The sequence below is a fragment of the Emys orbicularis genome, chromosome 5, assembly GCF_028017835.1.
Source record: "Emys orbicularis isolate rEmyOrb1 chromosome 5, rEmyOrb1.hap1, whole genome shotgun sequence".
Classification (NCBI taxonomy): domain Eukaryota; kingdom Metazoa; phylum Chordata; order Testudines; family Emydidae; genus Emys; species Emys orbicularis.
In genome coordinates, this window is record NC_088687.1 from 31,715,056 (window position 1) to 31,787,144 (window position 72,089).

Genomic DNA, 72,089 nt, shown 5'->3' on the forward strand with positions numbered 1-72,089 from the left:
TTCAGTGCTAGCAGAACTTCGTTCGAAAAGATGAAATGCCAAAACTTTTGAAAAAATCTCCAAGGGCATGATGGAGAGAGGCCACAATAGGGACTCAGATCAGTGCCGCGTGAAAGTCAAGGAGCTCAGACAAGCCTATCAAAAAACAAAGGAGGCAAACGGTCGCTCCGGGTCAGAGCCGTGGACATGCCGCTTCTACGCCGAGCTGCATGCAATTCTAGGGGGGGCCGCCACCACTACCCCACCTGTGACTGTGGATTCCGGGTTGGGGATAATCTCATCAGCTACACCTGAGGATTCTGCGGATGGGGAAGAGGAGGAGGAGGAGGAGGAGGACGAGCTTGCGGAGAGCACCCAGCACTCCGTTCTCCCCAACAGCCAGGATCTTTTTCTCAGCCTGACTGAAGAACCCTCCCAACCCTCCCAAGCCAGTATCCAAGACCATGACCCCATGGAAGGGACCTCAGGTGAGTTTACCTTTTAAAATATAAAACTTGTTTTAAAAGCAAGCGTTTTTTAATGATTACTTTGCCCTGAGGACTTGGGATGCATTCGCGGCCAGTACAGCTACTGGAAAAGTTTGTTAACGTGTCTGGGGATGGAGCGGAAATCCTCCAGGGACATCTCCATGAAGCTCTCCTGGAGGTACTCCAAAAGCCTTGCCACAAGGTTTCTGGGCAGTGCAGCCTTATTCCGTCCTCCATGGTAGGACACTTGACCACGCCATGCTTGCAGCAAGTAATCTGGTATCATTGCCTGACAAAGCCTGGCAGCGTATGGTCCCGGTGTTTGCTGGCATTCAAGCAACATCCGTTCTTTATCTCGCTGTGTAATCCTCAGGAGAGTGATATCGCTCATGGTAACCTGGTTGAAATACTGGAACTTAATTAAGGGGACAGAGGTGGCCGTTCCTACTGGGCTGTTTGCCTGTGGCTGAAAAGAAATCCTTCCCTGCAGTTAGCCAAGCGCAGGGTGGGGGGAATTGGCCCTGAGCTTTTCGCGTTTGGCTAGCAGGGATCTTCCCTGTTACCAGCCACGCGGTGGGGGGAGGGGTACAGCGATCATCCCAGATAATTCATGGCGGGGAGGGGCGGGGGGGTTAGTTTGGTTTCTGCAGGGATCTTCCCTGATACCTGCCACGCGGTGGGGGGAGGGATAAAGCGATCATCCCAGAGAATTGGATGGGGGGGGGGGTTAGTTTGTTTTCTGCTGCTGAAGGTTAACAGGAAAACCACAGCAGTCAACGGGCTTTGCTTGGTATGTCGGAAAGGAGGGCGCAGAAGCCGAAAGACACTGGCTTACCATGGCTGCATGCAAGCTGAATTCTGTTGCCCGGACCTGCGTCTGTGATCTCTAACACCAAAGCCACAGGCACTCAATATTAAGATGGAAAATGCGACCTTGTACTGAAATCACATGTGCTATGTAATGTGAATAGTGTTTTTCACCGTGAAAGAGTATAAGCATTGTTCTGTAAAATGTATCATTTTAAAAACTTCTCTCCTTTTTTTCAACCCTCCCTCCAGCAGCTGCAAATTTTTCAAGCCTCCCTCCTCCGTCCCGAAGGCTATCTCAGATAAGGCGGCGTAGAAAGAGGACGCGAGACGACATGTTCACGGAAATAATGGAATGCACCCGCAATGAAAGAGCTCATTTGAATGAGTGGAAGGACACGGTATCTAAATTTAGGAAAGATGCCAGTGAACGTGAGGTCATGAGGGACGCTCGAGATGAGAGGTGGCAGGCTGCAACGCTGGGGCTGCTGCGTGAGCAAACGGACATGCAGCAAAGCCATCCACTATGGCCTGCACATTTCCCAGAGTCACTACCCTTGATATCACCAGGTCTTTCATTGCCCTGGCAACTTGGATCACAGCAGCCCCCACAGTAGATTTGCCCACTCCAAATTGATTCCCGACTGACTGGTAGCTGTCTGGGGTTGCAAGCTTCCACAGGGCTATTGCCACTCGCTTCTCAACTGTGAGGGCTGCTCTCATCTTGGTATTCTGGCGCTTCAGGGCAGGGGAAAGCAAGTCACAAAGTTCCAAGAAAGTGCCCTTACGCATGCGAAAGTTTCGCAGCCACTGGCTCCATGCTTGCCGTGGTATGGCGTCTGCACTGTTCACCCAGGAAAAAGGCGCGAAACGGTTGTCTGCTACCCACAGTGCAACGCTCCAGAAATCGACGCTAGCCCCGGTACATGGACGCACACCGCCGAATTAATGTGCTTAGTGTGGCTGCATACATTCGACTTTATACAATCTGTTTCCCAAATTCCAATTATATAAATTCGGATTAATCCCGTAGTGTAGACATACCCCAAGTAATAACAGACAAAACAAAGTAAGTTACCAAGCAAAATGAAACAAAACACGTAAGTCTAAGCCTAATACATTAAGAAACTGCATACAGGTAAATCTCACCCTTAGAGGTGTTCCAATAAGCTTCTTTCACAGACTGGACTCCTTCTTAGTCTGGGTCCAGCAATCACTCACACCCCCATAGTTACTGTCCTTTGTTTCAGTTTCTTTCGGGCATCTCTTGGGGGCATCTCTTGAGAGGCCAAATGGAGGGGTTTCCAGGGCCTTTTATATTCTCTCCCTTGTGGGTGGAAACCCCTTTATTCTTCTGTGCAAAATCACAGCAACAAGATGGAGTTTATAGCCACCTGGGCAAGTCACATGTCCATGAATGATTCAGCTTTTTGCAGGCCGACGCCATTGTTTACATGTTAGTTTGAACATTCTCAGGAAAACTCAGATGTGGATTGGCGTCTCCCAAAGTCCATTGTCAGTTAAGTGTTTCTGGATTGGGCACTTACTGAGAATAGTCCTTTCTCAAGAAGCTGACCAAATGCTTCACTGAGGCTACTTAGAATCAAACACATTGAGATACAAGTACATAGCCAATATTCATAACTTCAAATACAAAAATGATACACACATACAGACAGCATAATCATAACCAGCAAACCACAACCTTTCCATAGACACCCCACTTGACCTCCTCTGTACAAGACCTGGTGCAACCAAAGGACCCTGGTTGCAACAATGATCTATATGGTCACAGTTCATGTCAATAACATCACAGCATCCATTTGCCTTTTGTCTCTGAGGAACAGATTTGTGGCTGCTTCCCCATGTTTGGAATATGACTTAGTAACATCATACAGTAGAATCTTAATTTACATACAATGTTGCCACTCATTTTACCAGGACAATAAAGGTCAGCGAATTATGAGTTTTCAAATGATACCTCACAAGGCATACTTTGTATAAAATTTATCATTGTTTTGTAAAAGTGGTGAACATAAGAGTATAGTCTGTCACATTTATATCCTAATTGTGATAGCTAAATACACAATACTTCTACATGTTCATCAACATATACTGATATAATTTGTAGTAGGGGTTGCAACATATTGTATCACACAGCATATTCTGAAAAAAATATTATTGAAACATCTGTCACAAATTTTAAAAAGAAACCACATCAATGGATTGGCATAATCTATTCATTGATTGCTGAAGGCTGTTGCTTTAAAGGTAACACATTTTCTTGATGTCTCTGAGAACAGCTTATCTTCTGTGCCTACCTGATATCGAATGGTGAAAGACTAAGGCATCTGGAAAATGTAAACAGAACTTTAACATCTTCAGCAAAGGTAAAGTGTTTTATTATAGAAACATAGTGAAAAACTATAAATAGACTTAACATCTTGAATATAAAACTTGAAGGAAAATACCTCTCTCCCATTACCTAGATGTAACATAAAATACACTGGCACCTCTGAGAGAAGAGGAATATCATGCATCACATCCTGACACATATTTGTCCACTCCTTTTGGACTGGGCACTGTGAAGGTTTAGAATCAAGTCTCTACCAGGGCTTAAATTCAGCCGGAGCTGTACACAGCAAAGATCTGGTAAATATTTTCAATCGCCCTAGAGTTTTTATAGTATGTTGGGGGCAGGCGTGGGAAGCTCTGGGAAATATTCTATAAGAATTTAAGCCCTGCCTGGAATCTATTGTGAATCTCAGTAAGTAAAATCTGGGTGAAGGTGTTTGTAACAGGGTGGCTTGCCCTATGGGCTGGAGAGCTGGGAGCTAAGACAACTCTGATTACAGGATCAGCCCCTCCTCCCAGAGAAGAATCACGATTCCTCTACAAAAGGAGCAGGAAGTTGCAGTGAAGAGGAAAAGCTCAGGAAACTGAAGCTGTAGAAACACTGCAGGGTGAAAGAAGACTCCTGCAGGGCCCTGAGTCAGCAGGGGGAAAAGCTCAAAAAGCAGGGGAGAGTGAGAACAGCTCTCCAGGCAGGGATGTATGGGAGAGACCCTGTCCAAGCAGGGGAGAAACCGCAAAGGCCCAGCTGGAAAGGTCTGTGGAGAAAGACAAACTCCAGGCTGGAGGTGCTGGAAAGCAGAACAACAGTTACTCAGGGAGGCAGGGCTGTGCCCAGCTGAAACTGGGATGAAGCCTGTGTGAGTTTGTGTTTTATTTTTGAATAGGGTTACCAAACATCCGGATTTCCCCAGACATGTCCGGCTTTTTGGTGCTCAAATCCTCGTCCGGGGGGAATTTTCAAAAAGCCGGACATGTCCGGGGAAATAGGGAGGCATAAGCCAGGGTCCACCCGGCCCCAGCACGATCCGCCGGGTCCGCAGCACAGCCCAGTCGCCCCGGCTACATTGTAGCGAGCTCGGGTGGGAGGGCGCAGCTGCAGAAGGTGGCGGAGGGGCCGCTGCTGCCCCCGCAGGCCGGGCGGACCGCGCGCCCCAGCCGAGCCCGCAGGACCACGGGGAGGCCGGGCCCAGCCAGCGGCTCGGGCTTCCCTCGCGGGCGGGGACCCCCCGGCCACTGGGGGACCCTTCCTGCGGCCCCGGCGCCACGGGAGCTGTTCCAGTGGGGACAGGCCGGGGAACGTGCTCGGCGGTGGCAGGAAGGAGGCGGCGGGGAGTGCGGTGTGTGCCGGGGCTGCAGGGACCCGCGCCGCCCCGGTCGCCGCTGAGCCTCCGAAGTCCCCGCCAGGCAGAGGCTGCCGGGTGAGCGGGGGAGCAGGGCAGGCGGGGGGGGGGTGGGTGCAGAGGCTGCAGGGTGAGGAGGAGCAGGGCAGGTAGGGGCATAGAGGCTGCAAAGGCAGAGGGGCGCAGGGGCAGGGCAGGCGGGGGGCGCAGAGGCTGCAGGGGCGGGGGGGTGCAGAGGCTGCAGGGGCAGGGGGTGCAGAGGCAGGGCAGGGGGGGCGCAGAGGCTGGAGGGGCGGGGGAGTGCAGAGGCTGCAGGGGCAGGGGGCACAGGGGCAGGGCAGGCGGGGGGCGCAGAGGCTGCAGGGGCGGGGGTGCGAGTGGGGAGCAGGGGTCACAAAGGCTGCAGAGGCGGGAGGGTACAGGGGCTGCAGGGCGAGTGGGGAGCAGGGGTCACAGAGGCTGCAGGGGCGGGGGGGGTGCAGGGGCTGCAGGGCGAGTGGGGAGCAGGGAAGCACTTAGCAACCCCCAACCAAGATCAGAGCGGGAGGGAGGAGGGGGAATGCAGGGTGCTCAGAGGAGGGGGCAGAGTTGGGGCAGGGACTTTGGGGAAGGGGTTGGAATGGGGGCGGGGAAGGGGCGGAGTTGGGGCAGGGCCAGGGCCCCCATGGAGTGTCTTCTTTTTTCAGTGTTGAAATATGGTAACCCTATTTTTGAAAGACTCTTGGATTATCAGGAGCGAGAACTGGACTGGGGTTGGGGACTAGAGGGTCAATATGCACCTGAGGACTCAATGAATTGGACCCCAGTAGGGGACTCTTTGAACTGGATGAGTTCTTTAAGGGCCCTGCAAAGGGGGAAACAGAGGCAGGGTACTGCAGAATGACCTGTGGCCATGAGGGGTGCTCAGGAGGCGGCTGCCCATGTTACAGTTTTAATATAGATTTTTCTAGATTTACTAGAAAGCCGACCACCCTTCTGGATGGAGTGTGAACACAATAACCTACTTTAGGAACTCTTCTGGTTATGCTGAAATCAAGACAGTTAAATAAATTATCATTTTCACTCCTAAATTTTTAGGACATGAGGAATGGATCTCATAAATGAGGTGAAAAACCATGGAGCAATGTACAGGCTCAATTCCCAACCCCTCCTACTGTACAGTATTGCTTTCCAGAAAGTCCCCTGTAGCTCATATATCTTCTTAGGAATCTCCCATAGCATAGCCATGTATCCAAGCTACCAAAGGCTTTGCTCAGATCTAGTTTTTGCTGGAAACCCCCCATTGTAAATCATGGCTTTGAGCCTTTCGCTGCAAAACAGCTGGGCAGCCATAAAGAAGTTTAAGGGCTTTCGGTTTAGAACTGGACAGTGTACCCCAGTGGACTTGGGAACTGAAAACACACAGCTTGACCAGTCTTGGAGTTTTTTGTTGGTGCTCACTCTAAGGTTTTGTCTTATCTTCTTCTCTAAGACTAGCAAGGTATCTAGGTTTATTTCTGAAAGGGCATCCTTTGTAGGGGGTGGATTTGGAAATAATTTTAGCCTCTCTGATACCCACTGTAGGACTGAGAAGCCTTTCCCAGATTTGAGCACAAAGCTGAAGCCTTCCTGAAGTTGACTGGACTGGCAACGGGAAAGAGAGAACCTCTCCTAGCAACTGTAGGAGGGCTTCCCCAATGGGGCTGTGAAGGTTTGAGTCTCACAGGACTTTTTAAAGTATTGCATGGTTTATAGATAATCTTCCTCTGTTAGATATTTATTTGAAGTGTGATATGCGTCTGATCATTAAAGTATCAGATTGTTCTGTAAAATGTCTGACTTTGGAAAGTACTGCTATGTCTGTATAAACATATGGAGTCCTTAATTGATCAAAGGAACATATCTGCCCATGTTTGTCAAGCAATTTATTAAATCTAGTAAGACCAAAAATATCCCAGTCTTCATACAAAAACAGAGAGTCTCCAAGGCAGTGCTTAATTTGTTCGGGCCTGAACCCTGACAACTCTAGGTGTGGCAATTCACAGCACCAGCACCTCTGCCACGTCAGTTAGGAAAGTAAAGAAAAATCTCTATTTTTTGCTCTGAAATGTGTTTTTCTTAAAATTCTCAACATAGTTGTATCTATCAGAGCCATAACCAGGGTGGGGCAAGTGGAGCAGCTGCCCAGGACGCAAAGCTGGGCGTGCGGAAGGGGGGAATGGGGTGGATAAAAAAAACAGAAGAGGGTAGTAGAGCCCTGCACAGGACTGGAATCCCGCAGGTCCCATTACCATACCATCCGTACTTCGGCGCTGCTGCTGCTGCTGCTGGCGGCAGTGCTGCCTTCAGAGCTGGGTGCCTGGATGACACAGAGGATGCAGAGAAGGTGATGACACAAGCAGCAAGGAAAGAAAACAGTAGATTAGCCAGGCAAATATGGCTATTTTATGGACTTTTCTGGAGAAGTAAATCACAAGGCTGTATCCATTACCACCTCTCCCAAACACTGCAGGATTAGGGTAAGGAAAAACCTGAAATCTTTTTTTTTTTTTTAATTCTGGTTACATTTGTTTGGTCCATACTAAAATATAATTTGTTGATTTCTACTAACGATGTTCCTTAATAATATAGAAAACAAAGTAGACATAGTTAGCTACTTTTATTGATTTATTTTAAGGTTGTTACGTATTAGTACAATACAATACTGCAGTTATGGTTATTTCAACTGAACAAAGAATGGTTGTGGAGAGGGGGAGAGAGAGAGAGAGAGAGAGAGAGAGAGTGTGTGTGTGTGTGTGTGTGTGTGTTGGGGGGGAAGAGTGTTACAGGAGGGCAGGGAACAAGGGAGGTGTATGCAAGAATAATATTCTGTAATAACACTGGGGAGAAAGCCAGAGCAAAGAAGGATAGGTCTGTAGCTAGAGAATATATTCAGACTATTTTTTTCTGCATTTGCTTCTAATTTATTTTTCTGCACAAGCTTTGTATATGATGTAGAATACATGTTTTTAAGCATCTAACACTAGTAAATACAATAGGCTACTGTTTCAAATAAACTTATGACTGAATGTGCAGCATTATTATTTTCGTTGGTAATGACAATAGTACTGCCGTACATTCAAAGTCATAAGTTTAAAATTTAAAATTAAATCATTGCTTGAGCCCCAGCACCTCTTTTATTACAAATTAAGCACTGGTGTTTCTACCACTTATAGTTGTGCACTTTCAGGCTGGCCGCTGGCCCTGCTCTCCCTCCCCCTCCGCCATATCTACCAGGCATCCAACCACACTGGGCAATCACCTAAGTTGGATATTTCTGCTAAAGTGATCAGCAGTAAAATAGTTAACCTTTGTAGTCATTGTTAGGCTTCAGAATCATCCCCTCTTTGGGATGAATGGGAACAATTCACACCTTTCTCTGAGTTACTGTTTCAGGCTGTTTGTGGACTCTGGGGGACAGCAGAACAGGTATAAAATAGCCAGGTTTGGGGTTTTTTTAAAGTTAAATTGTGGTTGTCCCATGGAAGTGACTTTATAAAAATGGCTCTATGTAGCTCCTTGTATATTGTCTCAATGATTTCCAGATCACATTTGCCGAATTTAGATGCAAGACAGAGGTGTTTTTTTCCTAACCCCACTACCATGGGGCCAGCTTGAAATCTGATAGTTAAGCTACATTATTTTAGGGGATTGAGCACTAGACTAGGATTCTAGTGATCCGGGTTCTACTCTTGGCTCTGCTACTGGCCTCCTGGGTAATTGAAGAAAGACACTTCACTTTCCTGTGCCTCAGTTTCCCCATCTGTAAAATGGACTGAGAGCTACTGAAGAAAAAACACACTATATAAGAGCTAGGTATTACTTTTCATTTCTGCACTATCAAGGTTCTACAGGCCAAAATCTGCCTTCAGGTACACTTGTGTAATCCCATTGTCCCAAAAATCTATTGATCAAACCTTATGTACACACAAAAATTGTACTGCTTTAGTTATACTGGTATCGTTTAGGCAGTACAATCTCACTACTGTAGATAGACAACTATACAGAATAAGAGATGTCTTTACCTATATAGCTATTCATGTTTGGGAAGAGGAGTAAACTATAAGGCACCTTTTTACCAGTACAACTGCATCCGGCTTAGAGGCTGTACCAAACCAATTTAGATATTTCAGTAGAAAAAAATCACACCCCTAACTGCAACAGTTATATTACTAAAATAATTGTGTGTAAACCAAACCTCATATTCTTAGGCTGTCCATCTCCATAATATCTAGGTGCTACTGCCAATAAACCCATGGTCATTGTCTATGCAACCTTATTGCCCTCACAGAAATGACTCTGGTGTAAATGAGGGAATAATTTGAAGACAATAGGGTTGCAAAGGTGGTCTTGCAATTGGATCTTATGTCTTCTCTATGTGGGGAAATTAACTAGCATAGCTATTGCAGAATAGCTTTCCTGTATGAACACACTGCTCTGAAATAAAAGTGCCTTCAGAAGCAAAGTAATTATTCCAGAAAAAATCATTTTAATTCCAGAATAGAGTGTGCATGCAGGAGAGTTTTTTCCAGAATACTTAAATTATACCAGAATAGTTATTCTGGAATAGCTATGCTGGTCAATTTCCCCCATGTAGACAAGATTTAAGTTAATCTTGATAATGATCAAGCCAAAAGAGAATCCAATTCTCTCCCCCAAAGCTGTGTGTCTGCTTCTGTCATCCTTGCATAACTAAAACTTGCTCTTGTCTAGGAGGCAAACAGAGATGATTTTGAGCAGAACAGCAGAATATAAGGGCCTGTTTTTACATGGGTCATTGTCCAGGGTGAAATTGCACTTTCTTATAGAACAATTTAAAACCCTGAACAGAGAAAATATCCCTGTAAATACTTATTGCATGGCAAATTCATTTCTTACCTGTGTACCATCACTCCAAACGTCTCAGTATTACTGCTTCCCAACTGTCTCCTTCTCTTTGAATATCTGGGTTTCAGATATAACGGTAGGTTATTTTCTCTCTTTATGGATTAGCATGGACCTTCCACTTTATTATTCTGCCTGTGTTTTTTGTTATCTTGGTCCCCTTTATATTTTGCACGTGTTGCTGTTGTCCACATAGTATTTATTATAATCAGTAGAAGATGTCCGACTGACAGCACTAATAGCTGAAATCTTTCATCAATACTAAGTTAAGAAAAAACAGAAAGAGGCTAACATCTCAGTTACAAGCAGCAGCAGGCCACAGTTTCCCTTGGGAAACAGAGTATTCTTGTGTCACTGGCCTATTTTTTCCACATGAATGCCTGGAAAAATACTGCCACATAACCGGTAAAAGATGCCAAGCTCATAAGGGACTTGGTAATATTGTCTGTTTCAAATCATCCTCAGAATCAACATACTACTCTGTACTGCACTAACTAGTAAAGGAGGGTGTCCTTTATGACATGCAATATGTTATTTTCCTGCTATTTAACTATGTTCACTAGCTCCTGCCATCCTTCAGCTTCCAATACTATATATTTATTTTCCACCCCCTACTTATCCAGCAGCAGCATTAATGCACTCCTGAAGGCTTTGCTTCTGCAGTGGAGTTAGCTCATTAAGCCTTCTGGGGTGATTCAGCACCACCATACATGGGAAAGAAAGGGAAAATAAAGAAGTTCCAACTGTGTGTCTCAGAACATCAATGCTTAGATGGGACACAGTCCCCAGAGCTTGTAAATGAAGAGTACATAAGCAGGAACCTGTGGAATTCATTGCTGTAGAACGTCACTTATGCAAGTATGTTTACAAGGGTGTCAAAAGACATTGATGAGCAAGGATAGCATTTACAGACTGGCTTGCTATGTTACAAAGCCACAAAAACTAAGTGGCTTTTTTTATGAGGGTTAAAAATATAGAATTCTGTAACTGAGCAGGTTCACCATGAGACATGAGAGCTGCAGTTTCCCACTGGAGCATCAAATGGGAGCCACTGCACGAGTCTGAATAACCAGACAAGATTGACCAAACTTCAACTATACTGGCATAGCAGAAGCACACAAAAAAACCCTTGTAAATGTAGACTAAATAATGAACTGGTTAGATAAGCTTAAAAAAGATCCCTTCATGAAAGTTCCCAGGTAGGGTGACCAGACAGCAAGTGTGAAAAATCGGGACAGAGGGTGGGGGGTAATAGGAGCCTATATAAGAAAAAGACCCAAAAATCCAGACTGTCCCTATAAAATCGGGACATCTGGTCACCCTATTCCCAGGCAACTGTAGGCCACTCTGAAGGACATGATAATTATTTCTAGACATAGGTAGCAGGCAATCACTACTCAGTACTTCCTGACTTAACAAGATAAATAATTTAAAAAAACCGAAGAGGCTGCAAGAGCCAGAAAAGACAACGTTGTGCAACATGTTAGCATGCAGGCTGCACGCAGGGGCTGTCACATGAACTTTCATTTAGCAGATGCCATGCTTTTCCTTTATTATAAAATTGTTCTTAATTTTTCAATATTTAAACCTGTATATTTGATTCCTGTCCTCAAGCAGTGTTCTAGGACATGTGTTATTAAGTTGCCTGCTTTCTGCACTTTCCTTTCACTTGTTTTGGGAACATATATGTCTACTTCACTATGGGCCTGATTCCAGAGCCCTATTTGAACTTCAGGTCAGGCTCTATTTCTTTATACTGTTATGGAGTGGGTAAGATGTCTTTGAAACAGGTGGGTGAAATAGCCACCTTTCATTCAGTATAAATGTAAAAAGCTGGAGTAGGATTTAGCCAGGCAGCCCAAGGAGGGGTTCCACTGTGATTCGATAAACTCAAGGGAAGGGTATTGATTGGATCACAGCGGTGTGTCAGTGAGAGTGAAGCAGCAAGAACCATCATCACAGAAGAGGAGCAGAAAGCTAAGGAGACAGCTGAGCAAGTACTGAGAGCATGGCCCTGAGAAAAGGCCTTGAGAGTTATTCAGACTGAGTGCTGGCTGAAAGAGGCTTGGAACTGTAGGCAAAGAAACTCCCCTGTTGCTTGATTTCCCCCTATGTTGAGCAGGACTTTGTAATCTTTTAAAAATAAACAGGATTGCATCAAAGAACTCAGCTCCATCATCAGTTTCCCCTCCTCATTGAAACAACCCACAGGACTCACAATTTTGGCTAACCACTCAGGTCTAAACAGAATAACAATATTGTGCATCTGCCATAAATAGTTAAAAAATATTCAGATGTATTCACAGGTTAACACCCTAGTCATTTTCCTTTCCTTTGGCCAGAGAAACATCAATAGTTTAACAACGACTATAAAGGTAATTCACTACATCAGAGTTTAGATGCGATACCTTCTACTAGCAGTGCATTTCTCCTGACTCGGGTTTACTTATATTGATCCTGACTCATGTATTTTACCCTCTTTGGTATTTTAAAGGAGCCAGAGTTTTTGGTTACAGATGATATTGCAATTTCAGGCTCTTTTTTAAAAAATAAATGAGTGCCTAAAGTTAGGCACCTGACGTCACTTGTTATTTAAAATTTGAACATTTTAGCCGCTGTTTCCAAATCAACTGTTGGGCAAAGTTTTTGGAGGAGGCAGTGGCAGCAGGGTGACTAGTCTCATGAGAATTCATGGTTTGAAAGAAACCGTCCTTTCAGGCTTTTAGATCAGGCCACAGTTCTTGGCTGTTAAATGAGAGTTTAGAGGAGCGATTTTCAAGCTGGGATTCTTGAGCTACAAGCCAAGCATCAAGGCTATGGATGGCTCTTGCAGGGTCCAGACTATCTATTCATCACTCTACTCACTCAACCTGGTCCCAAGCAAATCAAGTGAAGAACTCATCAGTGGAGTGCTCCACAATCTGTGAAACACACCTGTATCAACCCGAATGGGGAACATTGAGCAAACATTGCAAAGGTCTGACTGGAAGACTCCTACCACATACTAGATGCTATCATAAACAAATAATAAACAGTGGTGCTTCAACACAGATAAGCTATGGTTTGGTCTTGCCGTGCCTCAAAAGTGAGATTTTTACCATTGCTTAAGGGGCTGACGATTTAGCTCGTGGTCTTCGGCAGCGGTGTAGCACAGTTCAGGAACATGGTCAAAATTGTTTGGCTCCACTACACTGCAAGACCAAACAACATTTTATTAATGTTGGTCAGAACATGGTAGCACACGTTCCCCGCAAATAATGATAATGTTTCATCTCTGCCTTTGCAAATTTCCATCTCTCCATTGCTGTGCAGCCCTCCCACAAGACTGTTGCGTGTTCCTTTACCTTTCTCTTCGAGGATCTTTCTCTGATTCACTAGATGTTGTCAGGCTCTGACACCATGAATTTCGTTTTCCTTGAATGTGTATCTGCACCAACACCTCCTATGTGATTTACAAACAAGAAAGGCAGCAAGTCTGCTGGGGAGAAGTTCTATTAAACAAGTCTCACCCAATGTCCTTGCCATTGGGTGAAGTGTTGCCTGAAAAGTGCACAGCCTGAAAAGGGGGCAGCACTGCTCAGAGCAGGGATATGGTCAGTACCTCCTGGGGTGAACTCATTCAGCACATTTCCTCAGAAGCCTATGCTGACAGGGATCTTAAACAACCCCTTATAGAAACTAAAGCTGCTCTCCCCGACCTCCAACATAATGCCCTAGGGAATATATAGGTTCAATCCTGCCTCTCTACAGGTTTGGGATGTGAACCCTCCACACACAACCAGCCTTGCTGGAGGGATACAATTTGACATCTCAAATGAGCCCAAATTATCTGATTGAGAATGGCCTGCAAGCTTGTAAAAGCATGGACCATACTTAAGGTCACACACCAACCCTAGGGCTTGTTTTCATGAAGAAATTGCACCCGTTTAATTTAAATCAGTTTTTAAACCACTGCAAACCTCTCTGTGGACACTTATTTCCAGTTAAGAGGGGCTGTATACAGTATAGGAGAAGTCAATTGGGAGCAGGTTTAAGATAACCCTAAATAAGCCTCTTAAACTGGAAAAAAGAGTGTCCACACAAGGGTTTGCACTGCTTTAACTACATTGATTTAAAAACTGATTTAAATTAAACCATAAACCATAAATTTCCCATACAGAAAAGGTCCTAAGTAAACCTGAACCTTTTCTAGGTGTGAAAGAGTTGATTCACTCCTGGCACACCCCTCCTAGTGAGATTTATTGTTATAACAGCACTTTCCTCCCGCACTCTCTGAAAAGAGCCACTCTGGCCCTGGCAGTGGTCTGCCTCTTTTCGTGATTCCACCCCCCCAGCCAGGTGACCTTTCGTTCCACCCTTTCCAGGGTAAAGAAGGAGTACAATACATTCAATTCAAATTAACATACCTCTTCACTCCTTCCTAGGCTAGATCCTCTGCAGACTCTTCACCCCTTCTGAGGCTCTGCAGGGTTGTCTTTCTCCCTGGATCCCCAGTTCCAAACTCAGTAGTCCTTCTTCCCATCATGTCAGGGTGTTTCCACATCACCTGTCCCAGCAGCTAGTAGGGGAGCTCAGTCCCTCCTTCTCTTCTGGGCTCCAGTATAGGGACCCTGTGATGAGCACCTAATGTCTGCTACCTCAGCCTGCTCACTGCTTCTCTGGATTTCTTCTTACCATGGCCTTTCTTCAGGTCCTTTTCCACAGCCCCTCTCTAGGCTTACTGTATATCTGCCTCACTCGCTAGGCCTTTCCAGCATTTTCTAGCAGCTAGACTACAGAGTTCTTTCTCCTAGTACTCCCTTCTCATCTGGGCTTCCTCACCACCCAGCTCCTCCTCCAGCTGGGCTTCATCTACATTTTTGCCTGGCCCCCCCCCACCCCATGCCTTAACTGAGTTCTCCATCTCCAGTTAACCCTTTTAGTGCCAGGCCTTACTTATTTATTTTGCTATAGGTTGGGTAAGGCCTGTTTGAAACTGGTGGCTTCACATGAGGCTTTAAGCCATTTAGGATATATATGGTCCATTATTTACCTAATATATTTTATAAGGACTTGTCTACACAGGAGAGCTATTCTGGAATAAAATAAAGTATGAGATTAATTATTCCAGATGAACTATTCTGGTTTAATTTTATTTCAGAATAAGAATTCAGACATGGATCGGAAGAGCTAATCTGGTCTGGAATAATTCCATGTGTAGACAAACCCTAACCAATGATTTCCTTAGGTCTGGTGAACTCTGCTTGGCTAGTTACTGTTTTCATATCTTGTGGAGCTCTGAAGCTGCTACATGGTCACAGTTATGCAATGCGTTGTGGTGAGAGCTCATCCTTACTTTGATGCTGAATCTTGCTTTCCCTTAGCTGGGCTCTGACTTTTGGTATGGAATGGACTTGTATGTTTGCATTCGCTTGCCCTCCTGATGTCAGTAGTAACAACGGTAGTATTTATTCAAATGTCTTTCTCCTCAGATCGTGATCATTTGTTTTTGCATATTCCTTGAAAAATTAATAAAGAAAAAAAAAGATATTGATGAAAAAGTTGTGCCAAAATGGAGCATATATGGTTTGTTTTTTAAAACTCTTATCAATCCACTGAATCACTAGGGGCTAGTTTATGGCATTTATACCACATCCCTGTGGAGATGGTGGAGGAATGCAGAGCCCACCATCCCAGCAAGAGCACTGGAGAGATTGTGCCTTCCTGAACCACAATCTTTCTGGGGCTGCTCTGTGCTAATGTGAGGGAGATATGCATAATTTGTTCCATCCATTAGGAGCAGATTACTCTCTCTAGTGCATTGATTCTGGAAGAAGGAATGCGAAGATTAGGAGCCAGCGGGCCTTGGGAGGCTTCTTGATTGCCTTTCTGCCCCTGCATGGCCATGTAAAGGCCTCTTTCACGCTGTTCTCTAACAATCTATTGCTAGTTTGTACCTGTCCTTTGCTGCTGGAGCTTATTGTTCCCATACAAAATGGGATTTCTAGTGATAATCTTCCCTCTGTCCCCATCGGTATTTTGTGAAACTCATTCCACAGTTCTAATGGACAGAGATTAATGTGCATTTCCTACCAACAGAGGGCAGACGCAGACAGGAAAGGAAAGTGGCTTGTCCTTAAATGCCCTTACATCGTCCTTTCAGATTCCTTCGCACACTAATTTTCATGATAAAGCAGGGAAACAATGTCTGGGTTGTCTCTAGTTTATATTAGTTTAATAAAGGGATTGTAACTAAGTCAGTATAAAATGTGGATGTCCTGAGTTTTGTCTGTCACATCATTGTTTTGCAGCTTTTAGAAAAGGAGGCAAGAGAAAAAGGCAGTACAAACTGGCTTGGATCAAGACCTAAGCCAGGTTCAGACTTAACACAGCATCCTGGCATGCAGTGAGGCCCTATGCAAATGTATGTGGGGCCCAGTCTCTCTCCCTCTATTTGGGTGAATTCCCCTATCTCCATGTATCTGCTGACCCAACAGAAGATTGGCAACAACCTCATCTGTTTGTGAGGTTGCATAGTCTCTGATGTCTCTCCTACAAGGGCCAGGACCCTAGGATGTGGAGATGAAGAGCAGCTACTCAAGCTGATGCAGGGACCAGTAAGGAATTTGTCTGCTGACAAATGTTAGCACACTTCAGAACTATCATTTCAGGAATCCTGCTTACCTTGGTATGTCTACACTTAAACCACTACAGCCACACAGCTGCAGCTGCACTGCTGTACCACTTCAGCGTACAGACTACTTGTCGACAGGAGGGGCTGTCCCCTCAGTATAGGTAATCACCTCCCTGAGAGGTGGTAGCTACGTCAACGGAAGAATTCTTCTGTTGACCTAGAGCTGTCTACACCTGGGATAGCCACATCTCTCAGGAGGTTGGATTTTTCACACACCGAGAGACGTAGCTACACCAATGTAAGTTCCCAGTGTGGACAAGCCCTTTGGCAGACATCACTGCATCAGTTACACCTCAGGTTTTGAAAGTTTTTCTCATAACTATAACAGCTAGAGAATGAGACTACGGTCTGGTCTACACTAGCAAACTAGATTGACCCAGCTATGTCACTCAGACGTGTGAAAAATCCACACCCCTGAGAAACGTAGTTAAGCTGACCTGAGTTCCCATGTAGACAGTGCTAGGTTGACAGAGGAATTTTTCTGTCGACCTAGCTACCAGCTCTCAGGGAAGTGGTTTTACTACAGTGACAGGAGAACCCCCTCTCGTTGCTGTAGTGTCTATACTGAAGTGCTACAGCAGCACAGTTGCAACACTGCAGCTGTGAAACTGTCAAGTTTTAAGTGTAGACATAGTATCAGAGGGGTAGCCGTGTTAGTCTGGATCTGTAAAAAGCAACAGAGAGTCCTGTGGCACCTTTAAGACTAACAGATGTATTGGAGCATAAGCTTTCGTGGGTGAATGCCCACTTCGTCGGATGCATGTAATGGAAATTTCCAGGGGCATGTATAAATATGCTGGCAAGAATCAGTCTGGAGATAACGAGGTTAGTTCAATCAGGGAGGGTGAGGTCCTCTGCTAGCAGTTGAAGTGTGAACACCAAGGGAGGAGAAACTGCTTCTGTAGTTGGCTAGCCATTCACAGTCTTTGTTTAATCCTGATCTGATGGTGTCAAATTTGCAAATGAAGTGAAGCTCAGCAGTTTCTCTTTGGAGTCTGGTCCTGACGTTTTTTTGCTGTAAGATGGCTACCTTTACATCTGCTATTGTGTGGCCAGGGAGGTTGAAGTGTTCTCCTACAGGTTTTTGTATATTGCCATTCCTGATATCAGACTTGTGTCCATTTATCCTTTTACGTAGTGACTGTCCAGTTTGGCCAATGTACATAGCAGAGGGGCATTGCTGGCACATGATGGCATATATAACATTGGTGGACGTGCAGGTGAATGAACCGGTGATGTTGTAGCTGATCTGGTTAGGTCCTGTGATGGTGTTGTTGGTGTAGATATGTGGGCAGAGTTGGCATCGAGGTTTGTTGCATGGATTGGTTCCTGAGTTAGAGTTGTTATGGTGCGGTGTGTGGTTGCTGGTGAGAATATGCTGAAGGTTGGCAGGTTGTCTGTGGGTGAGGACTGGCCTGCCTCCCAAGGTCTATGAAAGCAAGGGATCATTGTCCAGGATGGGTTGTAGATCACTGATGATGCGTTGGAGAGGTTTAAGCTGAGGACTGTAGGTGATGGCCAGTGGACATAGTCATACTGTTTTAAATTAAAATTTAGATTCTGGAGTAAAAGATAGCACCCTAACAAAGAAAAGAAATTAATATTTGCTCATAGAGCTGATATGATTTGACCTAGTTCAAGCCCTGATCTTTGCCTCCCAGAGATGTTGTAAGGTAAATTCACTGACGTTTGTAAAACACTTTAAGAATTCAAAAATATTAGTTGATGGCTGCAATCTGATTCCTCGATGATGATGATTTATTTGGATTGCAGAAGCACAAAGGGGACCCCAGTCAAGGATCAGGGCCCCATTGTGCTTAGACACTGTACAAACACAGAACAACAAAGATGGTCCTTACATATTTGCCTGGCCTTACAGCTAGAACTTTGACATTTGTAATAATTGATGGATTTTGGGAAGTATGTAGATGAAATATTATGGCCCTTGAATTATGGTTCCAGGCTTGGTTAAATTAACTGCCCTAGGTTTCCCATCAATTGAGTCTATAGCTAAGATGATATACATAACAGAAGTAATTTGATAAGCAGAATTTTCAAAAAGGTGTACACTGGGTATCAAAATAAAGGCAATGATGTTCATAGCTCACTGAAGTATTTATGATGTGTAGGTGGTGTGCTGTGTACAAATGTCCTGTGTATATTTTAAAGGGTCCCCGCAAAGTAATTTTGTACAGTGCCTCTTGTAAACGTAAAACCCTTTTGTACAAATGCAGTTCAGATGTTTGCAAGATTATGCTGTTTATATTTTTTATGAAGCCTCGATCAGTACATTGAAAAATAGAGCTCAAATATGTCCTACTAGGCTACTGTGGGTTTCTGCAGCAATTTTATAAGCAGTTCGGCAGAATGACCTATCCTCTCAGTCAGACAGAAGCCAAACTATTTATCAATCATTTTTGGCTATACCCTGTGTAATATTAGGAAATTTGGCCAGAAAACTAAAATACTCTGTCCTTCAGGACAACGCTTTGAAAGCTCAGGAGGGAAAGAACTGCAACCTAGCATGCCAAATTAACATAATCTCTCTATGAGATTAATTATTGTTTATGTTCTATAAGCATGAGGTAAGTAGTCCCTACAGTACCCCAGTGAGGTAGGTAAATAAGTCATAGAAGTAAATCATCCACAGGATAAAACAGAAAAGCAGTAGAAGTAGTAGGGCTTAACATTAGACAATATTTGTGTGTGCCTATTACATGGAAAGCAGACAATTGCAGTGAAGAGGAGATAGGCAGTGAATAAGAAAGGGAAGTTTTGATCCCCCTTGAGGAACGTCCTGCATGGGGGGTGAAAGGAGAAAAGAAGAGTAGTGGTGGCATAGGGGGAGGCCGTGGCAGTTGGAACAATGTTTAGAGTGGGGGTGCTGAAAACCATTGAACAAAGCTGTTTATGATGGAAACCACGACAAGCCAGGGGGTGCTGTGCCCCCTCCCCTAGGAGAGCTGGGGCAGAGAGTGGCACAGCCAGAGGGGCGTGTGGAGGCAGGCTCTCTCCTGGGCACATGAGCGGCAGGTTGCCGCGCAGATGAGAGAGCAGGAGGAGGGGTTTGGCAGGAGGCAGAGCAGAAGACGGGATAAAAGGAGGATGAGACTAACCGGCTCCTCACCCCAACACCAGCCTCCTGGGACAAGGGCAGCCCAAGGCGGCGGGAGAAGCGGCGCCAGCATGAGCGAGCTGTACAGCAAGGCGGAGACCTTGGAGCTGAGGCGAAGGCACATCGGGTGAGCAGGGCCGGTTCAGGGCAAGGGCGCCGGGGCTGGAGAGCTGCCCGCGGCAGCAGGGCAGTGCCAGGCTGTGGCCCCAGGTGCGGGGCAGGGGGAGCTGCCTGCGGACAGAGCTGGGCACAGTCCCCCTCTTTGCCCACCCGGCCCGCAGCTGAGCCCGCAGCCCCCTGAGCTTCTCCGCGCAGCGCATCCCTCCTGCTGGTCCCTGCGCTTGCTGGGCTCCATCGCTTCCACCAGCGGTGCACACGGCGCTTCTGCCCTCGGCTAACCCCGAGACAAACGGGAGGCTTGGGAGGCAGAGCGGCGGCTCAGCCTGGGGCGGGGGGATCAGTGTGTGACAGTAAGTACCCTGCGCTCGGTTACATAAACCAGCCTCTATCGCTGTTACATAAAACAAGGATGTTAGTCTTTCTTCCTCCCTCGGCACAAGTTTAGCACAAGCTGGGGTCAGAGGCTGCTACATTTTAAACATTTTATCCCCAAGTTTCAGTGCTGCTTCTGCCAGGAAAGCTGGAATACAGAATTAAACGACTTTTGCAGCCAGAATAATAGGTAGCTTGTTGCCTTTAAGGTTGTTTTTCTAACATAGTTTATTGTAGGGCACTTTTAAATAGACTCAATTCTAGCTGAAATCCATGAGCCCTGTATAATAAATGGAATGAGCATCAGCTAATGGGCTTCATACTTAATTACATACTAGACCTATACAAATGACCAAAAGAATTGAGAGTTATTAATATTGTTAAGAGCACATGGTAATACTACTTTCCCCCCAGAGAACAAAGTGTTTCCACAACATGATTTTGATGAATAAAATAAAAATGCCTTGTGATCCACGGAGCCATTATAATAATAATTTACAATTCTATAGCACCTTCACAAAGAACATCAAAGTGCTCTAAAAATTACATAACCCAGAAGTTATACAGAGCTACCAGAGGGGAGGGCAGCAACCAGCAGATAGTACATTGAGTAGTTATGTGAAGGGGAAAATTTGGTAAACACCTGCTCTTACATAAAGCTTCAAGCCGGAGCAGACAAAGCAAATCCTGCCCTCTGTTGCACCCAGGCAAATTCACAGTAGCTGCACTGAAGTTAATTGGTTTATCACTGAAACTGAGAGCAGACCCTAGCATGTGATCTTGGTTTTAAAGGCCTCTTATCCATAGTGGAAATTTCATAGAATTTAGTTCACCTACCTCAGACATATGAAGGCTGAGTCATCCTGTTGGTAACCTGTGGCTTCAGGGAATTTTGGCATGTCAGAGTTGGTGCTTAAAGTAGTAAATCATTTTCCTTCGGTACCTTCTATTTGTGTGGCAAAACAATGTTGAGTTTACTTATATCAAATTTAAGTCATCATACATAGGTAGTACCTCCTCATTGTAGATAACTGGTGAAAGAAATACAAAGCAAGCAAGAGGAAGGTCAGTTTTTTAGTTTGTAATTCCGATATTTAAGACTTTGCCTCTTCCTGACAAATGCAGTCTCAAAAACTTACTTATTTAATATACTGTACTTGATGGTAGATTGCACAAAAGTGAGCACCATAAAACTATGAAACAGAATAGAATGCCCGAAGTACATTTTAAAAATGCTATTGTTTGGTTAATTCATGGGCAAATTTAGCACTCATAAAATGGGGGCCTAAAGGGTTTGTCTTGAGCGTAACCTAGCACAGACAGCTATGGTGCAGATTTTCCACACAAATTCTGTAGTGCTACCTGTTGTGCCACTCTTAAGCCTCATCTGAGTCAAGACTGTGCAATTGTGATATAATGGGAAGTAGGATGAGACCATCAAATACTATTTTCTTTCCTGTGACTTGAGTCAGGATTGAAAGAAAATATGAACTCTACCCTTGTCACGGTGTGTATCTGATACCTATTTATCATTTACTACAAGTTAAATAATATGGTTTCCTCCAGATCATATGGTCTTGATTAATATTTCACTAGGTCATGCCAAGTGAAAAGCTAATTCATCATTGTTAGATATGAAAGTACAAAGATGCTCACTGACTTTCTAATATTATGCTACTACTAAAATACTCACTTGTTTAGACTCCTAGGTGTACATATAATGCCATCAATTGTTTTAATATGCTTAAAAATCAATGCCATCATAGCATGTAGAGCCCGTCATATCTAAGGGCCAGATCTTGTGATCTAGGAGTCTTGCTTGAGTACACATTGCAGGATCAGGCTCTGTAAGGCAAATAGTAATGGAAATCTCATGGAAAGACTACGAACAGAAAAACTGCACTAAAGAAATTATATTTGATAATGTTCAGTCTGCTGCTTTACCTCCATTTCACTTTTGAATTGTCTTATGGCAGTAGATTTGCAAGAGTAAATAAAGGGGAAATAGCTCTGAAAGATGCCCCTAGGTAACTGCTTGATCAGGCAGAAATTCAGACACTAAATTATTTCAAACACTACAAATTACATTTTATGAGTAACAGTTCGGGTCCATGTACACAATTAATTGTATTGCATCAGGTCACCAGACAACATGGACAATAAGGATGCTTTTAGTAAAGCAGTTTTGTTATTTGGAAACAATCACAACCCTCTTAGGTTAAGTACTATGAAAGGTTTTTAAATGCTTTCTCCCTGTTCACTAATATTTCGGAATATAACTGTATAGTAGGAATATGTGTCAGTGTTGTATGCTCAGAGAAGAAAAAAGAGGGGAACATTTTCAGAAGTGCCTAAGTGACTTTCAGAGCCTGTCTCATTAAAAGTCAATGGGATTTGGATGCTTTTGAAAGCAAGGCTTAGCCACTTTTGAAAATTTTGCCCAGAAAATCTCAGTACCCTAAGCCTGATTTTTCAGAAGTGCTGAGCACCTCTGAAAATTAAGCCCATTATGTATTGGCATTTTGTTCTAACATATGGACTCTATAAATCTCATACATCAAATTCAGCATAGTCTTCCAGTGTGCAATCAATTTTTGGCCATATATTTTAAAAAAGTTCTTAAAAATTAATCCTATTTCCAGAGAGTTAATTTTATATAAACTTTCATAAAATGTGTAAATTAATAGGACTGTGTCAGACAAACATAGCTAGACATCCAAGGATGCAATACAGTGCACATTCCATTGTGCTCACAGGAAACCATACACAGGACTTTTGTACACAGGGACACTCAGGAATGTTAATCCGAACTATGGTTTAAACTGGATGAGTTAAATCGTATTAAACTCCTGTGTAGACGCTTTTATTCAGAATCCAAGTGGCCTTAATTAAGTTTCACCACTGCAATTCTGAGCATGTGTGTCTCCACACAGGCTTGCATCTGAAGAAGTGAGGTTCTTACCCACGAAAGCTTATGCTCCCAATACTTCTGTTAGTCTTAAAGGTGCCACAGGACCCTCTGTTGCTGTCTCCACACAGGAGTTTAATGTACTTTTAAATCACTCCTTTAGTTAATTTGGATTAATTTTTCTCAATGTTCCCATGTTCAAGCCCGTAGATACAAAAACAGGGGTTTGAAAATAACCTAATTAAGGACCTGCTCCTGTTCCCATTGAAATCAATGGAAGCCTTTCCATTCATTTTAATGAGTTGGTTCAGGCCTCACTTGACCATCTGTTAAACTACAACATAGTATCCAAAAAAATCATGTTGCTTTACAGTCACTTCATAGAAGAGATGGTCTCATTTACCTATAATTTACTGAACGGCTTTTGTGATTTTAGTATTTCAAGCTTTGCCACCTCACTGATATAAAATAGTGTATTCCCTGGACTTCAGCAGCTGTCCATATGAAGGTGAAGGTGCCTTTGAAGTCAGTGGCAGCTTTGTCTGTGCTTTGACTGCAGGAGTTCGTGGGATTTAGTTTTTGTTTTCCTAAGCCCTGAGATCATCAACTCTCAAGATTCCGAGGCAGGGCAACAATTGAGCAAGCTAAAATAATGTTATTTTATACTTTTTAGACCTTCATGCAAAGTTTTCTTTGCTAAAGACCCTATCAAGATAGTGCGTGCTCAGGGGCAGTATATGTATGATGAGAACGGAGAAAAATACCTGGATTGCATCAACAATGTCGCACATGGTAAGTACAAAAACTCCATTGACTAAGTTTACGTCATTCCCACTAGAAATCAGAAGATCGTTTTATGGTGCCAAATTCAACAGAACTCCCTGACTTTCTTTGTGTGATTCAGTAACTGATCACATGTCAGTAATTATTAATAATTTCTTGTTTAGTTGGCCACAGCCATCCAGATGTGATAAAGGCTGCAGTGAAACAGATGGAACTGCTCAACACCAATTCCCGATTCCTGCATGACAACCTTGTCCAGTATGCAAAGCGCCTCACAGCCACCCTACCAGAGAAACTCTCCATTTGCTATTTTGTTAACTCTGGGTATGTCTGAAGGATTTTTCATTGACACTATTTTGTTGCTGTTTAACAAGGACATTGTCAGGTCAATTTAGGCCCAAATTTTAAACTGTGAAAAAACAGGGTTTAACAAAAGTAACACAAATGTTTCCATGGAAATTTATTTCTAAATAACTCCAGGAAAAATTGTTTTTTGTTTTGGTCAGACTCAAAAACATCCTGTGCAGTGTTTGCTACCCTCACCTTGCTGTATAGTCTTAGTGCATGAAAACCAGAAAGTGAAACTGGCTCTCAGCAAAGTGAAATGGACTAGTCTGTTTTCATTTTCTATGCCAAGCTTATGCGAAAAGGAAACAAACAGGATGTAAATAATAGGAAAATAGATAATTTGGTCAAACTAAACTAAAATGCTTAACAACCTTTTTAGTCAATGTTCTTGGCTTCACTGAAAGAAATTACATGTTCAAATGCATTTTAATCCCAGATCCCCAAACAGGTATATACAGCACCAAATTCATCCCTGGCATAGATCCCCGGAGAAATCAATGGCTTAGTGGACAGGTCCTGAACTCTGATGATTGGTATGATTGGTCTTTAGCAGGGAAAATCCAGCTGTGATTGGAATCGATGGCAGTTTTCCCATTGACTTCATTAGGACCAGATTTGACCCACAATATGGAAACTTTGAAGCAGTGATGATCCTTTTCTATAACAACTAGAGGAGACTACAGCAGAAAGAGCTGATACCATGTATTTTCTGAAAATAGATCTGTGTATTTAGAAACAAGAGGGATCAAAAGAAAGAAGAAAACCCAAATATAAAATTCAGCAGAGAAATTTACTCAATTCTCTTTGGTTGATCTCTGTAGAGGCATTAGGTGGGTCTGTTTTAATCAACAGTCCTCATTCTAATACAAAATGCTAAATGCTGCTATTCTTCAGTCCAAATAGATTTATAACCCAATATCCCTAAAGGGAGTGGATCTTTTTATTTAGCATAGCCAAGGAGCTTGCACATATCAGTGCTACCTAACATCCTTATTTAGTCATTGCTATAACATAGCCCCAGAGTGACTTGTATTCCCCATGACAAGTCTTGTTGCTTCTTCTTGTTCCAGCAAATGGATCGTTGGGGTATGTGGGTTGTACTACATTTTAAAGGGGGCAATATTGCAATAAAGATTATATATTTTGTTTGGGATGTCTTACTGACCGAGGCCTATCTAAATCTTTCTACAAGATAGTCTGATGTACCATAGGTTGATGGTTAGAGAGTAGTATGCGTTTGGTGCTGAGTGAGAGCCCTGACTTTCAAAGTAAACTTGGGTCTTCATCTGGGCCTGCTGCTACAAGGCGCAGAGCGGGATCTGGTCCATGTGGAGGCTGGGGAGCTGCTGGGAATTTTGTAACTTTAATATGAGGGGCAGTTGCATTGTTCTCCCAGCTGCTGTATGGAGTGGTGTTATCTGTACAAAGGGGAGGTAAAGTGCTCACAAGCAAACAGGGCTAGGGGAATAAAGCATCTCTTTGTTTGATACATATACAAAGAGCTGTTTTCCCTCTTATGTGGTATTTATGTTCTGAATCATAGCATTCTAATCTGTATAACAAAGCCTGCTGTGTTGATTGTTTGTATTCATCAATTCCATACGCTTTTTCTGTTTTAAATTAAAATGACTGATAAGTGCTTGCTAACCATCTAGCCCTGGTGTTGCAATAAACCATTCTGTACTGTGTATAGTCCCCTAATGTGTTTATTATTTGGTAGATCTGAAGCCAATGATCTCGCCTTACGACTGGCTCGGCAGTATCGTGGACACCAAGATATGATCACCCTTGACCAGTAAGTTTGCAGAATAGCATATATGAATGCAGCTAGTCACTTCCGCAGTATCTTTACAGGTGGACTCTATACAGTTGTATGGTATATTTCAGTGAAAGATCAGCATTGTTGCCTTCATACAAACATTATAATTAAATACAGAAGGCTCCATTTAAAGTAATGCTAACTAGGTTTTGAGCCACAATCTGACAACAAGTAGCAAACTGAGATGTGAAGGGACACTAAAGTTTGGTGGGCCTGAAAGCTGAGCTACCATGATAGATGTCCTAAACTAGGCCAGATCTCTCACACTTACACAGGCAAAACATCCAGAGAGCTACACTCAATGGATGTTTTGCCTGTGTGACAACTACAGGACTAGAAAACTTACAATTCTATATATGTGGGTTTGTGGTGGGGTCAGGGGGGTTTAGTTGATCCATGCTGGGTTGTTGTTTTTTTTTAAATCCTAGACACACACTGTCACAGTGGCCAAACTGGTGCTACAATATTAAGAACTAACTTTTCAAAAGGGCAGATGCCCAGCCTCCCTTTTGCCATGCTATAAAATTTGTGCCTCCATAATTAACTGGAGCAAATCTGAGTGTTTGTGTCCCCGACTATCTGATTTGCAGCCCATTTTTAGAGTCTGCCAAAGTCAGACTACATTTACTAAATCCCAGGTTTAAGGGCCCTTGTGGAATACCTCAGTGGAGGGGATCCCAACACCTAAGTGCAGTGGCAGCTGTGCCCTGCCTGTGTGACAATCGTGGATGCATGTGGCAGCTGGCAGGTGATGGCTGGAGCAGAGGTGGGACATGGAAGGCTGGAGATGGGAAGGTGGCGAAGGTGTACTGGCTCCCAGCAATTCTGCATCCTTTCAAAATCCTATGGGCCACTGTTACAGGTAGACTTAGGAAGACACCAACTGTGTCTGTCCTTGCAGTGGCAGGGATGAATTTTGCTTATTGGTTCCAATCTTGCTCCACTGAAGTGAATAATAAAACTCCCACTGCCTTCATTAGGTTCAGGCGGGGTCAAATCAACTTGAGCAGCCCTCACAAACACCACCCTTGGGTTTCTGGGTACTTTTTTTTTTATGCTGTGTTGTGTGTGCGCAGTTGTGAATTTTAGCTTTTCTAAAACCTTAATGATAGTGATTTTGTATTTAACTCCCATTGCAGTGCTTACCATGGTCATGTTTCTTCTCTGATTGACATTAGTCCATATAAATTTAATCAGCTGGGGAAGGAGGGCAAAAAAGAGTTTGTGCATGTGGTGAGTATTTTTTCAATTGCATATAAATTACTATCCTTTGTAAGTGTTTTTTCCCTTTCCTCTAGTCATTTCAAAATCTGCCTGTGTGCTGGCTTTATTTCCCCAGATAAAATTATTCCTAACCTGTCAGACTACACACTCCTGTCATTTTATATCAAAGGATTAAATTCAGCAGAAATGTTTGCTGCTGGATTTGTAACAAGTGGCTTATTATTAGCTTTAATGCTGAATTGCCTCATGCTATTATCATGAATTGTGATATATTATTTTATGGGTAGGGAAATCAGTAAACAGCTGTTGTGTAATTAGCGCTCATCTGGTTAAAGCTAGAGTGAGCCCCCCACTGCAAATCTCCAGCCCAAAGTAATATGTAGGCCTCCATCCAGCTATCTCCCACTCTAGAACTGGTGCTACAGCGCTCCATGCCAATGACATTCCCCAGGCTGGTTTCTATCTTCCAATGACTCCTCCCCGGCCCTTGGAACCCTCCTCACACCGTTTGTAGGGGTTGGCAAGCCTGTGGCAGTCCCACCTTCTCTCACAAAATAGGAAGCCAAGTGGTACAACTGAAGCATAGATTTCCCGTGGAAGGAAGGGGCATCAACCATTCTTGCAGTCTGTAAGAACTGGAGTCAGTTAGCACTATAGACCAGGAACTGGCAGTGGCTACGGGCTGAATGGATGTATGTGGTGGAAGGCTCTTTGAAGAATGGAGGCCTGTAAGGTTGCTAGCACTAAGTGGCTAAGGCTGCCGCTGAGGAAAGTGCGTTGACATCGCTCTGAATAATGACTACATGGTTATTCCCTGAATGAGTTAAACTTAAACAAGGGGAATAGTCCTGCCCTCATACATTTACTCATCTCTGTATTTCCTATAAACAGATCAGCACTAAGCCCTGGAAAAGAAGATATTAGGCAAATACCTATTTCACATCTAGAGGAAAGTATCTTTCCTGTAATACATGGTACAATCTTCAACTCCTAATAGTGTACATAAAATTCAAGGCAGAAATTCAGAATATCCAAAGTTTGTGATATGTATGAGAGAAAGTGGTATTTTTTTCTGATACAGTTACATCCCTAATGAAAAACACTGGGAACTGTCCAATAGAAAATGAATATTGCAAGGAGGCATGCATTTGAGATAAACTCTGCTGCTTTCAGGCTCCTTCTCCAGATATCTACAGAGGAAAATACAGGGAAGATCATCCAGATCCAGCAAGTGCTTATGCAGATGATGTGAAAAAGATTATTGAAGAAGCTGAGAAGAATGGGCGCAAGGTTTGTAGCATGAGCTGTAGAAACATTGTAACCCTGGTCATGTTTAGTAATGAAACTACATCTGTTGGCAACAGAATAGGGGGGAAAGGGGACAAAAGATCAGCATCTATACAGTGCAATTTCTTCTCCTTTTCTGCCTTCACTCTTCTGTTATGGGTTTATATATTCTAAGGCTTCCATTGTCCCCTTGATGCACTTTCATAACTCTCATTAACATCCATGAAAGTTATATGCAAGGATCAAGAGGAGAATAGACTCATAAAGGAGCAAATAAATCCAAAATACCGGTAGTTTAATTCACTATTTTGTGAGCCTTTGAAACACAGTCAAGCTTTCAAGTCCTATTTGAGAGATTATGGTGAAAGTCCTAGACAGGATATGTAGAAAACCACTGCCTGGAGAACTGATAAATGAGGAAAATCATATTTCTAAATTCACCATTGCATTCAAGCACATTGAGATAAATTTATTGCACTTTCACGCCTCGTAGCTTGGAATCCATGTACAAGCTGGTGATCACCACCACCCTTAACGTCTGTAAAATTTGATTTAGAATGTCTGTTACCCAGTGCTCCCTGAGGCAATTCTAATTTTTTTGAAGACTGCTAGGGACTGATCTAAAGCCTGCTGAAGCCAATAGAAAGACCGCAATGGATATTGGATCAAACAGTCCCCTTTTAGTCCAAAGGTTTACATCACCTGTCTTTTAGTTTCTTCATTAATTTTTTTTCTTTTTTTGACTAACGGACAGTTTTTTTTTCTTTTCTTGTCTTCCTTTTTTCCCTCCTTTTGCATATCTTCTTAGGTTTTGGTGCCGTAGACCTGTGACAGGACAAGTTGTGATAAAGGCTAAAGTCTCACATGCTATGGGGACCCTCGTACTGTTTGGCAGTAGTGTGCCTCTTCGAATATAGTGTTCGCTTCTTTACACGTTTCCGCTCGACCTTGTTTCCAGGAAGACTGCACTGCTGGCCAGCTCACGTGCACCTGTTGATGCTCAGGGAGGGTTGCACAAGCGGTGTGGGAGGCAATCTGTTACATAGCAGACTTGTGGTGACGCTCCTGGGAGATTTGGGGTAACACTGTCTGTGCTGCACAGACTTAATGTTGACAAGGAATGTAAAACTTGATGTTCCGGTGTATCTGATCTGCTGCTGTTGCCCTTTCTGATTTGGAATAACTACTTTTTTTCCATTCCTAGCAACTGGAATTACTTCACCTATAGATTCTCTTTTGTGAAGTGCCTTGCCCTAATGTATTGCTTGTTTAGTCATTTGCCCGAGGCAGGGGTGCCCAAAGCATAGCCAGGGTGTTCTAAAAATGCAAACTCTGTCTGCCCTGTCCCTGGCCACCACAGGTTTCTACTGCTGGTGTTCCCTGACACTAAGCAATTTCTATTAATCTATCAGGGAAATCACAAGTACCAGTAAGTATGTATTTTTTAATTGAAATTTCTATGTAAACTTACATGGACCTTATGAGCCTGATCCAACTCCCACTGAAGCCAGTGGGCCATCAGTAGCTGGTGGTTTAGGTCCTGGATGTGGCCCTTTGATTTCTGGCAGGCTGCCAGCGTGGCCCTTGGTGTTGCAAATTTGGGCACCCCTAATGGAAATCTTATGCTATAGCCATTGACAACAGACCACAGCTGTCCATCCCAGCATGTTATTAAAGTCACCCGACCCAGATATTTACAATTTCTTTCTGTAAGCGTTAGCTTATTTGCAAAGGCTAGATAGAGGAACATTGCTCTTACTTCATCTTCTTTTATGTAGATTGCGGCCTTTATTGCTGAATCCATGCAGAGTTGCGGAGGCCAAATAATTCCACCTGCAGGCTACTTCCAGAAAGTGGCAGAGTATGTACAATACTTGGAATGGGCATAGCTGAGAAGTTATGCAGAGTAATAGGTTAAGGCTGTAGGCTTATTCTATTAATCCCTTAGGGGTTTTTTGTCCTTCCTTTTTGTTCCACCTTTTAAATACCATTATGTAACTCATGTCCAATGGAATTTTTAGTTATCAATCACTTTAAAAAATACAATCCATATGTGTATCATTAAAAAGCAAACAAGTGGCTTGAAATGGAGTAATTTAAACATCAACCATAAAATGCAGTTGTGGGGTTTTGTCTGAAATCTAAATTAATTGTATGCTCATCGGGGACAGGGACTGAGTCAAATTGTAAACTTCTGTAACACACCCTCCTTTGTGCTAAAATTAGGCCTGGACACTAGAATCCTATTATGTGGTATGGCATTTGGACTGTTCCTTTTGTTTTCAGATATGTGCATAAGGCAGGTGGCATATTCATAGCTGATGAAGTCCAGGTTGGTTTTGGTCGAGTTGGGAAACATTTTTGGGGTTTCCAGTTGCAAGGCAAAGACTTCGTACCTGACATTGTCACCATGGGAAAGCCAATTGGCAATGGCCATCCAATGTCTTGTGTGGTTACAACAAGAGAGATTGCTGAAGCCTTCGGTGCCTCTGGATTGGAGTATTTCAACACGGTAACTTTCTAGATGAAAGTCTTCCTTTTTGTTCCTACAGCAACTTTAGTCTCTATTCAGTGCTTGCAGAAGATGCTGGGTTGATAGAGTTGGAGAACTGTAAGGGCCTAAGTTTCAAAAAACTCTGTATCCACCTTTGGAGCCAGATTTTCAAAAGAGCTCTGCTCCCATGTAGACTCCTAAAAGGAAGTGGTCAGGTTTTCAAAAGTGCTCAGCACCCAGCAGCTCCCATTGAGAACCCAAATTCCATGGGGCCCTTGTTTTCTTTACCTCTCGGGGGTAGCTAAACACTCTCCCTGTATCAGGAAACACTGGAGCTGTGCAGATATTACAAAGCCACTACTTTGATTTCATCTTGCCTGTTCAATCAGATGTCTGCCATCTTCTCTATTGTGATTGAGTCTTGTCACTAACTGCAACCAAGTTCCATTACTTAGTCTGAGTCCTTTTAAGCTTTAGATTGCAGAGATTCTGAGATGTGGCTATGGAACTGAATGACTGGAATGCCGTAAATGCTATTCACTAAGAACTTTGAAAAAAACACCATCAGGGTCGATTCATATCATCAACTTCTTTAAAAGAATGAATGACTGTAATGTTGCACCCTATCCAGTAGAAGATAATGGCTCACATTGTCCCTCTGAGCTCACATATGGAGGGGACACTGAACATGGATCTTACCTTTTCCGTATGGAAGGCTGGTCAACTGCCTCAACAGCATCATCCCTTTCTCTCTCACACAGTTGCTGGACCACAAAAATAGGGTGATGCAGGCCAGTAGTTGTCCAAGCTTCTGAATCTACAAAAAAGGGGGCAGGATTAGATAGTTTTATGGATCACAAGAATATCCAGAGTTGTTATAGTTAATACCAAAAATGAGTATTGGAAGGGAGATTAAGCCCCAAAACATGAGGTTTTAACAACTCTTTAACTATTAAGAGTTAGGATGAGATCTTCAGGGGTGCATGGGGGGAGGGGAAATGGAACAGATTACCCCACATCTGTCTACTGCAGGGTTTCTTGCAGCTGCCTCTGAAGCATCCAATACTGGCCATTGTCTATAACAGGATACTGGACTTCGGGGCTGATACTGGACCTCAAGGCTGATACAGCATGGCAATTCCTGTGGTCCTATGTTATTGCAACCTGATGCTGAGGAACAATTGGGGAGGGACATCTTGGGTGCACCCCTCTGCATTGCATGGTTGGGGGGAGAGGAGCAAGGGAGGGAGGATACTGTATCCCATTTTCTTCCTGAGCAACCAAGCAGGGACTAAGCACAATCTTGCCTAAAGTCCCTTTCTTTAAGCTTTGCTCACAGCTTACTGACATGGGAAATGTTAATGGCGCCCCCAAGGATGGAGGCAGAACAGAATTTCAACCACTTTGTTTCCCCATTTGTTTTTGCCTTCAGTTTGGAGGCAATCCAGTGTCCTGTGCTATTGGCTTGGCTGTGCTTGATGTAATTGAAAAAGAAGATCTCCAAGGAAATGCCATACGAGTAGGGAATTATCTAACAGAGCTGCTGAACCAACAAAAGGAAAAACATCCTTTAATAGGAGATGTCAGGTAGGTACCTCAGGGTACAATTAAGAAGTTCCCAGGCAGAAGGTGGGACAGAGAAGTGGTTATTCTGGTAGCCCAATAGGTGAAGAATATAGGACAAAAATGAGGAAATTGTAAGTGATGATTATGTCTCGTTTTTATTTGTAAATTATCCCAAAAAATGGATCCTCTCCAATTTCCTGGTTTTTGTTTTTATTCATGTCATGAGTTAAAATCCCAATCCAAGCTATTGGTATAAAAGACAACAAATCAAGTTACAGGTAGTTTGGACCTACAGGAGATAACGAGACGCTTTTCTCTTTAACTGACAAAGCAACTTTATTAAGCCAGCTATATGTATATCTTTACAAATAGCACTGAAGAACTTAGTACATGAAAGTGTAGTATCTTTCTCTATATATTTGACTCACTTGCTGGAATTGTTGGAGCAATGTTACTATCTGTACAAGAGAGGGGCTTTCCTATTGGACAGTGGATCTCATCCTTCTTCCTCCCTTTATATTCTAGGGGTATCGGTTTGTTTGTTGGAGTAGATCTGGTGAAGGATCAACAAAAGAGAACACCTGCAACAGCTGAAGCCCAGCATATCATCTACAAGTAAATATTTATCTTCTGTGTCCATGCATAAAGTACACTGGGGCAATCTCAATCTAACCATTTACCAGCCTTTTCTTAAGGAGGTTGAAAACCTTGATTTTTCTCCAGCAGATGTACACACACAACTTTAACTGGAAATTAATATAACATTTGATTTAGCATTAGAAAACTCAGATAGTGGCCCAACCCCTGGTATAAGTAGATGTAATTCCCTGACCTTCAGCATTGTTATCTACATACAGCTGATTGGCATTTGGTCTGATGCACCTCTCTGAATTCTGACATGTACGAGTTACATTGTGCACTTAGATGCCTTTTTACATGTGCATCATTTGTTTTCTACACAGACTGAAAGAACAGCGGATCCTTCTGAGTGCTGATGGACCCCATAGAAACATTCTGAAATTTAAACCACCGATGTGCTTCACTATGGAAGATGCAAAGCTTGTAGTGGACCAGATTGATGAACTCCTCACAGGTATGCATGCATTACAGAATGTTCCTCCTTGTTCATTTCCAAATGACATGCAGGAAACACCCCCTAAAAGCACTGAAATCTAGACCATTATGTGCAGAAAATCGCAGCAAAGATTCACAGGAAAGCTGGCTTTTAGAACTTTATTTCCCTCTCCTTGACAGAGCTTTTCCCCAGGCTCTATCCTAACACACTTTCTTAATGCAGTTTATTATAAACTATGTATAGGGCCCTTTATTTACTTCTATGAAAACCTGCCAGGCCAAATCCTGCACTTACTTCTGCCACAACCCCATTATTTATTATTGTCTTTTTGTTTCTGGTGGTACCTCTAACATGGTAGGCAGCAGAGTTCCTGCCCTCAAGGGTTTTGAAGTTAACGGGATTGCAGAAGGTGTAAGTCACCACAGCATTTGGCCCACTGACTTTAAAGAGGTTGCACAGGTGTTGGATAGATCAGTAAATGGCTAAACTTTTCAAAGTGACCTCTAATATTGGATTCTTCAGTTTTTCATTGCACAACTTTCAACATGATGGGTCAAATTCTGCTCTCCTTTACATCCCTGCAATCCTGCCAACTCCTCTGTCCTGTGGCAGGCAATTGGCCCAGTGCCAAATGACTCCAGAAATGTGGGAGCATAAAGGCACCTTTACATTCTCTACTCCTCATCCGTATCGAGTACTCCTTGGCCACAACTGAGGATCTGGCTCAGTGGAGTTCATCATCATCATCATGTTCCTATTAGGCCTCTGGTGTTTAGGGCAGTGACGAAGCTCCTCCACTCCTGTCTGTTTCTGGCAAGTCTTTCAATGGTCTCCAGCTGTGCCCCAGGTTTTTCAGCTTGGCTTCCACAGCTCTTCGCCATGGTTGTTTTCGGATGGCCTCATTTTCGCTTGCCTTCAGGTGTCCATCTTATTGTTACTCTGGTGATGGAATCAGTTTCCATCTGAAGCACATGACCAATCCACTTCCAACACCTCCTGTAATGATGGTGCTCAGATCCTCTTGGCTGCACTGTATCAATAGATCTTGGTTTGACATTGTTCTGGGCCAAAAGATACGGAGGATTTTTCTAAGGCAGATTGTATGGAATGAAGACAGTTTGGACATGTCATACTTTCTCATTCCCCAGCATTCTGCACTATAAAGTAGTGTTAAAAGTACGCAGTTCTGATAAATCTTGAGTTTGGTTTTGGTGTTGTATTTTGATGATTTTCAGACTGTATTTAAGCTCCTGAAGGTGTTCCTGGCTTTATTGATTTTATTCTGGATGTCCTGGCTTGTTCCACCATCCTGGAGTTACACTGGTGTAAATTAAGTCAAAATTAGGCCCTTTATTTATGTGCCGACCTGAAGGCAGATCTGTACAGAAGTGCTAAGCTTGCAAATTTCCCCTCTGCTCTAAATGCCCACCATCCTCAGGCTACTAATCATGATAAATTCATCATTCTCCAACGAGGTGTGTTAGAAAGGGTTAATTAGTTCTTCAGTTAAGCTTATTATCTTTCTGTGCAGTGAACATGTGGCTAGTAGCTCAAGTGCAGTATTGCCGAGGTAATAGACATTACGCCTTTTTATGGGTGCAATTATCGTAACAGGGACAATGCTTGGCAATGAATACGATCATTGAATACTTTTGCTTGTTTTAGCTTTGGAAGAAGCAACTGGAGCCAGGACAGGAAATGGAAGATCTTCAACTGCACAACATAAAAGAAAAGTATGTTTTCTTTTTGGTGTCTTAAAAAAAAAGGTGTTGGGGAAACACGTACAAATGACTTTAGTGAAGGTATAGCATAAGTGTAAGTGATCTAGACTGATGTAACTGAGATCAGAATCTGATCTATGATAAGAGAAGACAGAAAACAATCTGTAAGATTCCTGTCACTGAACAAATATGAAGAGCTGAGTAACAGACTGTATTCTTTAAATATTATTTTCAAAACGTTTCAAGGATTTCACTTCCAACTTATACTTTTGAGTATGAATAGCCTACATGATTGGACCCCATAGAATGTAATGTTAGCCTTGGGCACTAAAAATATGCATATTACAGATGGCCCTGCAAGGTTCCCTAAAGAGCATATGCTGTATGTGTTTTCGGGAACCGAAGGGCTGGAGAGCAATAATTGAATATCCCAGTAGGATGACTATTAAGGCAGAGATCCTATACTAATGGCTACTCTAGAAATACCATAAATGGGGCCTATGCCTCCTCTCACATACACTTGTGTAAAATTAGAATAACTCAATTGATCTGAATGGAATAGCTTCACTGAAAGAGGAGAATCAGGCAGACAGTTTCTTAACCCTAAAGCCAAAGTATATGATTAGAGATTGATACAAACATATGCTCATTCATTGAAACTTTGTGTGTTTCAGATGACTAATGAAGGGAATTCCCAGTCAGACTGTATTAGTGAAAGCATCAACCATATCAACGGAACTGCCTGCAGACAAAAAAATGGCTTGTACACTGATAACCATGCAGTGCCTTGTAAAAGGATCAGAACATGAAAAGAGAAGTTTTCTTTAGATCAGTGTATTTAAAAAAACAAAAAACAAGAAAAGGCTGAGTGGATGTGTGCAAGTATCATACTGATTATTTAGGGTCCAATCCTGCCTTCCTTACGTGAGCAAGACTCCATGTAGCTTTATTGGTAGTTTAAACTACATTTTCTCCTACATAAGGACTGCAGGGTCAGGCCTTTAACTTAACCAGATACGGGTGTGCTAAATAAAGTTCTGATTTTTTAACCTTCTTGGGTCATCATATTTAGGCTTGGTATAAGTGGATGCAACTCCACAGAAATTCATGGAGTTGCTCCCGCTTACGTAAGATCTGAATTTGGCCCATTGTGCTTAATAACCATGGAACCACAGCACCAATCCTATTAAATCTTTGTTTGCGAAGCATTACACCTTTTACTGTATTTGAAATTTCAGTATGCAATATTGAGATGTTAATTACTTTCCATGTTTTAATGGCTCAGTTTACAACACAAACCTTGAGAGACAATTCACACTGGGAAAAGATTTAGGGCCTACGGACCAGGTCCTCAGCTGATATAAATTGGTATTGCTGTAGTGAAGAGAATAGAGCTCTGCCAAGTTTAAGGATTGGGGTGGGTGTATCCAATTATATGAACACAACATGTATGCAAGATTCTCACTTAATATTTAGAGATGAAAAGAGTTTGGGTCATATTTTTTTGCATAGCAAGTGACTATAATTTATTAAACTTTTTGTCATGGGTAAGTGGCAATCTACTCAGTAAAAATTACTGTAAAGAGAATCTGTTTAAAACAAAAGGCATCTTTCCATGCACAACAAATGCAGGAAGATTTTAAAAATCAATTACTTTAGCCTCAGGCTAGCATGAAAATGAGATTTCCAGGGGTAACCTCAATTTGAATTCTTATGATTTTAGACATTTTTAATTGCTCTACTAGCCTTGTACAAAATCGGGTCTGATCCTTTGAAGTGCTGAATGCTGTCAACTCCCATGGAAGATAGTCAACAAACTTTGAGGGTGCTCTGCACCTGGCAGGATTGGGACCTCAAACATATAACATTTGTTACATTACTAAAAGGGGAGTTCCACAGAATAGAGTGTGAGACACAGAACAAACTAACACAAGGATCAGGCGGTATTCTTACTCCAGCTTCCCACATGGGTTTGGGTGGACGGAAAATCCAGAGGAGCTCAGATGGCTCCCCTCACTCGCCCCAGCTTAAGCACTTTGGACTTGTTTTTCTGCCTCTAGCAGTAACATGGACCTTGCATTGCACAGTGTGAGTGTTAAAGTTGGATCAGGGCTTTCAAGTGCCACAATTTTAATGCATGCACAAGTAGGCTTTATGGAACTAATTGAGGGCTTTTAAAAATTAGTTATATTTACTTTAACAAAGACATTATGGCTTTATAATTTTCATTTACTAAGTCTTGCTGTTTTATACTTGCTGTAAATGACTTTTCATTAATTGCATATGATGACTGAAAACTAAGAGGTACTGCTATTTCTAGTCAGTCTTATCTAGTTTTATACCTTCAACCATTATGTTATATTGGTATTTTCTGTATGAACTCTTCTGGTAACATCAAGCCAGCTCATTATCTGTTCAGTGGTCCTTGGTTATTTCAAAAATTAAAGTTATTTGTAACCACAAAGACCTTGTGCACTTTGTTTTGAATTTAACCATTTACTCTTTTAAAAACCCACTTAGTTAATGAGGAAAGTAGTGTTCCGGTGCTTACTCCTGTCTACCTCCCACAAGCCAAGGGTTGCCTGCAAATTGACAGTTATATACAGGCATAGCCTACCCATGTTATAACATGGCTTTATTGCATAGATTATAAACTAGTCAGGTATTGTCTATACTGGAATCTAAAATGGGCTTTAGCACCTTTCTAGAACAGTTTTTAAACACTTCTAAAAAAGTCTCTCATTTAGAAGCAATAGAAGATCTTCATACTCTATCTGTGGCCGTCTTATTTTAACATGGCATATATCCCCATGCAGCTGATTAACAGAGTACAGATCCTCAAGATGTAGGCCTTGTCTGCATGAGAATGTTACACTGGTTAAGTCAGTTTTTAAAAACTCATTTCATTAATCCGGTGCCCATGGGAGTTAGGTACCCAGGCACTTCTGAAAGTCCCACTGGGTGCCTATCTGCACCTTTAGATGCCTAAATACCACTAAAAATCTGGCCCTCGGTTGCCTTCCATTGCAAATATAAAGTGAAGTGTGGGGACGACTGTCCTTTCAGTTTATAGTCAGCCTCCTCCCTTCCTCCATCTGGGCTTTCTCCTGACAAGGATGTAAAGGTTGTGCTAGCTAATGCTTCTAAACTAGGCACGTTTTAATTCACTCTGTGCTAAACTGGTTGAGTTATCATCTAGGCTCCCTCCTAGGCTTTAACCACATTCGGCCAGTGGCCTGACCTCAAGGTGGGTAAGACAAAAGCAGAAAAACAACAGCTACTCTGCTGCAGCAGCAGGTGACCCATCCCTGGCCAACGTAGAGGATAGGTAAAGAATAGACAACAAGGATCAATAGGTAAGGACAGAGGAATAAGTGTAGCTTTAGCTACTGACAATCATTATCCTGAATGATGGAGCCATGAGGGCCACATCTACTGATGGGTGGGGGAAGAGGGGCAGAAGCTAGTGGGATTCAGAGGTGGCTGAAGACTTCTATTGAGGAAGTATGGTGCTATGAGCCTTGTCAGCTGCTGAAGATTTGGACATGGGATGGAGGTGGAAGGATACACATTCTAGGTCAAACTGCACCCAGCCCTGTGTGAGTGCAAAGGGGGGAAAAGGGTACAAGAAGGCTTCTCCCCACTCTTGAATGTGGGGGAAGGACCAGGCAAAATGCCAGTGCTTGTGCACTCAGTATTTTGCTACTAGACATATTTACATTCCCTTGTAAGGTTTGTTTGCAACTCAAGGTGCTTAACTTGTTGTAAAGGCTACTGCGGATAGTCCCCGCAGACTTGTTCTAGGCCAGCAGTTCTCAACCAGGGGTCTGAGGCCCCCTGAGGGCCCTCAAGCAGGTTTCAGGGGGTCCCCAAGCAGGGTCGGCATTAGACTCCGAGACCCAGGACAGAAATCTGAAGCCCCTCCGCCCTGAGCTCCACCACCCGGGGCTGAAGCCAAAGCCAAAGCCTGAGCAGCTTAGCTTCACGGGTCCCCTTATGATGTGGGGCCTTTGGCAATTGCCCTGCTTGCTAACCCCTAATGCCGGCCCTGGCTTTTATATGCAGAAAACCAGTTGTTGTGGCACAGTGAGACATGGAGTTTTTATAGCAAGTTGTCGGGGGCCTCAGAAAGAAAAAGACTGAGACCCCTGTTCTAGGCTACTCTGTAAAGCACAAATGTGTCAGGAGTGTCCACACTAACTGTTACAAGTGTGTTAACTACTTTAAATTAACTGGCGATAAATTAAATCCATCCAGATAAAAATGCCTAGAGGGAGGAAGAGGGATGGAGTACATTCTCCGCCTTTAGAGTACATCTCCTCTGTAATTAGACATCCACAACTGGCCCATGCCAGCTAACTCAGGTTTGTAGGGATCAGGCTAAAGGGCTGCCTGAGCTCCTTGAGCCTGAATCAGCTGGCACAGGCCAGTCGTGGATGTCTCATTGAGGGGAGACATACCCGAATGGATTTAGCGGTAACTGCCCTCCCCTTACACTGCAGAAAGTATTGTCTGGCCCACATAGAATGCCTCCTGAGCTCCTGCTGAGACACTATGTCGCTGTCCTACTCCCTACTGAGGCCCAATTTAGCCCTCTACTTGGATGGACCATGGGCTAGTGTATTGTTCCACACAATACAGTACAAGTGAGGCAAAAGTAGTACACAGTTTCCAATGAGCAAAGTCCAGTGGGATTTATTAGGAAACTTATTTTCAGAAGCACAGCACAGCAAGCTGTACCATACCCCCCACTCTACTGCGGAGACATGTCATTAATCTCGAATTTCAAACGACACATCAAACACCACATTTTCCCAAAGCTAATTTGATGTTGAAAGTGATTTACAATCTTATAAACCCAATGGGCCTACTTCGCTGCTGCCTTGCACTGTGTGTAGTCATCATTCACACCCATGCCCAGTGGGTGAAAACACTATCATTATGAGTTGGCAAGGGTTTACACCCACAGTGTGCTACACCCATGACCATGAGGTGCTAGGCTGTGGAGAATAAGGCTCAACAGTTTTGCTAGTAAGTTGCTCAAACTGCAAGCAGCAGACATACTTTTTTTTTTTTTTACTAACAACGAAGTTTGGTGCCTTTTTAGTTTCCCTGTAAGAAACTCCTACAATTTGAATGGTTTTAGGGCACAAAAAAAATCCAAGAGCTAGCAGGACTTGGGTTGGACCTATCTGCATTACTACTATTCTTGTTTATATTCTGCTAGTACTTTTGGGCCTCAACTGAGATCAGGGCCCCACTGTGCTGAGAGTGTCTCCATACTGAAGAGTTTACAATCTAAATAGGCATGCCAGATTAATGGATGGGAGAAAGGAAATACAGGTGGGTAATGGAGGCTAAATGACTTGCCCAGGCTTATATAGGAAACTGGGAACTGATCCCAGATTTCCTGAGTTCTGTTCCACTGCATTTGTCACCTGACCAACATTCTCATATCTTGATATATGCTCAATGTATTAGACAGGCAAGTTGGAATGGGGAGAAATAACAGCACAGCACTTGCTGATAATGGTTATGAAAGACCATTGTACACAGCAGGTACAGCCACACAGCAAGCAGGATCCTGCAGCAGCAAGTCTCAGAGCCCCACGCTATGATGCTAAAAATAGCAGTGTAGCCATTCAGTCTCAGGCTGGGACCTGGACTTCAGAGCCTGAGCCAACACAGCTATTTTTAGCACTGAAGCAGGAGCCCTGCAAGCCAGGGACTGTATACCTGGGCTCTGAGACTCACTGCCTTGGGCGCCTGCTTGCTGCGTAGACATACCCATTGAGGGCCCATACAAGCACAATTGACTTGAAAAAGCACGTTACAGAAGGCATCCCTGTACATGACAATACTGAGCTGAAAGGAAAATATATAACAAGCATCTACACCTTTGAAAAATACAAACCGCCTTGGCATTAGCTCTGAAACACTGCAGTATGAATACACCCAGTTGTCAAACATTATAGAAAACCAGGTTTGAATTGTTAGCATCGCAAAAAGCGTGAGAACACCAGGCAGAAACTCAAACCCCAGAGGCCTCAATGGCTTTGGGAGTTAAAAGTTGGGGTAGGGAGAAATAGTAGTTCAGAGGCCTGGTCCATATGTATAGGACTCCCCTCATTCAGGGATCCTGTTTGTACACACCTCACACTACCCCTGCATGGCGGGTGCGTCCACAGCAGGAAAAAAGGGTGTGTTTGAGAGCTGTGTTAGCTAACACATGGTAAACTCCTAGGATTGATAAGGCAGATATATCTTTTGTGTGTTAGCAAGTCCCTTCTGCATCCGAAGAAGTGGGTTGTAGCCCACGAAAACTTATGCTCTAATAAATTTGTTAGTCTCTAAGGTGCCACAAGTACTCCTGTTATTTTAGCAAGTCCCTTGTTCACACTAGGAGTTTATCATGTGTTAGCTACGGTAGTTTAAACCAAACACCTTCCTTCCTCTTCCCTTCTCTCTCCCATCAACAGAAGACAAAGCCAGATCAGTAATAGCACTCCCTTGTCTCTTACAGTTCTTGTATCCAGTTTTATCCTCCCAGCTGAAGCTCTTGATTTTACCAGGCAATGTGGTCCAGTAAAAGAGGCATCAAATTGAGAATAAGATGACCAGGGTTCTATTCTTGGCTTTACCACTGAATCACTGTGTGTACTTGAACAAATCACCCCCAGGAAGTTAGGTGCCTAAATACCTTTGAGGATCTGGGCCTTCACCTCTCAGAACCTCCATTTCAAGATTATTTATCAGATGCCACATGGATTCATTATGAGAACCTAGTGGAATATCTGGATGGACAGTCTAAGAACTGGAGAGCGGCCTGAATGAAAATCCTGAATTCAACACTTGAGAAGCTTGGAGCAGGATCAGCACTTCACAGGCTCAGGACAAATCTCTAGTATGCGAAAACAGTGTTTCACACTTCAGTTCCCTGAAACACAAAGTTGAAGCAAGCAACATTCTGACCCCCTGGTAAAGAGTTTTAAAATGGGTGAGGTGGTAGAGAGAAAAACGGAAGGAGATGATTGATGAGAAAGACTCCAGAATGGGTCAATAAGAGTCTGCTTATGAATATCTTATTAGATATAGGCAAGGAGTGTAGTGTTGTGGTTAGAATAAGGAACTGGAGGTTAGGATTCCTGGGGTCAGTTTAGCCATTGATTCATTATGTAGCCTTTGCCAAATGACTTAATGTCTTTGGCCCAGATCCTGAGAGGTATTCAGGGTCCTAATTTCCACTGAGTTCAGTAGAAGCTAGGAGCCTAAATAACTTTGTGGACCTGGGCCTTTGTGCCCAAGCTTCCCATCTGTAAGACAGCTGTAATAACCACTGCATGGGATTGGTATAGGGAAGGTTCAGTTAATGAATGTAAAGTACTTTGAAATTATTGGATGACAAGCAGTAACTAGAAATGTAAATTATTATTCCTGGTAATAAGTCACACCCTAACAAAGTACAGATAGTATTGATTACTAAATTTGCAAATGATGCAGTCACTTGTCCTGCTTTTGCTTATCATATGCCACACCTATTCATACAGCTCTGCTAGCTGAAAAAGCCATCATCATTAGGACATAAAGCCTGACTTTGTTTGGCATAAAGTCAGTCCATCACTGTATTAAATGACACGAATGATAAAGCACACCCACGGAACCAAAGGCGGACTGTCCAGGAAGTTCTATAAACATGTTTTCAGCTGGCACAGAGCATTTATCTAGCAAAAATAAAGGCAAGGCTTATCCTTGATTACTCAGCTTCTTCACTCTAGTCACGGCATGAGGAAGGAGATGAGTTCATCTGGAAGCATGTACATATAATGCTCCTTCATACTCCATAAAGCTGTTCTTGGGAGCAAAGCTGTCTGCACACTGTTCATGTGGGTCCCGTTTCTCCATTGCCTTGCACACCTGTGCAAAGTACATAGTGGCAAGTTAGGCCCACTTTGCACTCTTTGAGGAGGTGTAAATTACTACTCAGTGACAGGCAGTGGTGAATCAGGCCCATGAAGCCAATAATGGCCTTCAGTCTAAAGCTTTATCAAGATGGGAAAGGTTTATGCAGGGGTTAGAGCAGGGGTCAGCAACGTTCGGCACGCGGCTCGCCAGGGTAAGCACCCTGGCGGGCCGGGCCAGTTTTATTTACCTGCTGACACGGCAGGTTCGGCCGATCGCGGCCCCCACTGGCCGCGGTTCACCGTCCCGGGCCAATGGGGCCGGCGAGAAGCGGCGCGGGCGAGCGATGTGCTGGCCTCGGCTTCTCTTCCCAAAGTACTGTCAGGCAGCATGGAGGGAACACTGGCAGGCATCGCACTCTAGAGTCATTAATTCCAACCGTGATCCAGATGTACTGGAAATCATGAAGACCGGTGGCTGTGGATGAGATATAATACCATCCCCACTGCCACCATATTTGTGCAGGTGGGGGTCACAAATATGTATAGGTGGGCTCATAGCTATTTTCTTTGTACTAGGGGGTGGAATGGCATGGGAACTGTCTGTCCCTTGCCATGGGAATGAGAGTACTTACCTGTGGTGGAATTTCGCTCTTCTCCCACTCAGAAGAAAGTTTTCCAAGTTCCCCTAAACAGGTACCAATGAGAGATTATAAAATAGCACATAATACTTACTGGATGAAGCCCCCTCTTCAGCTGTGTCACTCTGGCTTTCCGGCTCAGATTCAGGTGTTTCTCTGAGCAGGAACCTGGCAGCATCTCCAGATGGGTCTCTGGCTGGCTGCAAGATCTTAGTTGTCTAGGGAATTTCCTCCTGGTCAGGGTCTATGGTGCCCTGTATGGTTTCTGAAGGTGCATCTCCCTTATTGTGGTCTGTCATGAAATTGTTCAACATATACTGAGATTAGGATGACCAGATGTCCCGATTTTATAGGGACAGTCCTGATATTTGGGGCTTTGTCTTATATAGGTGCCTATTACCCCCCACCTCCTGTCCCAATTTTTCACACTTGCTGTCTGGTCAGCCTAACTGAGATTCTGTGATGGCCTCAAGTAAAAATAGGGTTTTAGCTCCATGAAGTAAGCACATGTACTAGGAGCATTACCAGAGGGTTTTTTTTTTTTTTTTTTGTCGCCAGCTACAACAGTGCCATGAGAACGCCTGTTCTGACTTTCAGGTGACATTAGAATCATGGAATCATAAAACTGGAAGGGACCTCGAGAGGTCATCTAGTCCAGTCCCCTGTACTCATGGCAGGACTAAGTATAATCTTGCCCATTCCTGACAGGTGTTTGTCTAACCTGCTCTTAAAAATCTCCAATGATGGAGATTCCACAACTTCCGTAGGCAATTTATTCCAGTGCTTAACCACCCTGACAGTTAGGAAGTTTTTCCTAATGTCCAACCTAAACCTCCCTTGCTGCAGTTTAAGCAACATTGTAAACAAGAAGTGAGCAGCATTATATCCTGCAAATGTAAACAAACTTGTTTGTCTGAGTGATTGGTTGAACAAGAAGTAGGACTGAGTGGACATGCAGGCTCTAAAATTTTACATTGTTTTATTTTTGAATGCAGGTATTTTTGTACATCATTCTACATTTGTAAAATCAACTTTCATGATAAAGAGATTGCACTGCAGTACTTGTATGAGGTGAATTGAAAAATACTATTTCTTTTGGGGGGGGTTATAGTGCAAATATTTGTAATAAAAAATAAATATAAAGTGATCACTGTACACTTTGTATTCTGTATTGTAATTGAAATCAATATATTTGAAAATGTAGAAAACATCCAAAATATTTAAATAAATGGTATTCTATTATTATTTAACAGTGCGATTAATCGCGATTCATTTTTTTAATCGCTTGACAGCCCTAATTTTCACCCTATGGGCTGGCCAAGGATAACTATTGCTCTGAGTACCCCCAGCTGTACTCAGTTTTGTAAGCTCTATGATGTTGCGTTTGATCTCTGATTTGATAACTCCCACATCCAAAACGAGCTTTCAAGATGGTTACACCAACACAGTGGTTACAACAAATACTTGTGCAAATACACAGGGTACTCATGAACATTCCCAACACTTTCTCTTTCTTCATTTGTTCACATAAATATTTGTGGAAATCACATAAAAGGGGGCTACATTAAATCACATGAAAGCCATCAAGGTGAATTGGAATGTCCTATTCATTGAATTTTTGCAGTGTTCTCCCATATTATTAATCCTGCACCTTACATAAATAATTTAAAAAGCCTGAACTGTCTTATTCTCCCCCTTTGCTTGGTTTTCTCCTTCCCTTACTCAGGCTTCTCTTTTCTGTTCTTTTCAGAGGTCTTAGCATTCATTTAATAAGGATCTCCAATGAGAACAAAAAAGAGACAGCAGAGAAGACAAGGGAGCTCAGCAGAAGAACACTTTCATTAAATAATTTCTACTGCTGTCCTTGAATACCATGACATATGTTGCAGCCAATGATTCCAGGAAAACTGATTATTTTTACATACACAACTTCAGAACCACAGAAGGCAACTTGCATAACCAGCACTGAACAAATAGCTCCGCATGGGGTAAGGGGCAGATTAGCACTGGCCTATAAAAGTGTAACAAACAACTGAGTCAAGCAGTTGATAACATTAATATAGGTCTGTAGTCTTACACAACAGCTGGGTCATCGTTCAGGAACAAACTCCAGCAGGGACTCAGTACACAGATGACAGACACATTCAGTAGCTCTCGAGGCTGGCAGCTAAAGAATAGCTCACCTTGAGAGAGGGACTGAGTCTAGCAAAACAGATTACAATTTTTATCTCTTGTTAAGAGACTTATTTTCTTAACTTCTTACATCCTTAGTTACAAATCCAGACAGTACAGAACTGTGAAACTTCTATAGCGAAGTGATAAATCCAGACAGTTCATAAACTCAAAGAAGGAATAATAAAGTCACATGCATAGGTGGTCACTCTTAATGTTTAGGCAGTGACACAACTGATATACAAAGAAAGAGCAGGTGCCATACTTGACTCTGGTAGGCCTATCAAAACAATCTGTATTTATTTTTCCCACTTGTGGCTTTGACTGGCCTAAGAAATTGTTTTCTGCACTACTATGTGCACAACCTGGTTTTGATTCCTAATCTCTTGCTCTTTAGGCTAGGAAATGGATTTGCAATCTTAGAGCTCATCTGGGTTTACCTAAGAGCTTGTCTACATGGTGCATCAGTGCACAACCTTATAGTGTGGATTAGTATGTTTCACACTAACTGGCCCATGTGGCCTCTGTTGGGGCACACAAGAATTCCCTAGTTAATTTAGTGTTATTTGAAATGTGATTGATGAAAGTAAGGTGCCAAAATGCCTTTGAGGATTTGGGCAGAGGGGACAGTCTGGTAGGGACCATTCAGCCTGTTTAACTAAAGGAGGTAGTGCTTCTTTAGGGCATTTGCATGTATTCAGTACTCCCCTGACTGTTCTTTCCAATGACACTCTGCTTGCATACATGCATTGGGATAGATCTGTGTTGAAATGATTCCGAGGAATGTTTGCCTCCCCAAAGGTTTTAAGTTTGGAACAACCTAGCAGAGAGAGGAGCCCCTACCACCCAAGCAAAACAGTGGTTTCCACGTGAAATAATAAATCCAATCCAATAAAGCACACAGGCCTTAAACTAGCTACAATGAGCCAGATGTTCAAACCTGGTGTAAATCAGTATATTTCCATTGACTTCAGAAGTATGTCAAGTTATACTAGCTGAGCTCTAGGCCAATGACTAAAATACATCAGACTCGGTACCAGTACAAACAAAAATGAATCAAGTTAGCACAGTGAGGGGGTAGAGGACTTGTGTACAAGCTACATCCTGCCCCACTTCATACCTAGCTTCAGTCTCCATGTAGTTTAAGGGGTTGGGTTCTATGATGATGGAGGGAGGGGTGAGTTGCATGTGTTGTAGGGTATAAAGCAGGAGTAGTCTATTTTTTGTCAATGTCCAGATTTCTTGGTCAAGGTCCAGACTCCAGAGAAAATGTAAAAACAACAATACTGATAATAATAAGTAAATAAAAAGATTTTGGGGTCTGTTCAAAAGCATCTGGCGGTCTGCGGTCCACCTATTGGCCACCCTTGGTATAAAGGATTCCTTTTCCCCTACAATTGATCCATGGCTCCTACTGCAGCTCTGAGGCTACACCAACTCACTGCTCCTATTCTCCCACTCTGCTGGTGGCCATGGCTCATGGATCTTCATAGCAGCTGATCCATTAGATCTTCCCCAGTCTGTGTTAGACACTCCCCACAAGCCCCTTTGTGCACAGCAGCATACTGGAAGCTCCAACAACTGCTCCCCAAATCCTGCCTCCCGCACGGAACAGAGTCTGACTGCCTCCACTGCATCTGGATACCTCTGCAACCCTGGATGAGAGGTTTGGGAGCAGTATTCATACCTGACAGTCGACTTCAGTTAGCTGCACTGACTGAGAGTGTTAAAAAAAAACAGAAGCAAATGCCACCTGCCTGTGTTAACTTATGACCGATGTTGCTCATGGCTATTTTATAATAACCACTTTGAAGCTTCTCTCTTCATATAACTCACAGCAATACGAGTCACACCCAGGTTCCATTGCAAAACCAGATCTGTCCTGTATGCACACATTACAAACCAGCTTCACTCTTTCTAGGAAGTGAGAACCTTTGCTGACTGAAACCTTATATGAACCTACATTTTCTCTTACCCCTAGAGGCATCGTGTCAGAGAAGCACATACATACTTAGAGCATATGCTTAAATCCCAGTGACTTCAATAGGATTTAAGCCCTGAGCTCCACACAGTGACACTCAGGAAAGTTAAGACAATAACTAATGTGTTTCAATGTCATATCTTTTTAAAGTGCATTAAACACCTGTGTGAATTCTCTCATTCAGAAGTAAAGTGGCTTTCATTCACCCTGAGACGGGTGTTAAGTTAAATCAAAATGAGGCCTCTATATTTCTGAAGGATAGCATTCATTTGAGTTTTTAACTTCACCCCATTAATTGATTAGTCTTAACTTTCCTGAGAGTATGTCTACTTAACTTCTCCCATCAGCAGCAGGGAGGTGGATTAACTACGCTGACAGGAGAAGCTCTCCCATTGGCATAGGAGCATCTTCACTAAATCATTACAGCAACGCACCTGCACTGGTGTAGCTCTGCTGCTGTATATGAAGACAAGCCCTCAGTTATTTATAACTGTTTCTGTTAAATGGCTACTATATAAAAAGCCAACCGTAGTTTCTCTTTCACCGTACTGCCAACCCCAAAGTTGGAGTTGGGGCCCAAAAATTGTGATATCAGTTAAAAATGAGTTTTTTTAAATAATAAATGTGTTTATTGCCATCTGGTTTTTGAGCCTTCAGGGTCCACTCAGGTCACACTTCCAAGCTTTTCTAACCTGCCTGGTTGTGGAGAAACCAAATAAATCCATCCCAGGAAATCATGCAAATAACTGCTCAGTTTTATCCTCCTCCAGCAATATCCACATGGTCAGCACCACAGTAATATTCTGGTCTCCCACCTCATCCAAAACCATCCAGCTATGTGACTGCTAATACATCTGGAGCACCCTGTTCATATTAATGACTCTCAGGACCGTCACGCTAAGCAGCGTTTCTACTGTGCTGCCTGACTGCAGCTTGAAAATGGTACTGGCTGGCTGGCTATGATGTATGGATACCAGAAAAGGAGTTTGTTATGAGCTACAAGGAAAGGAGTTTCTGGGACCCCAAGTCCCCGAATTCCAGCTGGTATCCCACAATGTGCTAAGAAAAAAATCCCAGAATGCCTAACAGCAGAACATTACTCCATGGGATATCTGCCCCAAATGCTCTGCAGTTATTAAAAAAAAAAAAAAAAAAAAAGCAGAGGTGTGTGAATGCAGTGATATACAAGGGAAGTAGAATCTCAAAAATTATAGAATAAGTAATGTAGAGCAGGAAGGGACCTTAAAGGATCATCTAGGCCATCCTCCCACAGTGAGGCAGGATTAAATATATCTAGCCCAAATCGTTTAACCCAGCATAAACAAAGTGGTGTGGATATACCCTCTCAGTATATTTATACCAGTGTAGCTAACGTGCCCCCCTCACCAGAAAAATATAATCTTTTCCATGTAGCCCAATCATGTCTGTGTCAGAGAGAAAGAGCGCTGAGATTCTCATGTAATCACCTGTCTCCAGGAGCTGAGTAAAACTAAACCATCAGATATCGAGAGACACTGCACCACTGCATTCATAAACACATACCCCTCACATGTTATAGTTATAGGCCTCTATCAGTATTCCTTACTCAGACAAAATTCACATTTATTTCAGGATTGATGTAAGGAGCCATGAATACAAACCGTAATTGAAAGAGTACCTGTTTTCAGATACCCTAGGGTGAAGTAATGAATGCCTTTCATTGTGCTAGGTATGGTACAAATGTGCAACAAAGAAACAGTCTCTGTCCCAAAGAGTTTACAACCTAAATATGAGACAATGGGTGGCTAGAACAAGCACACAACGTGTATACAAACAAATGGGGGGAACACAAGGTAATAATGAATCAGTTATGATCAGCACTTTTTCATTTTAACTAATAAAACTTAACACTTAAGCTATACTTTTCATCTAAATTCCAAAAGGTGAATGAGCATTATGGGCCTGATCCAGCTCCCATTAAGGTCAGTGGAAAGACTACACTAATGGGAGTTGACTCAGGCCCTATTAGAACTAGTGCCTTTGAAATATCTAAAGAAATTTTGTTTAGGAATAACTAAATTACAGAGAGATTTGACAATAGCCTACAATGCATGTGTTATAGTAGGCCTGATTGTCCACTGCCTTGTATCACATCACATTCACTTTGCACAGGTATAAATAACCATACAAAGGGCAATGCTGAAAATCAAGCCCACTGGGCTTAACTTTCTAAGCACTGAGGTGCAATTGCAGATATCTAAAGAGTTGCACATTGAGGCTGGGATTTTCAAGAGGTGCCTCAGGCCGTGTCTACACCCAGAAGTTGCACCCTTGATACTGCATCCACACTAGGGTTGTGCCAGTATGATTTTTTTCAGTTAAAAAAAGTGAAATAGTTATATCAGATCAAAAACTGTGTAGACCAGGTGTAAGGGAGTTAAGTTCATTGGCAGATAAGAAGCTCAGTGGGATTTGGACACCTAACTCCTTCGGATGCTTTGACAATCCCAGCCTGAAATAAATGCAGATGCCCAATTCCATGTACTTCAATAGGTGTTTCATTTTGATCAAGCCCTCCAATGTTTAGCCAAGAGCCTGTGAATCTGATACCTCTATCATATTAAGTATATCAAGTCACTAACACTGAAGTACAAAAAGCAAGGAATCATCTCCCATATCACACTGCTGTCCACCCCATTCCTAGCTGCAAAAAGCTGTCCATCTGTTTGATTACTTTTTTAATCTTTGAAGCCCATGTGTTGTGTTGTAGGACAATGCATTGTTACCTTCCTCAGAGCTTCAGTCCAGGAAACGTTTCCCCTGCTGAGTCACAGCAAGATTCATTTTGAAATACATTGAAGTAAGGCGTTAAGTTCATGCTCACTAGCTTTCTGTACAGAGAACACAGTGCAAACGTATAAAGCGAGAAGCTTAGATGCATTCTGAGAACTACCTATGTTACAACTGGTCTTGTTGGTCTACACTGTCTACACTGTCAGTCACAGTGTAAAACTTGTGTAAGTTTGAATTTTCTGATTTCTGCTCTAAATAAAGCAAATGCTTAAGGTGAAAGAGACATGAGTTAAGAAGGAGATGTGAGCTTTACTTTTGAATTTAACCTACTAACACCTAGCTTTTATATAGCACTTTTCATCAGTAGATCTCAAAGTGTTCTACAAAGGAGGCAAATATCATACCCTGGTTTACAGAAGGGTAAACTGAGGCACAGAGAGAGTTAAGTGTTAAGAGTCACCCAGCAGGCCAGGGACAGGGGTGGTAATATAACCCATATCATCGGAGTCCCAGTCCAGTGTTCTATCCATTAACCATGGGATCAGGCTAGTGTAAAATACTCATTTGTAGCCTGGATCAAATGCATAGGAGTGTCCACACTAGCCTTTACAAATGTGTTATGTATCTTTGGTTAAATGATTGCCAACTAACTTAAGGTACTTCAGTCTAGTGAAGACAAGCCCCCAAAAAAGAAAGAAATGGCATATTTGGTGATAACTGATCAAATACTGCTCACCCCCCAACTCCTTAGCTATATGAGAAATCCCATGGTTTCAGTAAGACTTACGCATGAGTAATGTGAAAAGGATTTGGTCCAAAATATGTATTAATTATTCACAAGGCTGGAGCAGCTCTGATCCATTCCTGTTTCATCTGTTAAACTTTAAAAGATTTGACACTGCACTGAAGTAAAATTAAGTTGATAGAGGCAGCGTAAGGCTGTTTTTCATGGTTAGCTCTTTCCTAATATTGTCCACGGTTCTGTAACTTCACAGAGATCCTATCAGTTTCAGTGGAAATTCCCTGCAGGAGCAGTTGCAGACCTGGGCACTTTACATAGCAGTCTTGCTGTCATAGTAGTCTAGCCTCCTAGTACTGTTCAAAATGCTCATGTAACATTCTTACATAAGAACTCATGGCCTTGTGTGTTCTGAAGTCTATGGTCGTTTAACCAGACAAATACCTGCCAACCACTGAAAGTTACACTTGGGGACATTTTTAGGAGAGAAATAGGCACAACTCCATACAACTCCTTTAGACTAGAATAGCTTTTTGGAGGAGCAGAGACATGGAAAATAATTTGCTAGAAGAATTAGGGACTGTCTCTCCCCAGAGTAATTCATATTGAATTGCATCCCTGCAGTTGGCAATCTGGAGCCTGCTTCTGGTCTCACCTACGCTAGACTAAGTCAGGAGCAATTCCATTGAAGTCAATGGGCCAAACAGGTGTAAACAGCTACCAGATCAGAGTGGTAGTGTTTTTACACTCACTTCTGCACAGGTGTAAATTACTACACAAGGACCAAGAAAGAATCAGGAACAGGGCTACATTAAAGCATAGGCACTATAGGCATTTGCCTAAGGCCCCCCGACACCTGAAGTCATGTTTGTTACAATCCCAGCTTTCATTTAAAAAAATAAAATAAGATTTGTGAAGAAACCCTTGAAAATGTAAGATGAGTGTGACCAATGCAGTGACATCTGCTTGAGTCTGCAGAGAGCCTGAACCAACAGCAACAGAGCAATTAAGTCCAAGCTTCACTGCTCCGGGAGACCCTGCTGATAATATCCCAGCAGAGGATTGTGTGTGGCAGAAGAGTGCAGTGGGCTCCACCCACCCCACCTAAACATTCACCTGAAGAAGCAGAGGTGGAGCTGGGGTGATAAAGGCCCTGCTGCACTCCTCCCACTGCTCCCTGTGAGGAGAAGCTGCCCTACCCCCCCCCCCCCATCCTGCCACCTGCCTTTAAAAAGGAGAGGGCTTTTTGCCATCACAACCCCAAGTGGGTCATAGAGGCACAGAGCACCATATGATGGTGTACCCTGGGCCCCAGAATGCCCTTTTGACATCATTCCTGCATCACCAATTGAGCCCACTATCTAACAAGCCTGTTCTACATTCTCCAGAAACATTAGATCTGACTAGCTTCAGGAGACTTATAAGCTGCTCCTTCTGCTGCTTCCCAATCCCCTACCTCAGCAGCAAGGAGAGGGTGAAGTCTCACTATCAATGTCACAACAGACAGCCTTAGATGCAAGGAATACAGCTGATAGTAACCAAGGCAAACAAACAGCATGACGTAGGTTCTTAACATAGCAGCAGCACACTTTCAAGTATGTACGTGTGTGTATATGAGGCAGAATGGAGCTCCCCTGAAGACATGAGCAAGCTGCAGGAGCAGACCATAAAGTTTCCTATTATTTCCAGAATGTTCTGGAATAATATTAGGAGCCAGGATGCTTCTGAAGCATTGTGATTGTCAGCTACAATGCTTGTATTGACCTCAGTGTGACCATTCAGGTTTCAAACAGGCCCAAGTAACGTGGGAGCACAACGCTCAAAGACTTTCAATAGGACTTGTGCTTCTAAGCCACTGGGGCACTACTGAAAATTCCACCTTCATATCTTGCTAAGAATCTAATGCCATGTTTAGATCCCTAAATAAAGTGACCAGATTTCCACAGATGCAGAACAACCACAGCATATGAGTTTGCCTCAGTGGGAGATGTGGATGCTCAGGACATCTGGAAATCAGGTCCCCTTTACTTGAGTGTCTAGTTCTGAATCTAGGTATCTTAGCTCTGGGTACCTGAGGCTTGGTCTACACTACAAAGTTAGGTTGATGTAAACTGGCTTGTGTCGACCTCGTTGTGCATATGTCGCCACTTAAATTTGTCTCCCATGAATGTAAGTGCCCTGTTACAGCGATCCAGTAACACCACTTCCCTGAGCAGCGTTGAGCCACGGTCAACATATTGAGGTCAGTGCAGCGGGGGGTAGACCAGGGATTGGCAACCTTTGGCACGCGGCCCGTCAGGGAAATGCGCTGGTGGGCCGGGATGGTTGGTTTTGCCTGCAGCGTCCACAGGTTCAGCAGATCGCAGCTCCCTCTGGCTGCGGTTCGCCGTTCCAGGCCAATGGGGGCTGCGGGAAGTGGCAGCCAGCACATCCCACGCTGCTTCCCACAGCCCCCATTGGCCTGGAACGGTGAACAACGGCCAGTGGGAGCTGTGATCACCCGAACCTGTGGACGCTGCAGGTAAACAAACCGTCCCAGCCCACCAGCACATTTCCCTGACGGGCTGCGTGCTAAAGGTTGCCGATCCCTGGTGTAGACACTGTTTATGTTGGCCATAACAGTCTGCCAGCTGTCCCACAGCGCCCAACATTGACCACTCTGGCCACAACTGTGAACACCACTGCCCAGGGGTCATGGAGCCTATAATGCCCCTCTCCCCTTTAAAGCCTTGCAAATTTTTGAAATGCCTTTTCCTGATTGTCCAGCTTGGTGAATGTCCCTAGCAGTTCTCCATTGCTGTGTGGAACTGCCCAGCTGACCATGCCAGCAACATGCTCCAGACGTGCTCCAGCCTGGAGTAGACAGGAGATATTGGATCACCTGGGCCTTTGGGGCTAAGAGGCTGTACAAGCAGAGCTACAGAAATATGGGCATCTATGGGCAAATTGCACTAGGGATGCAAGAGAAGGGTATGATAGGGACCAGCAGCAGTGCCACATGAAAGCCAAGGAAATTCCAGAAGACTGGAAGAGTGCTAATATTGTGCCAGTGTTCAAAGGGCAAGTGGAATGACCCAGGTAAAATAATGGAATCAGTTTAGCCATTGATTCATTATGAATGTCAAAATAATGGAATAGTTAATATGGGATTCAACTGATGACGATTTAAAGGATAGGAACATAATTAAGTCCAGTCAACATGGTTTTATGGAAAATAGATCTTGGCAAATAAACCTGATTTCATTCTTTTAGACAATAACAAGTGTGGTTGATAAAGGTAATTGCATAGCTATAGAGTAGACATTTGTAAGACATTTAACTTAGTCATTTGAAAGAGATGGTGAAAAATTGGAGATGGTACAGAAGGTAGTCACAAAAATGATAAGAGAGCTGGAGAAAATACCTTAGAATGAAACACTTGAATTCAATCTGCTTAGCTTGTCAAAAAGAAGCTTGAGAGGTGACTTGATTACAGTGCCTTCATGGGGAGCAAATTCCAGTTAAGCCAAACCCCAACACCTGATCTGGTGCTGTTATATACTTTGCACATACTATGCAAGGTGCAAGGGAGTGGGCAATCAGCCTTATCACCTGCAATGTGACCCATTTAGTGTTGCTCTGATCTTTGCCCATCTTGATTACTTAAAGCAAGCACAGAGACTTTAATACCATTGTTGACTGGCATTAATACCTTGATGCTGTTTAGCAGAGTCCCAGGCATTGATCATCACCACACTTTATTGGTCCCAATTTCAAATACAGTGACTTGGTACTATAGTGACTGTCAATTACTGTCCAGCTTGTAACCATACTCCACCTGAAGAGCAATAGGTTCCGGTCTGGATTCTGACCTTCTTTTGAAGGTGAGACCACATTTGACAAATGTCCTGCTGATCTCCAGCATGGTCAAGTTGGACCCTCTTGTGGGATTTTCATGCAAATACCTTAGGTTTCTGCATTGGCAAATAAGAGGTTGCTGATGTTTTTGGAGGTGCCCTGAAGTGGCTCAAGTCATATATAGGAAACAGAAGTTAGGTGGGGTGCTGTTCATGTATAGGAATCCTTGTCTTGGCAAGAATGTTTCTAAACACAGGCTAGAGGACTAAGGCTACATAATTGTCTCTTTTCTAGTGGAATCTGTCAGATCAGACTCTACCTTGTTGGGAGTGGTCATTCAAGGATTCCTCCAAGATGCATCCTCAGAGGTCTTGCTGTGATAGCTGGAAGTCCCCATTTGCACCCTTGTTTTGTGTCCCTGCTTACTGATGAGATTAGTGAACAATGTTAATCTTGGCTTGACTTTGGAGCACTCCTTTTCCATAGCAAACCAGGAAGGGACATGTAATGAAGGTGTTTTCCCCCCTCATCAAAAGTCTCCTATTGGCCTGTATGATGTAAAATCTTTCACAATTTACTGGGAATAATCAGTTGTTTTGGGTAGGGTTGTCCTTGCATAGAAGCAAAAAATCTATTGTGTTTGCTCTTGCATCAAGCTAAATTGGAGTAGGGTTAGGAATAGATGATCAAACTCCAAAGCATTACAGGTAAAATTGTAATTTGGCTCAGGTAACTAAAATGATTACACAGCCCCTATTAAGTTAATAACAGAGTTGCTTCATCCAGAATTCAGAATCATAACAAACCTTCTTGAAAAAAAAAAAAAAAGGAACTAATCATTAGAATATTACGAGAAGCACTGTATGTGTTAGCATATCAATGTCACTTGCACATCAGTCAGTCTGTTTCAGGGCACTCAGAATTTGTACAACTTATCAGTTGAGCAGAAGTTCATGGCTAACTTCAAAATCAACTTGTTTAAATCAGTTCAATATGGAACAGGGGAGGAGCACATCATTATAGTGGCAAATGAACCAGTCCTGGGGGAGCAAAAGTCACTGGCTAAACTGTTGTCCAGAGGTTTCTGCAGTGCAGAGGAGGCTGGCCAGACATGTGAAACTGACTCCATAGCAATGGAGGCCTAAGCAGATGGTGAAGTGCTGAGGAGGAAAAATTTCTTCCTCGCAAAAGGGAGCTGTGAAGCACCTGAATGGCTGCAAAACCTGCCCTGAATGTGCAAGTCTGTGGATAAGACCCACATCCCTACTTTGGCCCATTTATGCTGAATTAAAGGGCTAGAGCATTAAGGGGCTCTAAACATGCTGGATCTGCCCAGGGGTAGAAGACAGCCAGAGGCAAAATAAGTTCACATGGCTGACGGATTGTCCTGATATCCAACTGCAGAGGACATGGAGACTGCTTGTGGAAGACAAGGACACAGCCTTATCTCTGAGGTGCTCCAAAGGCAGCACTCCATAATCCAAAGAGGATTTTTTTAGTGGGGAAAGCTTATTTGTATGATTGGCACTGTCCGCAGACATGGCTCCCTGGGCACCAGAGTCCCACCCAGTAGAACTGTCAGGACAACGTGACGTTGACATGTGCAAAGAGAGAGAATGGAGAATGGAATTCAGCAGAGTTCCAGCCTCTCAATCCCTTGATTAATCCTGTTCATAGACTCAGAGTCTGTTCATCTGTTATGCGACTCAAAAACATAGCTGCAATACACTAGGACTCTCGTTTGCAATGGATAAATCAGACTACTGGTTTAATACCACACAGGTTTCCAAACAGAATGGTATTTCCTACCTACCAGGAAAATGTAAACAGAGACTTCACTGCTGCATATCCCTACATTATTTCCACTTCAATTTCAAGTATAGGGCAATTCGCAGCACTAGGACTTTTCTACTGCTGCCTGAAAAGCACTGGATGCAGCTGACAGTTTGGGTGGTGACACAGAATGCATACTGGGTTTTAGATTTCCTTGCAATTGAATCAAATTTAGAGCTGCTGGTTTTCTAGCTCAATTTTTTCATTCAAAGTTTCACATGTTCCCTTTGGAGCTTGCCTCAAAAGTGTGAAGAGAAAAATATAGGGTCAGGGGATTCTCTCTGGTAGAAGTTATTTATGGCATCCTGGGTACAAAGAAGCATGTGATAGTTTTACAAAAGGAGTACTTCAAATGGAGCTAGGATCAGATTATATCAAGAAGAGAAGGTGTTCTGACCTCTTACTTCTATGAACAAAAAAGGTATAAAACCTGATTCAACAGTTCATACTAAACTAAGCTCCAGTTGAAATCCCTGGGAGTTTTGCCTGAGTGAGGACTGCAGGACCAGACATACAGATAACTAAATCTTTCTATAGTGCTTGTGCCAATTCCAGTGTCTCTCTCCCAGCCCAACAGTTCATTAAACTAATAAATGTAATTGATTTTAAATTAAGGGCTGAGAGATTTGGAGATAGTTGGTTTCTAACCTGATCTCTTGGCATTTGAGAGTGATAATGGCAGGTGTATGTATCCAATATAGTAACTTCATATTTTCTCCCCAAATAGGATGAAAGTCATTTTCTATTTTTGAGCCAAGCTATTGCATCATTCTTCCCCTTTCCCTGTACTGTAACCTAAGCTGATCCTGGCAGTATTGGGTTTTCAGCTCTTTGACCTTTTGGCTGTGTACTTGAAACTGGCTGGTTTTATCCTGTCTGCGATAGCTCCACGTTCAGTTACACTGATAGCATTTCAAGGCAGGAGATGCTGCTCAAAGTTAAGGTCTTCTGAGCTTTCCAGGAGAAACAGGGAAGGAAAATGGCTTACATTCAATTCAATGGCTCCAGTTCAAGAATGGCTCAGTTTTAGGTTGGAACATTCCCCCATGTTGACAGGGCAGCACAAGGGCTAGTGCCACTTAACATAAGTCCTACTTTGAGGGCTACATAGGGTCTTAAATGAAGCACAGACTCAGTGCTGGGCCTTTTTGCACAAGAGCAAATTTTACCTGCTGAGCCTAATTCTGCAGTCCTTACTTCGGGAAGACACCTATTGAACTCACTGGATATTTTGCTTTTGTAAAGGAGGGTGGAATCAGGCCATCTGTAAAGTCCAACTGCTTGCCTTCTCTCTTTTAAATGTACAAATGGCTATGCATTTATATTAAAAAACCCAAAACAAAATTCACTGCACACACAGTTCTCACCCAGGAGAGAGAGAGAGAGCGCACGTCATATCATTTAGTGCAGTACTGGAAGGCGTTCAGATACTATACTGACAAGCTCCATTTAAAAACCTGTCTAGGACTAGAATAGAGGAAGTGAGGTGAATGTTGGAGTGTTGATGCTGTTTATCAGCTAGATCAGGGGTTCTAAACTGGGGGTCACAAGGTTATTACATGGGGGGTCGTGAGCTGTCAGCCTCTAGCCCCAACCCCCGCTTCGCCTCCAGCATTTATAATAGTATTAAATATTTGAAAAGTGTTTTTAATTTATAAGGGGGGGGTCACACTCATAGGTTTGCTGCGTGAAAGGGGTCACCAATACAAAAGTTTGAGAACCACTGAGCTAGATGTTGCTTTTTGGAGTGTTGATGCTGTTTATCAGCTAGATGTTGCTTTTTGCCTCTCATGTGCTGTGAAGACTGGGGAAGGGCGGGGAGAGATTTGTGCCCCTTTAGCTGCTTTTGACTATGAAAAAGAATTGCAGGTTTCCACCAAAAAGAGTGGGTTCTTTTTGTTTAGCTTCAGATATCAGGGATGTTAAGCCTTTTATTCCCGTTTTGTTGGGGAATCTCAGAATCTGAGGCTTGAATCTTTCTTCCAACTGTTTATACAGTGTTAGAGTTAAATAGACGTTAGCACCAAGCACCAGAAAGTTTTAGTCAGCCTTCCCAATTGTTGAGTTTTCTGCCTCGTTACATCCACTAGTTCCCCAGTTGTCTATCAAGGCTTCCAGCAGTGATAAGATCTGAATTTCTTATGTAATCCCCTCTCTTCCCTACTCCCCTCTGTACAATAATTTAAAATACCAACACAAATTTTAACTTTTCTTCATACATTATTAAGAGGCAAAACAGGGCACAGAGCCAATTGTTTTTCCTTTTTGGTCACCTTTAATAAAACTAATAATGGCACTCTCACCAATAAACTTTCTACAGTTTTACACATTTCACATGGCTGAATCAGCTATTATCGGGGTGGAATTACATTCCTTTTTCGAAATCTTTTAAATACAGAACACAACTGTTTTGTAAGTTTGGCATATATCTTTAAGTAGAAGCTAATAGCTGATTTCTGCCTTCTCCATGAGTGATGCTTCTGCTTAATAGTAGATTGTTTAGTTTTAAAAATTCTCTCTTTTTTAAAGGCCAGATGTGGAGGCCTTACTCACAGCAGGGTGTATTTACTCATGTGATTAGACTCACTGGCTCTATGGAAATATTTGTGGGAGTAATGGCTCACCATTGTGACAGCCCTGGAGACAAAAATATTCTGTTTATCCCAAATGAATGCACTGCTGCTGCCTATTTTGTGTCTCCCTGACGCCTTGGCAATTTATTTCAATGTTCAACTGAAGCAGCCTATGGAGGCTGCAAGAGGGTAATGCAGCCTCCATAGTCCATTGAATCCATTGCCTGTCTGCTGAAACTGCCAACAAGATGGCTAACTGTTAATGCTATTCCGGATAGTGCTTTGTGATAAAGAAACGTGTCCATGGTTTCATAATATGTACACTTGTTTGTAGGTGTTCTCACCATCAGCTAAAGTCTAACTCTCCCTTTTTAAGCAATTGTAAAGCTCTACCAATTTTTCATGCTCCAAAGAGAGGAAACAATGCTGTTGTACAAGTCTCCGTTTTTCACACACCCAGGGAACTTAAACCTCAAGCTATCATTCCATATAAAGGATGATAAATGGCAGCCTGGCTATACAAGATTGATAACTTATTACCTATTCTCTACATTCTTAATAAACCGGCATTGCTACGTTAGAGCAAAGGTCATGTGGTAATGCATGGGATTAGTGCACACATGCAGAACTCCCTAAAACATGCTACTTGATAAGTTATGAGTTTACCATTCAAATGTTGTCTTACATGTAGCCACAGAATAGGTATAGCATTTGCATCACCAGTAGCTCACCATCCAGTGTCTCATTAAATTATTCTTGTTACCGCCTCAGAGCCCTATATAACTCTACCCCTCCCTTATTTATTCTTGCTTGCTGATCTCCACATTTCCCCACTTACTCTGCTCTACCAGTGCACCCAAACTCACCTGCCCATTTGTCAGCTTCTCACAGCCACTTCCACACAACCCCACCATGAATGGTCTCATGGTGAGCTCATTTGCTAAGTCTCTGTCCTTATCTTAAAGGCCCACTTTTGCCATGTTGCCTACCTACAGTGAATCTAACTGACTTGTGTTTAATAAACCCTCTTTTGTTGTTTTCCCACCTCAGTCTACCTCTTCATCCATCCTTAGACTGTGAGCTCCATAAGGCACAGTCTAACTTTTCTTGAAGGTTTATGAAGTCTCAACATCCTATCTTAAATATATATCATAAATATACAGAGTGATAATACCGAGTACAAACTTCCCTACACTTTCTCATAGACCATCTCTATGGATGAGAGTCAATATTCTTGTGGATAAAGTTCTTGTCCTAAACTTGTGCTAACAGCTGCTTTGTTCCACCCTAGAGACGGCTGCATTCCAGTGGCAGAAGAAGGGACTCCTTTTGTGTACGGGATGTAGTTTATAAAGCATTTAGGGATACTTTGGGAGAAAAGCTTACATTCTATAGCACTTAATGACACCCTCATGCTAGCTTACTGTATGTGTTTTTTTTAAATCTTCCTGAAACTTTGTTTAATTCAGCCAAAAAAGTTAAGATCACTAAGTGAAAATGATAATTATAATGAGGCAAGGTGAACCCAATCATAGAATATCAGGGTTGGAAGGGACCTCAGGAGGTCATCTAGTCCAACCCCCTGCTCAAAGCAGGACCAATTCCCAACTAAATCATCCCAGCCAGGGCTTTGTCAAGCCGGGCCTTAAAAACCTCCAAGGAAGGAGACTCCACCACCTCCCTAGGTAACGCATTCCAGTGCTTCACCACCCTCCTAGTGAAATAGTGTTTCCTAATATCCAACCTAGACCTCCCCCACTGCAACTTGAGACCATTGCTCCTTGTTCTGTCATCTGCCACCATTGAGAACAGCCGAGTTCCATCCTCTTTGGAACCCCCCTGCCGGTAGTTGAAGGCTGCTATCAAATCCCCCCTCATTCTTCTCTTCTGGAGACTAAACAATCCCAGTTCCCTCAGCCTCTCCTCATAAGTCATGCGCTCCAGACCCCTAATCATTTTTGTTGCCCTCCGCTGGACTCTTTCCAATTTTTCCACATCCTTCTTGTAGTGTGGGGCCCAAAACTGGACACAGTACTCCAGATGGTCAGTCCCAAACCTTGCTTTGGGACTGACCATCTTCTTCTATTGTGTCCTGTACCCAGAACTAACCCCTGGGAATGACTGTTTGAGCAAAATCCAGGAATCTTGATCTTTAAGCAACCTCAGGTGGATTTGTTTGACCAACATTTCCTCATTTGTAACGTAAGAGTACTGGCAGAGCCAGGCAGAAGTGGTTAAATATTTTTTAGACATTGTGTTATCGATTCATTGTGTGTGATTCCATGTCCCTGAAGTGTTATATATCTTTCAACATTATTAAGAATGAGCATTTCTTTTCATGAGCTCATTGGACATTTTTAGTTCACACTGAGTGCACATTTTTACTGAACTCAAGCACAGAACAATTGGGCTCCAGGAGAAAACCAATTAACATAATACTATGTGGCATAAGGGAGACCCGCCAAAACTATAATAAAGAAAATAAATGAAACTTGGTAAACACCTTCAAGGATAACAAGATATGTCAAGTGTATGGACTAAGTAATGTCTTAATAAGCAGCAGAGATGAAGAAATTGAGTCTTCCAGTTGGTCTTGCCCTAATAGAGCAACCACAAGGGTCAATACTATTATATTTGTATCTCCACTCAGTGAGCCTTTAAAAAAAAAAAAAAAAAAAAAAAAAAAAGAGAGAGACTATTGTAAGCTTTTTGGTGTCTCTCTGTGCTGCGTACTGATGGGAAGAAAGGCTGAGAGCCCCAATCTGGACTGGTACCTATGTTACCAGACTACAAATAATAGTAAGTGCACATAATTAACACATCCTACACACATGGAATTTGCAACTGGTACACTTCTACTGCAATATAACGCTGTCCTTGGGAGCCAAAAAAATCTTACTGCATTATAGGTGAAACCGCGTTATATCAAACTTGCTTTGATCCACCGGAGTGCGCAACCCCGCCTCCCTGGAGCACTGCTTTACCGCGTTATATCCAAATTCGTGTTATATCGGGTCGCGTTATATCAGGGTAGAGGTGTAATTATAAGACCATTTCACGTAAACAACATGAAAACAAAAATATCAAAACCTGAAGGTGGGATTGTCAGAAGCACTCAGCACTGGTCCAATTCTGCTTCCACTGAAGCCACCAGGAGTTTTACTACAGACTTGGACAGGACAGAGTTAGATCCTACTTATAAATAAAATCAACAGCTGTCTCAAGTGTCTGATACTTTAATTAACTACTTATTGCCTACCTCAAGAATCTGGGTGCTTGATCTGATCTGTTCAGATTTGTCCTAAAATATTAATAAAAAGAATAGGATAGTATAAGTGAGTCTACTCACTGCTAGACACATCCTCATGGCCAGGCATGGCATAGCAGCTCTCTCGCTTCTTGAGCATTCCCCTGCCAATGGTCACTACAGTGACAAGTTCAGTCACCATTTTAAGCCTACCCCTTTAAGGGTCACAGTTGTCCAAGCTAAGAGTCCCAAAATGTCTTTAGCACAAAGTCCTTCCACCCTCTCTGGGGCTTTTCCTCAGAGCATCTCCAGGGCTTAGCCTGCAGCCCTCCTTCTAGGCTCAATAACACTTGCAATGGGAGAGAAATCCAGTCTCACCCTCTTCTCAGGGTTCCAGCCCAGGGCCCTGTACTGAACAACAAGGTCTGCTTCTTTACCTGCACTGCCATTCTCCCTATGCCACTGCCTCCCTCACAAGACTGCGTAAGTTCCCTTCCAGGTTTCCCTGTCTCTCACTAGCTTAATCAGGGTTTCTCCCAGGCCTCCTTGTCTGGAGAGCTTTCCTTGCTGCTCTGAACTGCCTACCTAACTCACACTCCAGCTCTTTACCCAGCTTAGCTTCATTACCACTTAAGCCTAGCTCTCCCTTCCATTAGGGCAGCCGCCTTCAGATGGGGCTGATTCTGTAATCAGGCTGGCTTAGCCTCAGACTCTCCAGCCTGAGGGGTAATTCACCCTGTCCTATAACCTGGATTCAGTATGCCACTGCGTAGTATATATGGGCCAGAACTGTGCCCTAAGGGTCATAGGAGAATTTCCCCACTACTAGCTTAGTGGAAGACCTCTGTAATCAGCCCTATGATGGGCTGTTTGCAAGCCCTGGTGCAGGGGGCATGAGGCATGCGGAAGGGTGTTGGGAGATGAGAGCCTAAGCAACCACATAGTCAATTAACATGGCTTCTCATGTGTTAGCCAGCATCTTAACAAGTGTTAAGAGTATTCTTCAGTCATGTGAAGCTACAATTGAGCAAACAGGATTGAAAAACAGTCCTTGCCTCTCAAGACAGGATTCTAGGGCACAGCTCCAGCCCTTATACACTGTCACAGTGGGATAGGGGCATCTGGTTAGGGGCTAGAATCTCTCCCTATATTTTTGGAGTCACATTTTAGGGCACCACAACAGCCCAGAATACTGACTGCCCAAAGGTGGCTTCATTCTGTGCTCCAGGAGGCACAGCCCCATGTTTCAATTATGTAGAAGAGGGAAACCTAGATCCAAACCTCCAAACTTTGAGCAAGTTTGATTAGGTTGGATCTAGATTCATTGCTGGCCATGACTGTTTTCTGTAATGGGCCAAACCAAAATCCTAGAGTCAAAGACAGCATACAGTAGGGAAGCTTGATTCTCAGTCAGAATCTTAGCTTGGTGGCTTGGGTTTGTCTATGTACAGCTTCCTTTGGTGAATCAAATATCAGTGAACTCTGGAACTGCCATTGGTCTTTCTAACCCTATGGGACACTGCAGCTTCTCTAGGAGCTTTTTCCTGTTGGGGCAGGGAATCACCAAGACATCCCTCTCGAGTCCAGAAGACAGTTTCCCCAGAAGATTGTCCTGGAAAGACTCCCCAGAAATAGGCCTTCTTAATAGCTCCACGCTGTACTGATGAGCTAGAGTGAGCTCACATGAGTCCCTTATTAGCAGCTCCAGCCTTTTGATCCCATGAAGAATCTCAGTTTTCATTTAAAAAACCAAAAGTTAATCTCTAACCCTTTTCACTGTGCAAGAGCCTTGAAAATACAAAGCAATAAAAACTAATAGCAAAGGTGAATAGGAATATGCTGCTGGGATCCACTTCTGCAGTAGAAGGCCGGGGGTGAACCTTAAGATCCCCCACCACTTACAGACTTTGATTGAAAATGAATCAGGTAAGCTTGGGGGTGTACCTCAAAAATAATATCACTGAACCTCCCCAAAATCCCTAAGCCAGGCGAGTGCACAGGACTGTAATGGTGGTGAACAAGAATCAGTTATGTTGGTTGCTAGACATCAGTGCAATGTTCTCCCTTGCACAAGATCTGCATTCAGGGCCTGATTCTGTATTTTTTCACTGGTGTAATTCCATTGATTTCAGTAGCATTACATCAAAATCAGTAATGCCCTTTTCTGGTGAGTGTACACTTTACTCAATGACTTCCCCATTCCATATTCTATGTAAAAGACGGGGTCACTGAGTCAGGGCCAGATCCTACAAGGTGTTCTGCATGGGTGGACCTCTGTGCCAAGACAGAGCTCAGTGCAGGATCAGGGCCTAAGTGTGAAGTGAGTAAATAAAAAGTGTGGCAACAATTTCTTACAGTGGGGAACGGGTCAGCTCAGAAGAGAAAACAAAGGGCTAATGTAATGGAAACTTTTCCATCGTTTGCTACTAAGCGTCATCTGTAAGAGAATGACAGTATCTCCTAGAAAAGGTGAACAGAAAAATTCTGCGAAACCTAATATCTCCTGTAACTTTCTTCCTGTACAACCACTCCCCAATGCTGAACCTGATCTGTTATGTTTATCATTTTGAGTGGCAGCTAAATGAAGCACACTATGAGTTAACATGCTAGTCTCGCAGACTGCTGTCCATATTCCGTGTGTTCATAGAAGGGCATCTGATCAACAACACACAGACACAGTGAAAGGTTAGCTTGGGACAAGCAGCATAGCACAAACACATAGCGTCAGCAGGAAACTAGATTGGGCAGCAGTGGAGGGTGTGTCATGATTTGTTCCTAGGCAGAAAAAGGCTCAGAACCAAAACAGGGAGAAAGTTACTGGCCAGCAATTTGAATAAAGACCTGGGGGTTTAGAAAGCACTGACAATCTAATTAGTGTGTCAGCACTTTTCAGCAAATAGATCTCCAGGGAGGAGGGTGAGAGAAAAGGAGAAAAACTAAAGAGAGAGTAAAGTGGGGGTAAGGGGGGTCGGCGCTGGGGAGTTCTGAAAGGAACTTTTAAAACTAATACGAAACCTCATCCTATTTGATGTATAGATTAGAACAGGTGAGGAGATGCAGGGAGGATTCAGAATGGAAGGAGATAAATAGTGATGTCCCCCAGGGGTCTGTACTGGGACCAGTCCTATTCAACATATTCATAAATGATCTGGAAAAAGGGCAAAAATTGCAGATGATACAAAACTACTCAAGAAAGTTAAGTCCCAGGCAGACTGCAAAGAGCTACAACAGGATCTCTCAAAACTGAGTGACTGGGCAACAAAATTGCAGATGAAATTCAATGTTGATAAATGCAAAGTAATGCACATTGGAAAACATAATCCCAACTATACATATAAAATGATGGGGTCTAAATTAGCTGTTACCACTCAAGAAAGAGATCTTGGAATCATTGTGGATAGTTCTCCTAAAACATCAACTCAATGAGCAGTGGCAGTCAAAAAAGTGAACAGAATGTTGGGAATCATTAAGAAAGGGATAGATAAAACAGAAAATATCATATTGCCTCTATATAAATCTATGGTATGCCCTCATCTTAAATACTGCATGCAGATGTGGTCACCTCATCTCAAAGAAAGATATATTGGACTTGGAAAAGGTTCAGAAAAGGGCAACAAAAATGATTAGGGGTATTGAACAGCTGTCGTATGAGGAGAGATTAATAAGACTGGGACTTTTCAGCTTGGAAAAGAGATGACTAAGGGTGAATATGATAGAGGTCTATAAAATCATGACTGGTGTGGAGAAAGTGTTATTTATTCCTTCTCATAACACAAGAACTAGGGGTCACCAAATGAAATTAATAGGCAGCAAGTTTAAAACAAACAAAAGGAAATATTTTTTTACACAATGCACAGTCAACCTGTGGAACTCCTTGCCAGAGGATGTTGTGAAGGCCAAGACTATAACAGGGTTCAAAAAAGAACTAGATAAGTTCATGGAGAATAGGTCCATCAATGGCTATTAGCCAGGATGGGCAGGGATGATGTCCCTGGCCTCTGTTTGCCAGAAGCTGGAAATGGGCGACAAGGGATGGATCACTTGATGATTACCCTGTTCTGTTCATTCCCTCTGCGGCACAGTGGCATTGGCCACTGTCGGAAGACAGGATATTAGGCTAGATGGACCTTTGGTCTGACCCAGTATGGCCATTCTTATGTTCTTATGATGATTCCCCATTAAACAGTTCAAGAAATGTAAAAATGTATTCATTTTCCCAAAAATTCTGCTACAATTTTTTTTTAGTATTCCAAAGTGGGGGGGGACATAAAACCCAACCAACCAACCAAGCAAACAAAAAAAAAAAACCAACCAAAATATTTCACTTGTTTAAAATGTTTGGTTTTACTGAAAACTTTCACCTAACCAATATTTTTGTTTTTTGTTTTTTTTTCAATTTTTTGTCATAAAGGACATTTCCCATAGGAAATTCTATTTTGACAAAAAAGCCATTCTACACTGAATAACATTTCAGCTATCAAACTATGAAAATTTTTGACCAGCTCTAGTAAATATTTATTGCTGAAATTAACTCCTACCCGCAGCATATGAAAGCCACTAGTTCTCTTATTGCGGCAAAGGAGTTGGAATTAGAAGGATCTGCATTTTATTCCTTACTCTGCCACTGAGCTGTTACATGACTTTGGGCAAGTCACTCTTTGCTTCAGCTTCCCCATCTGTAAAAGGGCCATAACAACAGTTACTTACCTCACAGGCACAGTGTGAGGCTTAATTCACCTTTGTTTGTGAAAGGCAGAGTATGAGGAGGGAGGCCAGATCTATCTCACAGGCACTGTAGCACATGTTCCAAAGTGTAAGATGTACACACCTATTCCTTCACAGACTGCCCCTTTCTCTCCCAGTTTCTGTTTATTATGTGTATATAAGACATACTCATCATGGGCTGTCATTTAGTTCCCCATTCAACTCAGTGGAAAGGCTCCCATTGACTTTGATGGTAGTTGGATGAGTCCCTGAGTGTCTTGAACAAAGCACCTCAGAATTTGGCCTTTAATGAGCTGGGATATCAAAAAGGAGGTTTTCATATTACTCCTAGAGAAAGGCCTGAACTGAAAAGTGTGAGGCTCCGGTCTTAGCGTGAACTTTTTCAAAACCTGATTGTGTTCAGATCTAGCGTTTTAGTCTGGCAATTATAGAGACAGAGATCGGCTATGACATTCAATACACGGGGCTGAATTTTCAAATAAACCTTAATCTCCCTGCTAATTTGTATTTGTGGTGTACTAAAATCAAAGTCTGTGGGTCTTACATCTCAGCTTTGCATATGCAAATTCGATAGCTACATGGCCAAGTTTTTTGGCTCTCGAAAACACGTAAGCACAGATTTAGAAAAAAATCTGACCCATTATAAATGGAAAATTCATCAGCAATGTTCCTTTCTGGTAATTTCATTGCCTCTTAGTGGCAGGAGGATGGTTATATGGTTAAAATGCAGGATTAGGAGATAGGAGACTGGGATTCTATGCCCAGCTCATGCCCAGATGTTCTATGACCTTGAGCAAGTCAAATAACATCACTGCATTTCAGCTTTCTTGTCTACAAAATATAGTATTTTGTAGACAAGTATTTCTTGTAATACTACTTACCTGCTCATCAGTGTATTAATTTAATCAATCTTTGGAAAGAAATTTGAGATCCTTGGATAGAAGGGTAAGGCAGTCTTCTTATTCTGTGTCCCCTTTGGCCCTAAAGATCAGTCTCCAGTGGTAAATTTTGGGCAAGAGTTTGTTGAGAAAGAGGCAGAGAAAACATTTCAGTATGAATTGTCAGTCGGAAAGATCTCAACAGCTCAATTATGTTTGAAAACTCAGCGACAAGTTGTTCAAAGAGAAAATTTGTTCTCATGTTTGTACTCTTAAGAAGCAGAAAGAAGATGTGTTAAATACTTTGTATTTGTTTTACAAAATCAGACAAAAAAATTAGTGTTTCATTGCCCTTCAGTACTTTTCTACATCTTTTTAAAGGAGTTTCTTCTCTCCAGCACCTCTGTATTCTCAGGAGGTAGGGGAATAGCATTGTAGTGAGCACCATCCAGTGGTCAACAAGGATTTGGACTGCAGATACACACATATAAAGCTGAAAAGTTACAGCTCGAAACGTTACGGCTCGAAACATAGTAAAGGTGGGGTTGATGGTGCTGCCAGAGTTACTGGAAGGTAGAAAAATATTTTTATTTGGCCAGCTGCAGCCACTTTTAGAATTTTGAAGTACAATAAAAAACGTTATTTTCAACAGGATTGCCTCTGCCAGTAGCTGAATAATGTCTTAATGTTTTTAGTAGTGGGTGTTTTGGAGGTCAGTCTCTCTCTGGTTCCATCTACACCGAGCTTTCAACAAAATTTAACAACCATGCTTAAGCACAGTTTGAGCTGCCATGGTCAGAGCCATGGTTATGGTTTGCTGAGGCAACGTCGCCATCTCTGATTTACCTAAGTGGGATACCTTAACTAGAGCATGAGTTTTGAGACACTTTCTACAATTGGCTTTGTCCACACTGCTGATCCACAGCATGTCAGATGAGGCTGGTTCAGCCACAACCTAATTTAAACCATAACTAAGCATGGCTGTTAAATTCATTTGAAAAATTACAGGGCTTATTCGCCTCTTACTTACACTGGCACATCTCCATGGATTTCAGTAGAGTTTACTCTGGAATTACACCAATGTTAGGTGAGAGGAGAATCTGTTTAGGGCCACCAATGATATGAGCTATGACTTCAGCAAGTATCAAAAGATCGAACTTGGCAGGAGCTGATCTTTATTTAAATTTCTCCTGACTAGGTTACAAAACCAAATATTGATTTAATTTAGTTTACCATAATCATTGTTTTACCTGTACAAGGAACAGTGATTTCAATGGTTAGGTGGCACCTGACACATAGTTAACCTGTGGAACTCATTGCCAGGGGATGTTGTGAAGGCCAAAAGTATAACTGGGTTCAAAAAAGAACTAGATAAGTTCATGGAGGATAGGTCCATCAATGGCTGTTAGCCAAGATGGTCGGGGTATAACCCCATGCTCTGGGTGTCCCTAAACCTCTGACTGCCAGAAACCAGGAGTGGAAGACAAGATTGGATCTCTCCAAAATAGAATTTCAGGGGGTGTACAGATCAGAACTATCAGACACTGACTAAAACAGGATACTAGACTAGATGGACCAGTGATATGACCTAGTATGGCAGTTCTTATGTTTTGATATCTTTAAGAAGGAAGCCTGAAGGAACATTCCTTTCCCCTGCTTTCCTGTCTATACCTTGTCTGCTGTGTATACTACTCTTGTTATTTTATGCATTTTCTCTGTTTGTTCCATTATGTACAGTGATATACTAGCCATGCCCGTTAAATATTCAATTGTTTTTCTAAAACTACCAACTAAGTTACATTGCAAAGAAATTTAAGAACTTTCAGCTTATCAATTAAAAGGTGTTTTAAGTCCAAGACCAGGAAAGGAAAGTCTGCTTTTTAAGAGGCATTGCTAGAGGAAAGGAGTTTGGACACTGCAGTGTCTTTGCTAGATCCCTAGTGTATTGGCGTACGATGCACTTGATTTCTGTTGTTTTCAGGATGATTCATGCAAGAAGCACCACACAGACAATGAGGGGAGTGGAGCTATAAAAACATATCGATACCAGGTAACTAAGAGAGAAGACAGGAGCAGACAAGGGAACAGGGAATGGCAAAGGGGCTAGGGAGCCTGAAATAGGATTAGAGGAGCCAGGAGGCACTGAGGCCTGGTCTACACTACGAGTTTAGGTCGACTTTAGCAGCGTTAAATCGAATTAAGCCTGGACACGTTCACACGACGAAGCCCTTTCTTTTGACTTAAAGGGCCCTTTAAACCGGTTTCTTTACTCCACCTCCGACGAGGGGATTAGCGATAAAATCGGCCTTCGCGGGTCGAAATTGGGGTAGTGTGGACGGAATTCGATGTTATTGGCCTCCGGGAGCTATCCCACAGTGCTTCATTGTGACCGCTCTGGACAGCACTCTCAACTCAGATGCACTGACCAGGTAGACAGGAAAAGCCCCGCGAACGTTTGAATTTCATTTCCTGTTTGCCCAGCGTGGAGAGCACAGGTGACCACGCAGAGCTCATCAGCACAGGTAACCGTGATGGAGTCCCAGGATCGCAAAAGAGCTCCAGCATGGACAGAACAGGAGGTACGGGATCTGCTCGCCATATGGGGAGATTAATCAGTGCTAGCTGAACTCTGTAGCAGTAAACGAAATGGCAAAATATTAGAAAAGGTCTCCAAGGCCATGAAGGACAGAGGCCATAACAGGGACGCACAGCAGTGCCGCGTGAAAATTAAGGAGCTAAGGCAAGCCTACCACAAAGCCAGAGAAGCAAACGGAAGGTCCAGGGCAGAGCCGCAAACATGCCGCTTCTACGCGGAGCTGCATGCCATTCTAGGGGGTGCAGCCACCACTACCCCAACCGTGTGCTATGACTCCCTCACTGGAGAAACACACAGGGAAGCGGGTTCGGGGTACAAGGAAGATGAGGATGGAGATAATGTAGATAGCTCACAGCAGCAAGGAAGCGGAGAAACCGGTTTCCCCAACAACCAGGATATGTTTATCACCCTGGACCTGGAACCAGTAACCCCCGAACTCACCCAAGCCGTGCTCCCATCCCCTGAGGGCACACAGGGGACCTCTGGTGAGTGTACCTTTGTAAATATTACACATGGTTTAAAAGCAAGCGTGTTTAATGATTAATGATTAATTTGCCCTGGCAATCGTGGCCAGTACAGCTACTGGAAAAGTCTGTTAACGTGTATGGGGATGGAGCGGAAATCCTCCAGGGACATCTCCAGAAAACTCTCCTGGATGTACTCCCAAAGCCTTTGCAAAAGGTTTCTGGGGAGGGCTGCCTTATCCCGTCCGCCATGGTAGGACACTTTACCACGCCAGGCCAGTAGCACGTAGTCTGGAATCATTGCATAACAAAGCATGGCAGCGTATGGTCCCAGTGTTTGCTGGCATGCAGACAACA

The 72,089-nt window shown here is 43.0% G+C and overlaps 1 protein-coding gene across 1 annotated transcript; it reads left to right on the forward strand.

Moving 5' to 3' along the window:
* Positions 1-19,730: 19,730 nt before the first annotated feature.
* ETNPPL (ethanolamine-phosphate phospho-lyase) lies at positions 19,731-36,185 on the forward strand. Its single transcript, XM_065405222.1, has 13 exons — positions 19,731-19,786; positions 23,733-23,851; positions 24,007-24,166; positions 25,911-25,985; positions 27,149-27,242; positions 28,407-28,523; positions 30,299-30,381; positions 30,807-31,032; positions 32,447-32,601; positions 33,106-33,195; positions 33,543-33,673; positions 35,321-35,388; positions 36,051-36,185. Exons 1-13 carry the CDS (start codon positions 19,731-19,733, stop codon positions 36,183-36,185), a joined length of 1,509 nt encoding a protein of 502 aa, XP_065261294.1.
* Positions 36,186-72,089: the final 35,904 nt, after the last annotated feature.

What these genes read in the sequence shown, in the direction of transcription:
- ETNPPL (XM_065405222.1), top strand. Translation starts at nt 19,731, where the DNA reads ATGAGCGAGCTGTACAGCAAGGCGGAGACCTTGGAGCTGAGGCGAAGG. An exon ending in AAAAAGAGTTTGTGCATGTG is followed by an intron (nt 27,243 to 28,406) that starts GTGAGTATTTTT and finishes TGCTGCTTTCAG; the next exon opens with GCTCCTTCTCCAGATATCTA. An exon ending in GATTGATGAACTCCTCACAG is followed by an intron (nt 33,674 to 35,320) that starts GTATGCATGCAT and finishes TGCTTGTTTTAG; the next exon opens with CTTTGGAAGAAGCAACTGGA.